Here is a 72,089-nt window from a genome sequence, read left to right on the forward strand (position 1 = left end):
ACATTTGTCTATGTTAAGGGTCATTACCACTCCCTGCACCGAGTGCCTATCTGCTGCAGATCTTCCTGCATTTCGCTACAATTTTCTAATGCTGCAACTTCTCTGTGTACTACAGCATCATCTGTGAAAAGCCGCATGGAACTTACAACACTATCTCAGTTGTAATGTACCCCTCTCAGCCCAACGGGTGATGCGGTCGATTATAGAAAGGATGTATTTGTATCCCTTGGATGGGGTAACAGGACCGACCACATCAATGTGCACATGGTGCAGGTGTCGCCTGGGGATGTCAAACTGTCCTAAAGGCGGTTGTGCGTGTCTGCTCACCTTGCTTCGTTGAGAAGGAATGCACGCGTCTGAGCACGAGCAGCAATCGTGCCACACGCCCTGCCAGGTGAAATGTTTGGTTACGAGTCGTGTTGTTGCCCACGTTCCAGGGTGGGTAAGATTATGTAAAGCATCGAAACTCCCGCGCCAAAGTGGGGGAGGCACCAAGGAGCGTTTGCAAACCAGTAGAAACGTCACAGATGATAGGAATTGACGACTCGTGCAGGGCAATATGTCTGATGACGAGTGAAGATCCATTGTCTGGGAGCAAATGTTGTGTGTCCACATCTTCAGCTTTAAGACATGCCAGTTCCTCTAAGTTCAATGCGGCGGAGATCATCGAAATGCGGGAGTGGTAGTCGGCAACTATGTTTGCCACACTGCGGATGTAACAATCGTCCAAAGAATGTTGGCAAATAAAGTCCATGTGCCGGAAGCGGCGTGGTGGGAGATCTTTTGCCAGGTTGCGGGTTGTGTCAACAAGAGGCTTATGGTCCAAATAGATGGTGAAAGCGCTTCCTTCGATGCCGCTCCTGAAATGTTTGACTGCCTCATAAACCATGAGGAGCTCACAGTGGAAGGCCGACCATTTACACTGACTCCTCGTTAGCTTTTTTGAGAAGAAACGGAGTGGCTGCGTTGTGTCTGCAGTGTGCCGTTGGAGTACAGCACCTACCGCCGACTCGCTAGCGTCGGTAGTGATAGAAATCCGCGCCTCGGGGTGCGCGAGAGTGATAGCCTGCATGATGGCTGATTTCAAATTGTCAGAAGTGTCCAGCATGGGGCTAGTCCAGTCCGGTTTACGCTTTCCCGTTGTATTTTTGCTGGAGAGGGCGGCCTTTAGAGCAGACTTGATGGAGGCAGTCTGAGGCAAATGTTGCTGATAAAAGTTTACTATCCCTAGGAAACGGCGCAATTGTGCGTAATCCTCGGGAGAGAGAGAGAGAGCGAGGATATTCGCGATTTGGCTGAAACCGAATGGCCAAGGAAAGTAACAAATATGGAACAGAGTTGCGATTTGTCATGGTTGATAACCATGCTGTTGGCTGCAAGAGTCACACAAACTCTGTCAAGGTGAAATTGGTGTTCCTCTGCAGATGAGGAACAGGAGACAACGATGATGGGTATAAAGCAATGGCCATGCAATGTGAAGGATCCCACAAAGCGGGGACAGGAGCGTCCTGCAGGTCCAACTCTGTCCCTGTGGAACTGGCAGCAGGAAAGGTCCAGCTCGACTCAGGAAGGAAACAGGGTGAAGACACGGTAGGAGAGGCTCATCAGAGAGGCAGCATAAGGTAACTCGTGCATGAGCCAATATAGCAGAGGCGGTAGCAGTGCGGGAGTGTAACTCCGCATTATGAGTGCGTAGTCCGTCTATCTGCTTGCAGATGTGTTTGAAATCAGAACGGGGAGCTGTAATATCTTCAAGCAGAGAAGCACATAAGGAAAGGGTGGCCAAGGACATGGAAATGTGCTGCACTCATTCGATCTAGAAAGTTAGGACCAGTGAAAGCTTGTAATGGTGTAGAAAGTCCAACACGATCACAGATTTGACCGTATCGGTGACATGGAAGGTCCAAGGAAGTGTCGCGGCAAGAGACAGACGAAGCCACTTCTTGATGGAGCTGAGGACCACGATATCAGAGTGATTCATGGCGATCAGTGTGAGGTTAGCAGGAGAAAGTGTGTTTCCCACATGCTTGACTAGGATAACGCTGACATCGGTGCCGGTATCATAGAGAATACGCGTGCTCAACGACAAGTCCATGATACAGAGGCATCGGAACGTAGGCACCGTGCAGGACATGGCACCTAAATGTGCCCGCCGAAGTTGTTTGAGTACGCACGATGCTTGCAGCATCCCCGTAGGTTGCATGGTACCATCGAAGCAGGTAAGCTTGGAGGTGAGGCATTGTGGGGCGGGTGGGGGATGCAGCTGGCTGCATCATAGCTCGAGAACGCTCGGGCTGCTGCTCAGGTGAGGTTGGCTGCTGTCAGGAGGATGCAGGTAGTACCTCATGTAGGCTGCCAGGAGGCCGCTCCTGGCTGATCGCTGAGCTGCTGAAGGACACACGCTGGCCTCTACTGGTGGTGGGTGGAACCGGCAAAGCAGGCATGCCAACTGAAGGCAAAGGTGATGTCATCCATGACAGGCAGTGTCAATGATGAATGACTGTGTTGGCCCTATTGGCCACGCGTAGGCGGACCTCAAGAGGGTCGGCAACATGCGATAGCAGGTGAAGCTGCAGGTCTGACGGAAGTTTCACCATCCACAGAGTCCACATCGCCGCATTGGGTAGTGATTCATCACCAGTCAATGTACGAAGCCGCCGCCAGAGCTGCGAAGGTGTGCGGTCATTGAGGTACTCATCATGGATGATATGGTGTACAGCCTCAGCCGGAAGGTGAGAAAGGCATTCGATAAGCAAAGTTTTTGCCATCACATACTTGCGCGAAGTGGGCGGCGAGAGTAGCAGATCACTGATTAGGTCAGGATGGTCGTGGAGATGGCTCACCAGGCAGATGAAATGTGCATCATCGTCCGAGGTCAGGTGGATATCCAGTAGATGGTCCACCAGGGCGAACCTAGTCTTAGGGTTGTCCTTTTGCAATGCAGGCAGCTTAGGAAATCTGCTGGGTAACACATGTTGATGTAGCACAGGCAGCCGGAGATCCATGTCGGTGGTTGAGGGAGTCCCCAACGCTGGGAGTGCAGCAGTGGTGGGCACTGTGTCGCCCGACATCTGATTTGGGGGGGGGGGGGGGGGGCAGCTGCCGCAAGCAGTACATGAAAAGGAATGGGCTGTTGCAACCGACGGCACAAGGTGTCCCAACTGCAGGCCTGGAGGCAGCCGCGGCACAGATGTAATGGCCAGTGCCACTGTAACAGTTAGTGGAAGCGAGTTACGATACAGCCAAGGGGGCTGATCCCGAAACCAGCGTGGAAGAAACGGTTGGTGCCATTACAACAGTGGGCAGAAAGCAATCTTCATGTGATCATGCAGCGATGATCGCAGCAACCGGTGTGTCTGAGGCGACTGGTGTCGCCAAGACTGCGTGTTTGACAGGGGGAGGGGGGAGAGGTGTGGAGGGGTGGTGAAATGACGTCAGACAAGTAAGAATGTGCGACCCCAGACGTGTGAGAGTTCAGAGTACAGTTCTCGAACTGCATCTGCATATCAAACCAACTGGAAGGCAACTGCTTAACCGGAAGGTGAAACAAAACGTCCTTCACATGCTTATCGTTCGCAATGTCGGTGAGTTGTGTGCACTGTCTAGGCCAGGCTGTTCCAGCTGGTCGGCTCCGTTGTGAGCTGCGGAACGCTCCCTGCTCCAGGGAGCCGTATCGCTCGCTGTGACCATTCAAGTGGGCCGTCACGCCGTCACGTGGCACGGCTGGCTGAGGCAGGCGGCAAGGCAAAGATTTTGATGTGCCAGCTGCGTCTTACAATATCGACAACCTCATAGTCTTAGCTGCTAAGACGTGGTGACATGCTACACCAGGAAATACGATGTTCAGGAAATAAATAAGAAACAACTGTTTTACAAGAAATTGCATTGGGTCTCTGTAGCTTGACATTTTCTTTTCATTGCAAGATCGGAAATATCAGGCGTCAAAGTGTTCGCAGCGTTAATGCGGAGGATGGCCTTCATTGTTGCATCCTGAAGAAACGATCGTTCCTTACTTTTTACTCTTTTCATTACTGAGAAAAGCTGCTCACAACAATACATAGATCCAAATATGCACATGATCTGAGCGGCATTGTTGTGAAGCTTGGGAAATGTTTTTGGCTGTGATGAACGACACCATCGTGACAAATCAAATGTGTTGCAGTACCTCTCTTTCAACAAAGTTGAATTTTGCAAATCAATTAGGCCCATCTCCAATTGAAGTGACGGTGACAAGTCATCAGAGAAACTGAAAAAGGAGTGCTGAACACCTTAAGTTCCATTTCCAAACTAGTGAGGTCTCGGAATCGTGTATCAAACGACGTGATGAGCTGCTTTAACTTTGCTTGGTAATCGCCGAAAGTAGTACCTTCAGGTAGTTCTAAAGAAGCAAGATGACCAAAGAACGTTAAATGTCCATTACTCATCTGCCTCTCAAATAAACGTAACTTTTCCATCAACACTTTGATCTGGTCGTGCATGTCAACCATTAGCTGCCCTTTGCCTTGCAGTGACAGATTTAAATTATTCAGATGCATAGTTTTTTTTTGGTCATCTGTCTACTGACTGGTTTGATGCGGCCCGCCACGAATTCCTTTCCTGTGTTAACCTCTTCATCTCAGAGTAGCACTTGCAACCTACGTCCTCAATTATTGACTTGACGTATTCCAATCTCTGTCTTCCTCTACAGTTTTTGTCCTCTACAGCTCCCTCTAGTAGCATGGAAGTCATTCCCTCATGTCTTAGCAGATGTCCTATCATCCTGTCCCTTCTCCTTATCAGTGTTTTCCACATATTCCTTTCCTCTCCGATTCTGCGCAGAACCTCCTCATTCCTTACCTTATCAGTCCACCTAATTTTCAACATTCGTCTATAGCAGCACATCTCAAATGCTTCGATTCTCTTCTGTTCTGGTATTCCCACAGTCCATGTTTCACTACCATACAATACAGATGTACATCCTCAGAAATTTCTTCCTCAAATTAAGGCCGGTATTTGATATTAGTAGACTTCTCTTGGCCAGAAATGCCTTTTTTGTCATAGCGAGTCTGATTTTGATGTCCTCCTTGCTCCGTCCGTCATTGGTTATTTTACTGTCTAGGTAGCAGAATTCCTTAACTTCATTGACTTCGTGACCATCAATCCTGATGTTAAGTTTCTCACTGTTCTCATTTCTACTACTTCTCATTACCTTCGTCTTTCTCCGATTTACTCTCAAACCATACTGTGTACTCATTAGACTGTTCATTCCGTTCAGCAGATCATTTAATTCTTCTTCACTTTCACTGAGGATAGCAATGTCATCAGTGAATCGTATCATTGATATCCTTTCACCTTGTATTTTAATTCCACTCCTGAACCTTTCTTTTATTTCCATCATTGCTTCCTCGATGTGCAGATTGAAGAGAAGGGGTGAAAGGCTACAGCCTTGTCTTACTTCCTTCTTAATACGAGCACTTCGTTCTTGATCGTCCACTCTTATTATTCCCTCTTGGTTGTTGTACATATTGTATATGACCCGTCTCTCCCTATAGCTTACCCCTACTTTTTCAGAATCTTGAACAACTTGCACCATTTTATATTGTCGAAATCTTTTTCCAGGTCGACAAATCCTATGAACGTGTCTTGATTTTTCTTTAGCCTTGCTTCCATTATTAGCCGTAACGTCAGAATTGCCTCTCTCGTGCCTTTACTTTTCCTAAAGCCAAACTGATCGTCACCTAGCGCACAGTTATATCAGCTAGGAACGCCAGGTCTGATATCCATTTTATATCTTTCAGACAACACATTTCTTCCCCTTTCATTTCGAGAAAAAGGGATATTTCCTCACGAATGGCAAAGAAAACATCAAGAACTTTTCCCCAACTCAGCCAACGAACTGTACTCTGGTAAGGTATATCCCCATACTCCGCTTCCATATCTTTCAGGAATCCTTTGAATTGGCGATGATTCATACCGTAATGCCGCACAAAATTCACACACTTCACGACATCTTTCATTACGCCACCTAGCTCTACTGTTTCAGCACACAGTGCGTCTTGGTGAATAAAACAATGAAGAGTCAAGTCCTGTTGCAGTGTAATCGAGTGGTACCACATCCAAGAGTTCTTCAGTTACTTGCAGCTCCATGTTGACACCACGCACAAAGACTGCAAGTTAAGCACAGTCCGATATGTTGGTGCTTTCGTCAAGCGCTAGCGAAAATGCAACAAAGCTCTCCGCCTTTCTCCTGAGCTGTGTCTCTAAATCCGCTGCCATGTCCGGGATTAGACGAGACATTGTTTGCTTCGACAGGCAAACCCCTTCAATTGCCTGCACCTCCATTGGAAACAAACATTCTGCAACAGCTACCATGCACGAATTTACGAGTAGTCCCACCCAAAACAGCTTGCCACTTGTCGCAATGATGTGAGCGACCCTGTAGCTTGCTCGAAGTGCAGATTCAGTAGTGTTTTCTCCACTCTCATTCACCTGAAAATTATAAACACATTATGGAACACGAACTATGTTGCATGTTTTCATACCCTCCGTATTACGAAACTGTTTTTGAACTTACGTCTCCTGCTATGTCGTTCTTAAGCCTTCTACCTGATCGTAGTGCGCAGCGTGAAGACGTGTATAATCTCGTTGTATATTGTACCTCTTCGCAGAATAGAATACTTTATGACATACAAGACATTGCGGACGACCATCCCTCTCAATGAATAGAAAGGTATCCTCCAACAGAGGTACAGGGCTCCCGCAGCTAGTCATAGCTGTCATTGAACAAGGATCATTGCGTCAGTTGCGGCTGTATGCGGCCAGGGGGCAGTGAGTTCGCTTTCTCCCTCCACGTGGGCTCCGAGCTGCCGCAGTGAGCGCTCCGGCTCCCTGGAGCTCGGTTTGAACAGCCTGGTCTAGGCGGAAGGTCTTGCTGCATAGTAGCATTTGATGTTGGCCATGTTGGGCCGGCAATGGTTAAGTAGCCGCTGGCGTGGCAGGGGCCAGTTACTTATTCACTTTTAACCAACTGTACATTAGGACCACTATTAGAAACGCAAGCACAATTGCTAGGGTGCCATTGCTCTGAAGACAATGTGGACTGGCATATGGAGTCTGTTACTGATGAAAATGTGCGCAAAATAATACCTGAATGCACAAAGTTGAAGTCGGGGTCATCACTGTGGGTTTTACATGGCGCTGAACCATAATAACACACTTTTAGGATCGAAACCACTTGTATTTCGTCACTTAATAGAGCGAATACAGAAAGATGGCTGTCAAACATAGCGCTAGAACACAAAGACAAGATGACAAAACCAAAGAGCATAGTCAAAGAACTGTCGCTTCTTGTCAGAGACACCACAAATTTGTAGTCTTGTCACGCATCAATGCTTTGGCAGTTTTCCACCAGTCATATTTCTTTCCCTTCTACATTTGTGATGTGGATTGCTTTAACCCCAGAAACACGTTTGATATCTACATTCTGTTTGTACCACTCCATAGCTCACACAACTCATATCAAAATGTCAACAAGAACGAAGCACAGCATACGAAATCTTTGCTGTAATGATAGCGCCAAAGCAGAGAGGACGGGAACTTTCTTTAATTGTTCGCTGAAAAACCAACAACCAGCGAAACACAAAAGAACAACTGCACATGCGAACCGCGCATTACCGAATGCCGTTTGTACCCATCAAGTAGAAATATCTCTGATGTGAGCATTCGGATGTGTAGAACAGATTGTGTGTTGTCAACATGCATAGCCATTCTGGTCACGTGATCCCAGGACGCCATAGGTTTGCGCGTAAAGCGTCTTGTACATTTAGAATGTCATTACACCGCTAGTACAAACATTTTCTCTTCGTTGATTCCGTGGATTTTGTGTATACACTTCGTAAACATCGTAACAATTTACATTTGATACCTGGAAGAAACCAGACTCTCCACATATGAAGAGGTATTTTTGACTCTTTGCAACAAGTGTCACTCCAAAGAGATGTTTGTTCCCCAGTACTACGTTCACATTCAGTCTGCAAAGTAGAATATACAGCCCAGATGTGTGGACGCCAGTATTGTGATAAAGATAAATGAAGGAAGTGTTCTGTACGAGACGTTTTGCAGAAAATGTGTTTAGGTAAATGCTGAAATTTCACTCAGTACAGCATGTCATATTTTCCAGTAATCAGGTACTTCGCAGATCATCTTTTTACATTGCTATTAGTATATATCGAACTTCCTTTTTAATTTTTATTCTCTCTCCCTCTGTTCACACACACACACACACACACAAACACACACACATGCCAATTCTGCGAAACACATTATCCGACCAAGAGTGGCATATTTCACTGACATTTTGACTTTGAATAACGCACGAAACTGTTTTTTCATATTACGTTGTACCATATTGGAAGAATATTTCAGTTTAAAACAAACGAATTGACCATAAATTACGCAGGTGTGAGATATCAGAAAAGTATGAAAAGGGAAAAAGTCTTCTTTAACCACACTGCTGCGGTTTACTAAACGCTTTTCTCAAAACAATCCTACACATTTTGCACACATAATAATAGATTTAAAACATTTATTTAAAATGCAGACAAAATAGCATGGTACGATATCGGGTACATCAAGTATTCATACATCTACTTTTTCTCCTTTCACGCATTTCTCTTTGCACCTGTAGCAATTACAGTAATTCTTCATTGCTGTTACGAATAAATAAACGATGAAAAAGCAACAAATGCGTGTAATACTAGATGTTTCAAACTTCGTCGCAAACACAAAGAGCGTCGTCCTGAGCTCACATGTTATTCGCTGTTTAATGTGGCGACACGTACGGAACGCAGACTCACTCCACAGATATTTTTTACACTATGCGAGCGCCCAGCAGTTTCACGAGAAAGAATTATCATTCGATATTGCACCTTCGTGTGTGTATGCTTCGGTGTAAACAGATCTTAACAAGTCTATTGCGTACAGTCAGGACACATTCTGATGCGGAAGTTGTTCCCTTTGACAGCCACCTGCAGCGACACTAGCAGTGCAAGTTGTCAGAGAGCAGATGTTGACATGCATCGCAGGGATATTGTTTACTGTTAATTATTTCCCATTTAATAAACGAAATAGTTGCTGTAAATTATCCAAATGCGTATATTATCGTGAAATACATGTAAAAACACTCTGATTCAATGACGTGAGGTACAGCTTATTCATGAAGAAATACTTTCGAATATTTGCAACTTATTCCGCTGAAAGTAGAAGAAGATAGACACATATTTGAAGCATGAGAGGCATATATTTCTATTGTCGTCTCTTATTATCATAGACACTTTCTTTGACAATTAAAATACGTTCAAGGAGTCTAATGATTCGCCAATTCTTACACTTAACTCACCTTTCTGAACCAGGAATATTTTTGTAAATGTAATTAATTTTGCATCAAAAGGGAATACGTCGAAGATTATTGTCATTTGTGGCTCAGATTTAGCAACAATTGTGGAATTGTTGGGAAAGTTTTACTGATTTCGACGATTTACTAGGATGTCTGTGTGTTTGTCCATCAAGCTACGATTATGGTGTCTTATTTAGTGCGTTAAATAATGCAAATATAATATCCCATGCCGGTTTCTTCCGTTCCAAATTCATTGATTTGGCTGAAAGCGTAGCCAAAAAACTGCGCTCTGTTGATTAGATGTACAACGTCTTTCAGCCAAACGTCACATCTTATAGTGCCGTTCCGTACCTGCCAGGGTCTTTAGGAGACTAATGACAAACTTGGTGTCATTTTTTTATTTATTGTCGATTTTTATGGCACTGCATACACTTCCTATCTTAAAAACCATGTTACAAACCAGTATAAAGTTAGTATTCGCACTCATCGTTTTCAGAAGTGTAGCCTGCTGGCCGCTGCTATCGTTGCGGTTAACAATAACGAGTCGGAGTGACGCAACTGTTCTGTTAAAACTGTGGCATAACGTTAAGGGGCAGGAGAATGAACCTGCTTTCTCTTTGAGTATGCGCATACTCTTTAAGAAAAGCCTACTTTACGGTAGAAACACTATGAAAGAAACAAGTGTACCGTAATGGTCATATTTTGCTGTGAAAGTATATTCCTTTCAATATTTCTCACTTAAGCGCCATTCAAAAACAAGTTTGCTACATAGCTCAATGCGATTTCTGCAGTTAGTTCTACGAGCCTGCACTACTTTCTTTTTTTTCTTGTTCTGTTCTTTTTAGTACCGGTAAATGACGGCATGAAGTATGGCAGGAAGTGCTTATTTCTCCGCAGTGCTTATTTTTCCATTGAAATTTTACCACTGAAGTCCCACGAAATATTTGATTCTATCAAACAAGAACGTTGCATCTAAATTTAATAAGAATAACAAATTAAATAAGAAGTTAGTATCCTAACTAAAATCTGAAAAAGTTCAAAATAACTGTCAAAATTAACATAGCGATGCATTTCGCGCTGGTAAAGCCGTTGCTATGTATACAAACTGTAAACAAATGAGTCACAGCATATTTTTTTGCTAGTCAGAAGGAACCATGTGACAAACAGCCAAAATATTCAATGACTTGATAAACAAATATACCCCCCCAGAAAATGTTATCCACCGTTTCACCTTTCTGGAATATTGTGTTAATAATGCTTAATGGCATTGTGTTTTGGACTGTGGTAAGCCCCGGAATGTTTGCAATTATTTATACATGCGTTCTGTTATTGAAGCACCTGCATTATAATTGTTTACATTGCAGCTCTGTTTGGTTCTTAAAGAAAGATGGACTTTGATTGCAAGTATACGACACCTGCGAACAGCGGTGAGTAATTATGTAATACCAAACTTTCTTATTGCAGTTTCTGTGTATATACCCACACGATATTGTTGAACATTGCAAGCATAAACAAATTTTCTTCGTTTCAGATCTTCCGCGTGAAATCGTTGATGGAGAGAATGGAAGATGAACTAGATGACTGCATTGAAGAGGTTGGCAACTAAGTTTATCTATAAATTAGATGAGACGTAGAGAAAATGTTGTTCTTGTTGTATTTGACAGTCGAGCAGAAAGTGAGAATGTTGCATATGTACTGCACCATTGGGTTCCTTAATTGGACAAAAACGGAAATTGTCGATGAAATGCCTTCTGCAATTGAGACAGCAGCACAATATTTTACACGCCCCGTGGTAACGTCTGATTTACTCTTGTGACGTGATGAAGCATCGCGCCTATATCGCCCAACCTGGAGGAGGAATATTCGATGCTAATCGTTGTTTTCGATCAGTGACGTACATTGCAAATAATTTGGTGACTAAAACGTGACACCTGTGGCGATTTTTCCATTCAGACCATGCAATTTTTGGTAAAAGTTATTTTTTGGACCCTCCAGTTTGTTGCCACAGTCAGATTTTCTGCTTTCACATCTGTAGGCATCGCCAACTCACAACCATGTTGTCACCTTTCGACTTAAGCTAGACCTTGAGCTACACTGCAGATCAGTCTGTCACCACAACCAAGACGGGAGTATCGAATAACATGCGTTGGCTTTGACAACAATCAGCGGAATGGTCATCATCCAAGTCAACTTAAGACTTTAGGCTAAGCTACAGCTAAGTGCCACCGCAGCCTGGTGTTTTACTTACACATTTGACAGTTTCACCAAATAACAACTAAACTGTGAAAACATGTGCCGAAAGGAGACATCACAATAACCAGTAACATTATATCACTGTTCAGAGCCAACAACTATTATTGAATATCCCTGAACTCCCAATCTATTTGAAAACCATGCTGCTGCTATGCTTTGTTATTCTGTTTAAGTGGCCATCTACTAAGCTTCTCCTTTTATTGTCGTTAATGAGGTAAATTAACGTATGTGGGCTGTCTGTTTTCCCCCTTTAATGTTAGGATGTTTTCACTCACTGTCTCCAAAGTGAGTGTCGGATGTAAGCAGCAATAACAAATTAAACAAATGAATTAAAGGTAGCAGCCATGTTGCTGCTTTTTGAAGTACAAGTAGAGGAAGGACTTTGACAGATCATGTGTACCTGCGTGTGTAACTGCAGCAATGTGACACGGATTTATACATTTGCCAAAACTAAATACCATATCATCACAGTCCTACATTAAATGTAACATGCAGTGTACCAAATGCTCTTTGAACACGATGGTGGTGCTCGATGTCACCTGAATAGGTTTCAGTGTCAAATGTATTCTTCTAGTAGCAGCAGTGTACTGCTACACCATATTGGACCAGTATTGAACATGCACAGGCAGGGAAGAATGGGAGTACTGATGCTGATAGTAACTACTTGGAGACAGTGAACTGTATAAATTGATAGATTGTTATAGCCAGTGGCATTGAGAAAAGCTGAAATTACTAAAACTGAATAAATTGTCAGGGTGCAATGTAGTCCCAGTCCAATTCTACAGAATTTGCAACTGTGTTATCCTGTCTGTTGTTCATGATTCATGTAAATCCCTCAAACAAAGAACTGTTCCCTGTGATCGGAAGAAGGACGTCACACTAGCCCAGAATGGTATTAGCAGAAGTGACACAGAAAACTGTCGTCAAGTATTATTAACACTCATCTGTTGTAAAACCTTAGAAAATACCCTGAGCTCAAATGTAATTAGGTACTGATATCTGAAACAGAATAACCTCCTTGATGCTAGCTGGTATAGATTCCAAAAGCACTGGTCATGCGAAACCCAACTCATGTTTTGTACTTGCAGACACCCTTAGTGTCATTAATCATTGGAGAAGGTGGATTCTGCATTTATTTCAAAAAAACATTTGACTCAGTACCACATTGACATTTATCAACAAAATTTGTCACTGGGTTGATGCTGCCTTGGTAGGGAAGCATGTAATCTTGGACAGAGAGTCATTGACAGATGAAGAACAAGCCTCAGGCATGCTTCAGGGAAGTGTACAGATAACATTGCTGTTAATGTTGTATATTTCTGATCTGGCAGACAATATTAACTCAGACTTTTTAATATGATTCATTTTTGAAGTATTTTCTAAAAACAATGCTGTACAAATATTCATGTAGGTCTTGATAAGATTTTAACGTGGTGCAAACATTGCAAATTAATTTAAATGTTAAGATACTAAAAATTTTGCACTTCGCAGAATGCAAAAACATAGTATATTATGACTGCAGTATCAGTGGGTCCCAGCTGGTATGAATCAACCTGTACAATTATCAGGATGTAATAATCTTTAGGGATTTGAAATGGAATGGTTAAATAAGCCCAACTGCAAGTAAGGGAGGTGATGGACTTCGATTCAGTAGGAAGATGCTTGAAAACTGCAATAAGTCTGCATAGGAGATTACTCAAATACATGTGTGTGGTCCTTTCTAGTGTATTGCTCCAGTTTGTAGGACCCATGCCAAATAGGACTAACAGGGTACATTGAATGTATACAGAGAACAGGAGAATAAATGGTCACAGCTTTTTTAACTCACAGGAGGGTGTCAACAGAGACACTAAAGAACTTGAATTGGCAGATACTAAAGAGGGTCACCTATTATCCCATGAAAGCCTACTTACAGAGTTTAAAAGAACCAGTATTAAGTGAGGAATCTAAGGTGTATATACTGCAACCTCTCACCTACCATTCCTGTAGGGACTGTGAAAATGGGATTAGACTAATTACAGCATAAACACAGGCATTTAATGTGCTATTCTACCTATGCTCCACATACAAATGTAAGGGAAAGAAATCTTAATATATGGTACAATGGGAAGTACTGCCTGCCACACACTTTTAGTAGTTTGCGGAGTGCTGATCTCTCAATTTAGGTTGATACCTGAATAGTCATTGTTTTGAGATTTTTATAAACAACTTCCTTGTGAAAAGGCATTCTGCAGCTGCTTACATACTACTTACTAGCTATAATTGTGCCAAATAAAAATTCACTTGAGAGAATTGTTGTCTAGCATAAAAGATTAATTAAAGTGTGTACTGAGTGTGTAAGGGTCCACTTCTGTCACTCAGTGTATATTTATGGTTTTGAAAGGAATATTTGATAGTATTAAGACAGTAAAAGTTGTCATCTGGTATCCTCATCTTTCTGAGATGTAGGATGCGTGTGCAGTTTAAACAACAAATATGCAGGCACTCATTCCCAGTTTTTATGAGTATCCTTTACTGCTGGCTGGTTAAGAAATTACTGAATCCTGCATAAAAGATAATAATCACTGTTGACCAAAAATGATCACGTAGTTAAGGCGTGCTGCTGTGAAAGACGGAGGACACATGATGATGAAGTAATTTCATTGGTTGTCTTGTATCATTTTCGAACAAGGTATAGTTGGATGCGGAACAAGTCATTTGTGAAATGATATTATGGATATTTTACAACTGCATAATACACAACAGTTTACGTTTTCTGCAAACCACTACGAAGTACATCGCAGAGGGTACATCCCAATGTACCAGTTATTAAGGTTTCAGTGAAATTTTACTTACAGTAGCAGTGCACAGTGTGCTGATGTTGGCAACGACCAGCCATGAGGTAAATAATTAATGCTATTCCTGCTCTATGGTTGTCAAGTTCTTGAATGTACCCTTGTCCACTCAGTAAATCAATTATCTTCGTAAAGTGAACATTTCGTAATAAAACGTTTGTGTTAGTATGAATGTCATGTAATTCTGAGTATTCAACCATCATTGCCAGGACACTATGCCACCTCTGCTGCCATAAGTAAAATTTAGTTCTAGAGTTTCTTCCCATTCCATTCACATAGGGAGCACAGGAACAATGTATGTTTGAATGTCTCTGTGCATGCTGTAAGTATTCTAATCTTATCCTCACGGTCCCTGTGTGTATATCCTAGAGTCATCATTTAATGCTGGTTCTCGAAATTTTTTTAAGAGACTTTCTCAGGATAGTTTACATGTAGCTTCAAGAGTGTTCCTGTTCAGTTCCTTCAGTATCTCTGTGAGACTCTCCCACAGATGAAACAAACCTGTGACCATTCACACTGCCCTTCCCTGTATATGTTTAGTATCCCTTGTTAGCCCTGTTTGGTACAGGTTCCACATACACTGTCCTTCCCTGTATATGTTTACTATCCCTTGTTAGCCCTGTTTGGTACAGGTTCCACACACTCGAGCAATATTCTTTAACCAGTTGTACGAGTGATTTGTACGCAATCTCCTTTGTGGACTGATTACATTTCCTCAGTATTCTACCAATTAACTGAAGTACAGGTCAGACAATTGGCTTTAAGTTTTTATGTTCACACAAGTTCTTATCCACATTCGTTTATTTTAATAAGTGTCAGGGCACCAATAACCTCGCTGTTGGGTGCCCATTAGATCCCAACACACACACACACACACACACACACACACACACACACACACACACACACACACACACACACACACACACACACAAAGTTCCCAAGGGATTAGCAGCTCCTTTATCAATAAATACTAAATTTAAAATACTAAATTTATTTAGTAATTTCTTAATTTCATAGTTATTGCATAGCATGTGTCTAGAACATTCTTAAGGTTACAGAGAATATTATGCAGTTTGTAGAGTCCTTTTCTATCTGTAAGTGTTGCTTGCTGAGGATTTTCAGTATACTGTAGAAGCTGTAGTCGGTAAATGTCTTCAATCTGACTTTGAAAGTTGGCAAAGTATTTTAATGTTATTGTAAATTATTTTTCCATAATGTAACATTTCTTTCTGACAGAGGCTAGAATTTACTTGTTAAATGTGAATTTTTTTGTGTGTGATCATGGAAGTCTTAATATCAGAGGAACCAACACAGATTTTAGTAGCATATTTCTTAATGAATGTAACTGCCTCAAATATATATGCATTGCATCCAAAAAAGCATAACCCTAGATGTTGTATTGCCTCAAAACATAACACCATCTGCAGTTTTACAGGACTCGTATTAGGTAATAAGTAAAGCTCAATTTATTTTAGGCATCTACACTGTGTGTCTCCTACCTACAATTATCCTGTAGCCAGATTCCTAGACTTTTGTGTTATTTATGAATTGAATAGCTCTGTCATATTGCTGTGTATTAATATCCCGTTCATCCATATTTGTTAAATTGTGGAAGTGTAGTGCTACTGTTTTGTTTTCATTAATGATCAGTTTATTTTTGTTGAACCATTTCCAGATACTGGTTAAAGTTTCTGTTATATACCTCTCAAGTATTTCAACACTCATTCCACTGAATAAATCACTTGCAATAATATTTATTTGATTTCAGATCATTTATATACACCAGGAATAAAAATATACAATAGGAAAAACAGGTATGACATGATCCTTTTGTTGGGTGTGCTTCTGATGCCCACTATTGTGAAGCTTGTAAATTAATTTGTCGCAGTCAGTCATATAAAAGCCGTGGACAAGCCAAGGCATATACCAGTGATATGTCCCTCATTGCCTAACCTGATGAGCACTAAACTTAATTTTTCATAAACAGCTTTGCCAGTTGATCGGCTTTTCCTGAATCTTTGTTGTTCTGTGGAAAGGAGTCGATGTTTATACCGGAGATCTGAAAGGTCCTTTTGGAAAGTTCTAATCGATAGAGAACTCTTGCACAGATTGGAGAGGTTTAGTAATTAAGGTCACCACAGTTCTTGATGGTATAGTCTGGCATACCATCTACGATGTAGAAAATGGACTTTAAAGTTTTAATTGTTGTTAAGATCTCTTCCTGATTTCTTGGAAGAAGAGAGAAGCGGGGTGGTTGTCTGAGGTTTCATGAACTATATCCTGTTAGTCCTGCAATTCGAATCCACTGACCAGCTTTTCACTTATGTTTGAGAAGTGTTTGTTGAATGTGTCTGCAATTTCCTCTGGGTTAGTTATTTTTTATACTGTTTGATCTACTGCAAATTGTGATTTTATGGGCTGTCACTGTCTTTGTGCTGTTTTACTAGTTTTCACATAGCTTTCATCATCTTGTTAGTGGTTCTGATGTAATTATCATTTGGCATTTACTTGGTGTCTTTTATAACTTTCTTAAATAACATTTTGTACACTTCAGCATATGGGTGGAATTCATTATTTACATTGCGAGTTTTTGACATTCATAATCTTTTTTTTCCTTTGTGATATTTCTTAATGCCAGGGGCGAGCCACAAGAGAATTCTGGCTTGACTGCTAAGTTTTTGTTTCTTGATTAGGACTGATATGGGTACTTGACTATACTGTACTTAACAGATTGAATGTTTCATTGTTTCTGATTTATCTGATTTATTCTGAGCATAGCTAATGTACACCACCTGGCTAAAAAAGTGAAGCACACGGAAGACAAAGTCAAATGTCACTGTAACTTTGTAAAAGTACTCCCCATCAGCTGATGTGTAAATGATTAGAATTGAAATTCTCTGTGACAGGTAGAATTGCTACCAGAGGTGCATTAGTGTTGTATGTGTTTAGTAGGCCTAGTAGAGTACATAAGGGACATGGACAATGCCAGACGTTGAGTGAATTTGAAGAACATGCAGATACTGCATACTTGTGTCAGACAGAGTTATCAGCACTTGGCTGAGTTTGAAATGAGCCTCATTGTGCATGTACATGTGGTCAGCTGATTGAATTGTGCAAAATATAGATTTGTGTGGCATTTGGATGTGCCAGTGGCCCAATGTTGGTTACCCATCAGAAGGGACGATTGTCGTGTTGTGCATGAAACACATCATAACTTCTCCACATGTCATTCACCATCTGAGAGTAAGTAATGTACTCACTGTAACATCCTTTGTCATCCTGCACCATTGGACAGAGACTAGCAGTAACTGAACTTGGATATTATCATCATATGCTGCTGCTAACACAGATGGCTGCATTCAGAATGGTGTTATGACTGTGAAGCATGGAGTGCTGGCACATAATGTTGCACATTCTGTTCAGCTATAAATTATGGTTGTGTGCTTCCCCAACAAGTATTGCGGGGACCTCAGGAGATGTCTCATACTTCCAATGTCTTGGAGAGAGACAGCAGTGTTACACTTGGTGTCACGGTGTGGGGAGCCATTGGGTATGACTTCAGGTCATGGCTGGTAGTGATTGAGGGAATTCTGATGACAAAGCAGTACATTATGGACACCCTGCAGCTTCGTGTGTTGCCTTGTGTGCCACAGGATCATGATGCCATTTTTCAACTTGACAGCACCTGTCCACCCATGAGACGCATCTCTGTGAAGTGTCTGCTTGATGTTGAGGTACCGTCATTGCCAGCAAGATCCCCAGACCTGCCCCTGATAGAAAACATGTGGGACCAGCTCAGACTCTACTCTGTCCCAGTGCCGGTGTTCAGTAAATCGAGGACCTGTTACAACATTTGTGGGCTAACTCTTCTCTGGAGAGGATAAAATTTCTTCATGAAACACTTCCCAAATGAACCAGTGCTTGCATTCAGAACAGAGGGGATGTAGTGTTATACTGATAAGTGGGGGCATGATGGTTTTTTCTGAATTTTATTCAGTTTTGTACTCACTGAACTAATGTCACATACCCTTTCAACCTGTGAAGTTTTGTTACATTTCATTTTTTACCCTCTTTCCGGGTGCTTAACGTTTTTGTCAGGCAGAATATAATATAAAGGAGGAAAACAGCTCTTTAACACTTATTGTTTACTGAATAAGCCTCACACATATTCAGTGGGCCACCTTCAGAATGAATTGGAAGGCCAAGGGAGGAACAGCAAATCTCAAGCAGATAAGAAGCCTTGGGTACTTCTAGTAACATTAAGAGAATAAGCAAGGAAAGCACTGAATGGATGTTGTCACTTCATTCTCAACAATCTGCCCATTGTTGAAAAGATTCACGACACGAAGCAACCAGGATTGTTCATGATATCCTAGACCAGAGCCAGCCAGAAAGTCTGCACACATGCGGAGCTGCTGCCTGTGTGCAACTTCCTGGTCACAGTGTACACACTTACCAGGCACACAAACCAGGAATGGAACTGTCATTGCTCATTTAGAGTGTGTCGCTAAGCACAGATGTCGGCTTCACGTAACTCAGTAAATGAGATAAACTGTACCTAGAGCATTCTCGTGCTCTTCTCACATTGTGCACTGGGATCATGGGAAGGTACATCTTATTGCATCCCCCCAATCAAGAAACATCACGGTTCTAAAACAAAACATAAAAACAAATGGTGCGTAATATGCTGTGTGCACTGGTGGGATGTTGGTGCGGAGGCATATTAATCACTGAAAAATTGTAATTGGTGATCGCACTGGCGCGTACAGTGTGCAGCCAATCATCACTGATGGAGTAAGGACAGCATCCCCAGCATGATGACTAGAGGCTGGCGAAGCAGCTGTAGAGGTGGTGTCATCCCCAACATTGGCAGTGGGAGTGGCATATCCAGGGCACTGATGATTGGAGTTGCATCGGTCGTGAGGTGAGATGTTAAATCTGCCGTATCAACAAAGGAGGGCAGGGGGTCTACACTGGGGCCTGCCTGCCTATTTGCGAAACTGGTAGAGATGACTGACAGTGAGTCATGTAGGGTGACATCGATATTGTCCGGCAGGAAATTACTTGTATTGAGTTGTACTTTGAAGTGAGTGTCTGTTGGTTGTGGAGGACCTGATGCAGGGCATGCCACGCCACCAGGGAGTTGGCTTGAGTCCATGCAGGCTTCAGCCTGTTTAAGGACACAGTAGTGGTCTTTCCTGACATGATAATGTCAAATGTACTGGTGGCCACTTGACTATGTGGTATGGGCTGCTGTAGATGGGGAGGGGGGGGGGGGGTTCAAAGCTGGCTTGATAGCATCTGTGTGCAGCATAACATGGGAACAGGTGAACAAATATTGTAATCTGTGTGTGATGGGTAGTTGGTGGCACATGGATGTTCATATATGCTCATGCACTCACTGCACTGATTCCAGCAGGTCATGGTCTGGTGTATCTGAGCTGTGGCAGCTTTAATTTTGGTAAGCATGGTGCTCCGCTGATGCCATTAACTGCTTGGACTGTCAATATCGATACTGCTCATGTGTCAGGAGATCGGGTCTTCGGTCGAGGCATATGTTATTGGTTTTGGTGGGCCCGTGACTGGTAAGTTGCTGATTTTGGGGGACTCCTGCTGTCCAATAAGGGCCTCAAGAAGGCATGAGTGATAAAATCGGCTGTATTAAGGACTGATAGCAGCGAGTTGCGGGAAGAGGAGTGGATGGCTCGTGCCACCTGCTCAACAAGTTCCTGGCCAACTCTGCAAGCTTTAATTTTACGGCACCTCATAGACCATTTGCACTGATTGGAGGCAATAATACACCTGCCTGGAATCCTGGAAGTCATGGCTCTTTCACACTTGAGTGGAGTCAAATGTTGTTTTTTATCAGTACTTGTTATCATAAAGCCACTTGTGTTTTAACGTGTCATATTAATGCACCTCTGAGTGATTGTGTCCGTAGTCATCAGTCAAGAGTAACTGGCGATGATTTGTTGTTCCAGGCCATATTCCAAGCAAGTGTGCGAGCATTCTCTGTTACAAGTTAAGTTGATGAAATTGAAAGTGTAACATAGTCTGTATCGAAGGCAAGGTACCCTTTTACAGATGAGTATACCCTAGTAATTGGATTTGCAGACACTGATATTTCACTTCATTAATTTTCAAGTAATTTAAGGAGTGTTAAACTTGTAACTTGTATGTGTAGTCACGTCCGGAATAAGTCAATATTGCCTACAATGTAGACATTTTCGTCTGTGGCCTTATTTGGACAGATTACTGTTCCCTTCTGATGTGTGTTGATGGGGTAATTTTGGCAGCGGATGATGCATTGCAGTTTCCTGGGCCTGTAGCAAATACTTGTGTTCTTTCTGTTGCGGTGACACTTTCATCATCACACAACATCTAGGTTGGCCCGCAATTTGGAAGCTGTACCAGCCGCCTTGCGTTGGCCTGAGTTAAGTAAATTTGATTGCTTGATAACACGGCAGAGCATCACCAATTAATCAGGAACTCTGGATCTATTCAGTATTGTGAGTTCTGCAAGCCCTAAGTTTCTCGTCACTATACCTACTCTTTAACCACTCGTTTAAACCTTGCACCATTATTGCTAGTTCTGGAGCATGTTAAGTTTTAAAGCCTATTGTTTATGAGTATGGACAGTTGAGTTTCTCCTTTTATCCCCAGTCATTAGCTAACTCCACTCGTTGTAAAATTAGCCTGCTTGTTGGCTGTGACAGCCTCCTGCAGTATTTGACAGCTTATCTTGACTTTTTAGGGTTGTATATATTTAGGGGTCATTCTCAATGTTTTTGCTGGTGTGCACCAGCTGGGAGTCACATTTAAATTGTATGCCTTCCCAGCTTTTCTTGTATTGTGGGGGATTGTATATTTATTTAAGGGTCATTTTCAATGTTTTTGCTGGTGTGCAATGTAGACATTTTCGTCTGTGGCCTTATTTGGACAGATTACTGTTCCCTTCTGATGTGTGTTGATGGGGTAATTTTGGCAGCGGATGATGCATTGCAGTTTCCTGGGCCTGGAGCAAATACTTGTGTTCTTTCTGTTGCGGTGACACTTTCATCATCACACAACATCTAGGTTGGCCCGCAATTTGGAAGCTGTACCAGCCGCCTTGCGTTGGCCCGAGTTAAGTAAATTTGATTGCTTGATAACACGGCAGAGCATCACCAATTAATCAGGAACTCTGGATCTATTCAGTATTGTGAGTTCTGCAAGCCCTAAGTTCCTCATCACTATACCTACTCTTTAACCACTCGTTTAAACCTTGCACCATTATTGCTAGTTCTGGAGCATGTTAAGTTTTAAAGCCTATTGTTTATGAGTATGGACAGTTGAGTTTCTCCTTTTATCCCCAGTCATTAGCTAACTCCACTCGTTGTAAAATTAGCCTGCTTGTTGGCTGTGACAGCCTCCTGCAGTATTTGACAGCTTATCTTGACTTTTTAGGGTTGTATATATTTAAGGGTCATTCTCAATGTTTTTGCTGGTGTGCACCAGCTGGGAGTCACATTTAAATTGTATGCCTTCCCAGCTTTTCTTGTATTGTGGGGGATTGTATATTTATTTAAGGGTCATTTTCAATGTTTTTGCTGGTGTGCACTAGCTGGAAGTCCCGTTTAAATCGTATGCCTTCCCAGCTTTGCTTGTACTTTGGGGAATTGGGCATTTCATTGCTTAAGCGATTTTATTAAGGCTTATAGATTGTTAAGGGCTTTGTGACACCGACAATCATTGGCATGACTTGGTACATTTAGTTACAGTAATTTGTCTCATTTTGCCAGTAAAACTCTGTTTGTTGAACCTGTCTGCAGCTACACCTAGTTGGTGTGACTTGTTACTTATATTTGAGGACTGTATATTCATGCTTTCAAGCCCTGTTCTTAATGATATAAATTCCTAAAGTTTGTTACTAATGAATTGATCCTGTTCAAGTTCTTTAAATTACTGTGAGAATTGTTGTTCTTTCGACGGGGTTTTTAATTTGTAATCATAATGATTGTTGTTAAGCCATAAAGTGTATTCCACGAAACAACAAACAACGAAATATGTGGGTCCACAGGTATCAGTAGCTACACCGTGAGTGACAAATTATGCAGGGAGGTAGAACGACTCACCATATAGGACCTCAGCAAGTGAGGCGTTCAGACCTTCCTTATGAGCAGTCCTAACTCTGAGAAGCACCCAGGACATGACATCAGTCCACAACTGCTAGTGGCACGTTAAAGCTACCTTGGGCATGCAGTGCTGTTGTTCCACTAGGCCATTCAGCTGCGGTGGTCAGCAGTCGTGTGGAAATGATAGCACCTGCAAAGTTGTCACGCTTCACTGAACAAGGCAGACTCAAATTGTCCGCCTTGGTCAGTCATTAGTGAGGTAGGACAGCTGAACCTAGCAGTTCCGTTGCAAAAAAAAAGCCTTGGTGACTGTTTCAACTGAAATGTCCAGCAGCAGGGCAGACACAAGCCATCATGTCGTATGGTCAGTCATGGATAAGATGTACTTTGAACCCTGCAACTCTGGGAGTGGCCCAACTAAATCAATATGAACGTGTTGAAAACGCCCATTTGGGATATGGGATTTTGCAAAGGGGGTCTTGAGCATGGTATCCACACACACACACACACACACACACACACACACACACACACACACTTCAGTTTATTAATCTTCACCTGTTTGTCTCTATAAGTGAGAGTCAGCAGATGTATTACAAGTTCTGCCAAGTTAATATTGTTAGAAAAAGAAGTGTCATAGAAAGTTATTAGGAAAGTAAAGTTTATTATATTTTAAGCACCCCCTCCCCCCACATTCTCCATCAGCCACTATTCAATGACGACCGTGACAGGACGGCACAGAGCAGAATATGAACAGACCTTTCAATTGTTGAGATAAAAATCCTTTGAGATAAAATTGTGTAAAGTCAACATTACAGTGCAAAATAATTCATTCAAATTCTGTAAGACTGTATCAGAAAATAATCAGGTTCATTAATGTGTTTTAATTGAATAGTATCGATACAAAAAAATTTCATGTTAAAATTTTTTTTGTTTTCTTTTCATAATTTTGTTAAACACTGTTCACAATGGAGTCAAAGGAAATGGCCTCATTACAAAATGCAATATGCCAAGATGTCGGAAATCTGAGCTTGGCAACAGTTGAAAGAAATGCACCAACTCGTGAACTGTCCGGTGGCTGCCAAAACAACCAGGTTGGTGTCCAACTATTAAAAAATGATGACACTGGTAATATAACTAATCATGATGTCACTTTTATGACGATCAATGAGACAATTTCTTAGTTCTCACCAGGAAACATTTTTTCAAATAGTGAAACTGAAGCATGCGACAGCGAAAATTCCTCTGATTATTTGCTCACGATGTCGTGAACGCAAGAGTGGGAAATAGTTCATAAAAGCAATGTAAATAGTGGCGAGACATACAGTTTGACACAACTCATGCAACTAATAACACAACAGTTTACTCAGCAGTTCACAAGACATCAGGAAAATATAGGACAACAGCTTACAGGCATTAAACAGTTCCAAGAATAGTATTAGTCAATAGTTCAGTGAGGTGAGCAAAACTATACGCACTGAGTTATCTGACGAACTATCTGGGAAGTTGACAGAGTTCAGTAAACAACTAAAGCAATAAATAATTACCGACATGTCCTGCAATATAAATACATCAGTGGAAAAAGTAACATCTGTAGACTATAAACAGGAACAAGTTGCAGGTGAGTTACAAAACCTTAGTGAAGCATATTCTCAAATTCAGGAGGTGCAATCCAAGTGGATGCGTCGGTAAAAAATGTGACGAATGCTTCAAGGCATATGCAAAAACCTACCTACAGAAATACACAAGTTGAGTCTAAGAGTAGATCAGGTAAGTTTAGAGTCAGAATTTGCCAAAACACAGAGAGATGGGTTATGTGCAGATGTAAAGGAAATAACTGAAAAAGCTGAAGCAGGAATGCTGGATAAGGACAGCACTCTTGCTGAAAAGGTAGTGTGAGAATGCAAAATTCATGTAGATACTGTAGAAGAAGCTCTAAAAGAGAAAGGAAGTCAACTTTTAGCTAAAATAGATTCTGGTTTAAAGGAAGCAGAGGAAATGTTACAAGGCAGTGTTTCTTAGTATGATCAAAAGATTATCAGAAGTAGCAAATCAGTGACAATTTAGCTGTTTATTTTTGTTTTTGTGGTATGATCATTATGTTCAACATGTTGCCAAATAATTCTACGTTATAGGATTTTGTTGGGAGTGTTATAATTCTGTATATGAGCAATAATCGTTGAAAACAGCTGGTCGTTTGTAAAATATATAAGTATCTGTGTGTCCAGTCATCCTTACTGTTGCGTTGTTTTTGGATCTTGGGAATTGCAGTTTTTCCGCCCTTATCATACCCATTAGGTGGACTCAATTTTGAATTGTGCAATCTATGATAGCAAGTCTCCTTCGTATGTCAGACCAAATCTCACATGCAATTCTGTAGGTGAACCTGTGAATTAACATATAAGTATGAACGAAAACACATGTTTCACATGTGAAAGTTAGTTGAGGCGGATGTTGTATAATTATTTGCTAGTTGCTGTTTTTGCGTTTACGACCACGTTCCACATGGCTTAACCAGATAAAAAAATGTCGCTGTGTATATTCTAACAGGGAGAGTTTATACTACAACTATCTACACAATCCAAAACAACATATGACACGAAACCAACCTATGCTTTTAGAGCAGTTAGATACCTTCACTGGTTGCCTACAATACAGGGTTAGCCTATCAAAGGAAAAAAACGGAAGGTTGCATAATGCAACAACACTTGCTGGCAGTTGCACCTGTCAAGCGAGCGCAGTTGCCATGCACTACGCCACGGGCGAGCGAAAAAACACCGTCACTGACAGCATGGTGTGTTTGTCAACATTACTTTCAGATGAGGGATTACTTAGGCATTGACAATTTCTGATATTCACTTCTGAAGGGAAAAGAACGCACCCTGTGGTCTTTATCAGATCATTTCGAAAAGTTTTACCTCATACCTGGACCGAAGGCCTGAAAATTAGATTTGTTGTTGGATATACACAGGATGATGTTCTGCTATAGGCTACAGACATGGCGGAACATTGCCACTATTATGAACAATTTGAGAGAGCCTTTCTGGGCAAGTATAGGTCTGAGGCCGTACAAGAGAGGCCCAGATGTGAAGTATTCAACCCAGCTCCGTCCAATAGCAAGTATGGAAGCGTAAGGGGGCTATTATGAAAAATATTTGAATAAAACCAGATACTGGACGAACCTGGTATCCCAAGTAGATGTGCTGAAAATTTTAAAGATCCGTCGTCCCACCTACATTAGGGAAAAACTCATTACCATCCTGGAAAACGACACCGAATACTTTCTATCTGTAATGGACTCAATAGTTTTGAATAGATTTGATATATGAAGAGAGACCAGTACAACCCAAGCCTGTTAATACGCTGATAGCGACACTGAGATTTTTGGACCACCTAGTAAACAACGGATTCGTAATACGACAAGAATGGCAACCTTTCTCCACACAGACTTGTGGTAATGGTAACAGTAATTGCGAGGGCAATGGAGGAAGCTGTAAATACAAAGGTGGATATAAAGGAAATGGGCAAAGATTTAGCAAAAACAACTACAACGGGCGAGTAGCATATGGCAAGCCTGTACAATATGTACAGACACAAGCTACCAGCATTAATCAGCCAATTGCTTTGCAAACACAAAACAATACCAGACAACCGAATAACCCACAGACGGTGGAATTTGGCCAGAAAAGTAACATACATATACCGTATAAAGCGCAGAGGCAAAGAGAATTTCAGTCGAGAGCCTTTCGGGATACTGATTGGCGTAATCAAAACCAACAGTCCACATAGTGGGAGTTACACATAACCCAGAAATTGATGCCACTGCAACGCCGGAAAACTTGAACTGGTCACGGTAGGCCCCCGTTCTGTGACCTTGGAGGGGAGTGGGGGCACAAGCTTGATAACACTTGCTTTATCAGATATGATCAAGGTAGGGTATACCCTCTAAGTTGTATGTATGTATAATAATATTACATTTAGGACGCTGGAAAATCACATTCCAGAATTTATGTTGTTAGATGATAAGGAAAATTTTTGTTTGTGTTTTTCTTATATGTTGAATGTGCAAATGACAAGGTGAGGGGATGTAACAAGGTAGAATTTTACTTTTGTGTGTCTAGATATAATGATACTTAAAACACAACACTTCGCCTTGCATGTTGCCCAGGTGTAAATGAATAAACGAACTTGTGAAACACACAGTAGCACGGCAATGTACTACACAACTCGCCACGATGTTAATGGTAACAGAGCGACGCAGCGCATGTGCATTGGGGAGAAACCTAGTCAATAAACTGCAAGCGCGTGCATGCCAGACAAACCCAGCTGAAAGTGTTAGAGCACCCAAAACAAACAAACCCTATGAGCTACAGCCTGCACTAGCACCTTTAAAGTCTAATGCATAAACAGGGACATAGAAAATTAAGGGAGAGTTTATACTATAACTACGGCTATCTACACAGTACACACAAAGATAAGCTAAGGGATTATATACACAGAAAGGGATCCTAAACTACACTATTATGTACATTATATCTACATATTTACAAATTTAAGTATTGAAAGTACACACACTAATTGTAATTGAGGGACCAGAAAACTTGTTGCAGGTAAACAAGTGAGTACAATATAAGTGGCAAACTGAATAAAAGTTTGCACCATGCTTATAATACACTTTGTCTTTCAGATTTATGATGTAAATAGAGACACACACATCACACATGACTTTCAATGAGTTTGTGATAGCACGACTGCACACTAAAGTAATTGAATACATGGTTGAATATATGAAAGAGGTATTAGTGACCATCAAGCCACTGTACACTTATCCATGAAGATTTAGTTTTAAGCAAGTGGGTCCCCCACCCCCTCCCCCAACTCCCAGGGACTGACACATCAACACATCCTAAAGTGAAGAAAGATAAATGATTGTCGAGTGTTAGGTACCATATAAACATAAGAAAGGACCACACCACAAGTAAATATAGTTATAAATTTATATGTATGAATGTCATAGTGTGAAAATATGTGTAGAAGAATACAGTTGCAGTACATCGCATATCACGATGCTAAACTAAGGTGGAGCACTACCAAATAATTAAGGGGTCGAAACCTAATTACTGAGAGCATCGACTACCCATGGAAGCATGAAACACCTGATTTACTTTGAAATTTTTGTACACGTTTGCTACTAATCTAAACACTATTTTACGCTCATTGTACATATTTATTTTTGTAGTTGTATTTTTATTTTTTTTATTTCATTTTGTTTATTTATTTATTTGTTATGTGTGCAAAGGACACTACAAGAATTTTGTGTAATGCAACGGTATGAAAGGCGCTCAAAAACATACGAAACCTGCCTGCATGTGAGATATGTGGGTGTGCGCATGATGAACTAAAGATGAGAATACTTCATGTAACAAAATTTTCTGCGCTTGACAACATCATAGAAGTGGCTAAACATTTACCTTGTCGGTGGATGTCGGATGTACAGCTGGTGTCCCCACTGAATAAGTGCGAGTGACGAGGTGAAATACATTCCCCGGGTTGCTGATATGGAAGCCAGTTGTCACCACATGGAAGATTCCACAAAGGGTCACGCCGCTGAACAGGAGCTTCACGAATTTGTGCAGTGAAGGCTATGTGAAAGCGAGCTGGGACGGTAACAGACATTGAGCTGCGGGCGCATGCTTCATAAGCTTAATACTGGGCAGATACCGTATGTATGTGTTAAGGGAAGCTGACATGCCTATATAAATTGATAACAGTATAGGATAAAAAAAATAAGCTCAGACACTGTGCACCTCCGTATGATATCATGCCACAGTGGGGAACAATTTTAAAGAATAATTTTTTTTCTTCTCTCGTTCTTTTCTATATATATATAATTTTGTATCGTAGGCATACAAACAAAACAAGGAGAGATATGCTCTTCAATTTATTAATCTTCTCCTGTTTGTCTCTATAAATGATAGAGGGCAGATGTATTACTAGTTCTGCCAAGTTAATATTGTTAGAAAAAATGTGTAGTCCAACCGGACATTAAAGAAGTGGTGCAGAAAGTTATTAGGAAAGCAAACTTTATTCGTACATTCATATTCTATTCATCATTTCGCCCACACTGAGAATCCTGCATCAAGAGGATCGAAGCAAACAAGAAGAATTTGTGTGAGCAGAGGATGGGCGATCCGGAACCAGTATTGTCATACCAATCTCCATGCACAGTAGCAGTAACAAGTAAAGGATGTACATAAATTTACAAAGGTTTATCTGATAATGTATTGGAGATCTGTTGATGTTAATGCCAGCTAAAGTTCACTCAGAATATGTTTTCCTTTCTGATTTATTTCAATTATTCTTTCAAAATTTCTTTTTTAATTAAATTTAAGCAGCAATTTTTGATCAGTTACCGTTATATATCATATTTTATGCATGCCCCTCCTAAACTTCCTCGGCAACTATTCACTTGTTGACAAGGAATGCAAACCCTGATCCATGCAGTGCAATCACATTTGACGTTGGGCCAGATGAAGCATTCCGTGTCTAATTTGAGTGGGATGTATGCCAAGATGTGCAAGTTTGTGCAACAACTCAAACACTGTCTTACGATAGGATCGTGGGATGACTGGTTGTATCCTCTCATGCAGCACATCGCACCCAACAGGTTTGATGACTCCTGGTAGTGTGCGCTGTTGTAGTTGTAGCTCAGTGTCTTGTCTGGTGAGTAGTAGTTGTCGGTTGTGATCTGTGGCCTATGCGTCAGTGCACATATCAAAGTCTTGTTGAGTATACATGGTCTCTAAGTAAGACAGGTAGTCTATGACTATATTCTGCATCTTGACATGTCTGACGGAAAATTGTGAGACCATGCCGAGGTGAGAAAAGTGCTTTGGCTTAGTATTAACACAAGGGTTTTTGATCTGCAAAAGGTTTGTGGTCAGTCTAAATAGTTAGAAGGCATCCTTCACGTCATCCTGGAAATAACGGACCGAAAAAGATGGCCAAAAGCTCTTTATTAAAGGCTGCCCACTTCTTCTGAGTATCAGTCAGTTTTCAAGAGAAGAAACACAGCTGTGTTAAGCCGCTGATCTCTTGTTGCAGTACCACGTCATTCATGTGGTCGCTAGTGTCTGGAGTGGTTATGAGGTGTGCATCCGGTGATGAAAGGGGAAGGGCGACAGCCTGTGTGAGGTTCGATTTAATCTTACCAAAGGCCATTTGCATTTCAAGTGTAATTTGCCAGTGGTGTTCTTGCCACACGGCACCTCAGTCAGAGGCAAGAGTGTTTCAGCAGCATGAGGGAGATGATGCCTGTAAAAATTGATGACTCCAAGGAAACATAGTTCTTTATAGTCCCAGGGGGGGGGGGGGGGGGGAGAAGGCAGATTTGTTCCCTTTTCTCCATCGTGGTGCATATCCTCAAAGCATCAACCAGGTGTCCAACGAAGGTGACACATGACTGCCATAGTTGGCATTTACCATTGTTATGATGCTGTGTGCCACTGACTTGTCCAACATGTTGAGTAAATGAATCTCATGTTCATCGGAAGACTGCAAGAAAATTATCACATCATCTAGGTAAACATAGCAGAAGCACATGTTAAATAGGAGGCCATCAAAAAATATCTGCCAGGTCTGTGCCATGTTTTTTAATCCGTATGGCATAAAGAAAAACTCGAGCAGACCAAATGGCATGATTATTGCAGTTTTTGGTATATCCTCATCAGCCATAGGTATCTGTATATAGGCCCTTTTACAGTCAACAACCGTGAATATAGTGGCACCAGGAAATTCATGTGTGGAGTCTTGTAAGTTCGGTACAAAGTAGCTGTCTGTTGTAGCCTGGGTGTTGAGGTACTGATAATCGCCATACAATCACCGAGTATTATTCTTTTTGAGGACGAGCGTGGTAGAGAAGCCCAGGCACTGATGGATGGCTGTACAATACCAGCACTCAAGGGTTCATCCATGGCATCCACTTTGAGTTTCTGGCAGGTAGGCGATGGGGGTGATGGCAGACCAGTGGGTTGGAAGTGGTGTTGATGCAATTAACTGTCCCATCACAGATGGTACAAATAGTCTGTGGCTGGATGGGCTGGCGTGAAGTGGGGGCCAAAGTGCATAGTGATAGGTGTTATTGTAAACTATTGTCAACGGACAACCCGGTCGAGGAGGCACTGTTAGTAACGCTGGGTGTAGTCGGGTGAGTTAGAATATGGCACTTCACTGATTTGTTGTGAAGTTGACAATGTGTTTATCGTCAGGTAGTGGGTGTAAATGTTGCAGAACGGTGAGTTGCTGTTGAGCTGTGTGAAGCTCACTAGATGTCTCAGCGATGTGTGAGCGTAGAAGGTTGTTGGTTGCTCGTAGATCCAAGGTGGAACGCCAGAGTTTGTAGTGCGCAGCTGATATTGTGCTGAGCTCATCCAGAAGCATTAGGTATTTCAAGATATGATTGAGAGGCATCTCTGTCTGCAAAATAGGAGACAGCCACGTATCATTGGCAGGAGTCACGGATCTTGCTGCCGATCGGTTGTTGGCCATTGTGGTGTAGGAGCAGAGCACGGCTTAGGTCTGCAGTAAACGGTAATGCGTGAGGGAAGTCAGTTCCTAAGATGGATTCCACCATTTTAGCCACCAAGTACATCCTGGGCATAGGTGCTTGGTTGCTGAGATAAAGAGTGATGGAGGCGGTGCCAACCACTGGTATCACTGAGTCATTAGCTGCATGCAGTTGCATGGGCAGAGGTCAAAGTGTAGCTAGAGTGAGACACAGTGGAATAGTGTTGACATCAGCTCCGGTGTTGACTAGAAAGTAAGAATTCATTTTGTGCATCGTAAATGAAGAGGCGAGAGCCATTCATTCGTAGTTGAGACCTGCGGACAATATCACGAAGTAGTTATTTGCAGTGACTTGATGAGAACAAGTGGCATGATGTGCCAGTTATCAGGCCATGAGATCAGTTTGGCTATGAGCAAGTCTATGAAGTGGGTTGGAGCGAAAGTGAATGTGGAACCAACAGAGGCAGTGTGCTCAGCAGGCTTAGTGCCCAGATGGCTCACTTTGTTTTGTGTTCCAGGCACATGTCGGTGACCTGGTGGAGGGGCACCAGTGGTATTATGCACTGTAGGCGTTTTGTTTATGTTCAGCACCAAGGAGACCACATGTAGCAGTAGTGGTTGCCGGCTCAGCAAGGTTTGGCAAGTCCCTGAAGACTTCGTGAGGCCACCGTGTGCGCATTACGAGGTGTGCAGTAGTGGCCGGGAGTGCAAGTGGGGCATTGGCTAGCCTTGGCCATGGTCGTATGTTGTCGGCGCTGTAGGTGGGGACCCTGACAGTTATAGCATGGTCACAATGAGAATTAATCAACGAGCCGTGTTGTGCGAGCAGTAGCATTCTGAGAGACAGGCATAGCTTGAAATCTAGTGGAACATCCTCGTGTGTAAGCATTGCTGTTTGAATACTGTCTGGCAGTTTTAATACCCACAAAGTCTGCAGGAGTAGACTTGTATCGATTTGCAGGTGAAGCTTGCACCACAGTGCGGAAGGTGTACGATGACTGAGTGAGGTTTCACTTATCACTAGATGAAGTTGTTGCTCTTGTGAGCAGGATAGGCATTGAAGCAGAAGTGCTTTGACAGTCTCTTACTAGTTTGTTTGTGTGTGCACATCAAGCAGAAAGTTACTAATGAGATTGGCATTATCACCAAGATTGTTGAGAAGTACTGCAAATTTGTCATTGACCTCAGTGATGCCTGTGGACTGCATTATGCACTCCCTAAGTGTGAACCATAGTGTAGGCGAGTCCACAATCAGTGGAGGGAGTTTCGGCTGAAGACCTGGGGAATGATAAGGGCCATGGTTATGTGAGGCTCAGGCCAGCATGGAGGAGTTGCAGTGTGTGTGCATTGTGTGTAGTGGTGGCAACAGCAAGTGAACACGGAGCAGGCAGCAGAGATATGATGCCGCTCAGGTGACATGGCGGCAGTCGCAATCTGGAGGACATGGGCAGATGTTGCTTCATGACATAGTATGTGTTGGGTAGTTCGCTTTTATGTCCAGGAAGATCACTTGAACCCATGTTACTTTGTCCAGGAGGTGGTAAATAATTGGAAATGGTTGAGGGGCTATTGTTGGCCAACTATTGTGGCACTCTGGTGGGTGTATGTATAGTTTTGCAAACACTGGAAATGTTAATGCACATAGATTCACTGGCGCTAAAGGAGTGTCCATGTGAATAAGTGTCATTATTTCCCATGTGGAAGCTCAGAGCACTATGTGCACTGACGAATGAGGCAGCAGGAAGCCATTGTTTGCCCATAACCACATCCATTGTCGTAGCAGAATTGCTAGGCAAATAGTCACCCGGCATTATTAGAATGCTGTCACTGGTAAGGTCACACTGAGAAGTCAACACACATTGTTGGCATGTTTGGTGTGAAGCGGCATGAGTCTGGTGTAGTAGATGAGAAAACAATGGAAGCATTGTTGTCGGTTCACCACTCACTGCCGAATCAGAGCCTTTTACCGGGTTTTGGCAAAATTGTACCAAAATGAGGCATGGAAAGTTTATGGAATTCACAGGCATTGACAAAGAAGTGAGTTTGACGTCCCTCGATCCCAAGAAACAGTTGAGCTATCAATAGCTGCAACATTGTAGGAGAATGGCCCTGCGTGGGAGATTATACATTTTAAATGTGGTGCAGTTGAAATTTCGCAGTCACCACTGTAGGAAGTACAGTACTCAGGATAGTAGGTTGGTTGATTTGGAAGAGGGGATGAAGTCACCAGTCCCACTGGATTAGGGAAGGAACCATCTAGGCATTTGCCTGAAGGGATGCAGGAAAATCACAGAAAACCTAAATCACGATGGCCGGATGCGAGTTGGACTGTCACCCTCCAAAATGTGAGACCAGTGTGCTAACCAGTGCACTGCATTGCTTGGTTCAGGGTAGTAGTTACATATAACAATAACTAACAAGTTGTACGATTCCAAAAAAATATATTTTATTGTCCTACAAGGTACCAAGTATGTTGTCACAAACATATATCCGAGTGAAATAACTGCAGTTCCAGAGAGGTTAGTTGAGCTACCTCAGGGCAGCTTATTGTTGCAGGCAACTCCATGGAGTTGCATCTGTACAACACCCTTCACGGCAAGGGTATCAATCATGTCTCTCTGTAATTAAAGGATAATTTTTAAGTGTTCTGTTTAATACCAAATTTTTCAGATAACAATGTTCGCCTGTGTAACATGGAGCAGGATGAGGCAGTTAGTAAACAACAATACTAAATTAGAAAAAGAAAGAAATCTGAAACATGTTTATCATTGGTTATGAGTAACAAAGTTAATGTCAGATCAAAACCTTGATTTATTAGTTTTCATTACAGAAAAAAACCTTTCATACACATAAATAGATCTGATCATGGACATAACTCTCGCAGCTTTATGATGCAGGTGTGAAAATTCTTGCTGTGGAAAGCTTTTGTAGAATTCTTTTGTACTTTGTACTGCAAAGAACTTGTTCTTCAGCCATGTATTGCAAAGCAGTGAATGATACGAGACCCACTCGTAACATTTACAAATAGTGCTCGAAATTGCTCATTGTTTTTTACAATTACTGACATGTATTCTAGAAATCTAACACTTATTTGGACCAAACCAAGGGTAGAGAAATGTGCTGTGTTTTCAGACAATATTTGGCTCTTCCCGCATGTCAGAAGTTTAATTATTTTCACCTTGCAAACTGATGTTCAGGATGTTCATGCAAGATGTAGAGCCCGAGAAAAACACAAGGTCTGCTATCCAGTCAGGGTCTTCTAATTTCTGCCCACTCTTTCCCTTCCTGTGTAAGAAATGTACCAGAGCCAAACATAAGTCAAAAAAACTTTTCGGCATTTTATACCTTGACTGAGCCATCATACTTCTGTAAAGTAAGGCATGTCCCGATACTCCTCTTCTGATTCCTCCAAGAACTGCTGAAACTGGTGTTTCGTAAGCCCATGTGTTTTCAGATGGTTTACAGTACACACAACAATTTGCATGACATTTTCTAATGTTACCGATTTTGCACAAAGTGCATCTCAATGTGGAATGCAGTGAATTTCATACACCTTCTCTTCTGTGTATCCTAGTTGTTTGTGCATCAGCGCTACGATTCATCACTGATGGCCTCGTATTGGTGGTGCTCCATCTGTGGTCACTAAGAGTAACCAATTCCAAACCATGTCGACACCATCAATCGTTTGTTCAACAGCTTGGAGTAAGTCTACACCTGTTGTAATTCCTTTCAAAAAAGTCCAAAACGTCCTCTGTTACATGCAGACTGTTATCGACACCGCTTATGTATCTAGAATGAGATTTTCACTCTGCAGTGGAGTGTGCGCTGATATGAAACTTCCCAGCTGATTAAAACTGTGTGCTGGACCGAGACTCGAACTCAGGACCTTTGCCTTTCACGGGCAAGTGCTCTACCATCTGAGCTACCCAACCATGACACACGACCCATCCTCACAGCATCACTTCTGCCAGTACCTCGTCTCCTAAAATCCAAACTTCACAGAAGCCGTCCTGCGAACCTTGTAGAACTGGCAGACCCGGAAGAAAGAATATTGCGGGGACATGACTTTGCCACAGCCTGGGGGATGTTTCCAGAATTAGAATCTTCACTCTGCAGCGGAGTGTGCGCTGATATGAAACTTCCTGGCAGATTAAAACTATGTGCCGGACAGGGACTCGAACTCGGGACCTTTGCCTTTCGCGGGCAAGTGCTCTACCATCTGAGCTGCAAGGTTTGCAGTAGAGCTTCTGTGAAGGAGACAGTCTTTTACAAACTAATCTTTGGGAAATGGTTTCCCCTATTTTAATGCAGTTTTGAAACTTGCTTTCAGTGCAGAGGTACCATAATTGTAATTCTGGAAAACTGAAAACAGCACAGTGTAGAGTAAAATGGATACAAATGTAACTCAAGAAATGAAGAGTTCAAGAGGTGCAAATTATTATGATTTACATTAAAAACCTGTTGATGTTCCTCATCCATTTTCTTAAGCCTACTTAATTTGTCTTGCCATGCATCATTGTTCAGTACACAACACTTGTCTTTATGAAATGACTTGTAATATCTTTCAATCGTGAACTTGCGCTGGGTGCCTATTATTCAGAGCACAGCAAACACTGAGTTTTCACCTACTGCTGTAGATAAGAATTCAGTTCCCAGTGGTGTTTAAATAACTGAGAACACAGATCTCCCTGTCCTTTGCTTGTTTGCAATACTTGTATTTCACAGTTTGTCTCGCATAAGGCTCCTGTCGTCAGAGGGAGGCAAGATGGTGTGCTTCAGAGCTCATAGTGTCACATAAACAAGGAAGCGGAACCGTCGCTGCTCATTTGGTATGCATATCTAGTCACAGATGCTGCTGCTCTAATTTGCCTGCTGGCTGAGATATGCGCACATGTGCTACACTTCTACATTTTTACACAGTGTGCAGCGTTTGGCTGGCCTCGTCGTAGACCATCGCATTAGGCATTCATTTGGTATGATGATGGAATATGTACTCAGAGAGATGGAATTCACTGGTATAGTACTTCATGCAAAGGAGTTTCCAGGGTGAAGTCAAGGGAAGGCAACAGCTGCCGCCCAATCCCCTTTGCTCCCCTGAAAAAACTTCCAGAAATCAAGCTCAAATCCTGCCCCACCAAACAGACTGACATATGAATTCAGTACCTCTTTGGAAACAACTAGAACATAAACTGGATACTGCTTAGTAGTAAGTGTACCCAGAGGCATTTGTCATCTAAAGACCATTCCATCAGTCACAGCAAAATTAACGTGTGTTGCCTTGCCTTCTCCCACCCTCCCCCCTCCCTCCCCCCCTTCTAACTCAGATCCTGGGCACATTCTAGGGCTCATGCATATTTAATTGAGACTATTGGATAGATTCACCACAAAATTCTGTGAAGAGTCCAATTATTTGTGATGTAAGGCTTTCCAAGTGTACAAAAATAAATAAAAAATTGATTTTTTCCCAGTGTTCTGTCGTGTGTAAATATAACATTCTTACAATGTTTTGAAACTCTCCACACCATTATCATTAGTTGTAAATGACCCACTGAACATCAAAACCACAAGATATCTCCCTCACCTTTCTCCTCTAATGTGACTGAGGGTACATCACAGTCAAGAAAAGTTTGAGACTCAATAATTTTTCAATAGTTCAGGCCCAAGCAACCACAGTGCAGTTACTGCCAAATTGTCATTCACTATTTTCATTCAATAAATTATCTATGTACAGAGGTAACATTTGAAAACACATAACTGAAAAAAACACTTGAAACAACTAAGCAATTTATCTTTTGCCTGGGATGAATATATGCAAGCTTCAAGTTCCCGGGATATTGTTATTAAGGAATATATCAAATTTAGAAAGTCACAAAACCTTACAAAGAAGAACAGATCAAGACCACATTTCTAGCATTTTTTAAATTATGATCTGTAAGAAATGTTTCTTTCATGGAACTGTGGCACTGCTACAGGAAACAAATGCATATAAAAAAATATGCACACTAACTGGCACCGGAAGTCGAACTGTGCTGTTAGTCATCAAAATGTTTTCAAAATGGAACTATCAACTGAGCTAGACACAGAAACATAATATCTGTCTCTACAGAACTGGTTGCCTCCGATTCTCTTTCGTTGTGATCTCAGGAGATTTCAACTGTGTGAGTAGCTTTCCGCAGCTGCCGAATTACTTATATATTCACACTGTTGGACCTTTGGGGTTGTAAAAACATATTGAGGCACTGCTGTATGAGAAAATTGTTTAGCCCCCCCCCACACCTAACTAAACTGGGAACAACCAGACCTAAGTCAACCAAAATGGCTTAGTGATTACTGCTGCATACAGTAGACAGGTAGTGTCTTCACTAGGGATAATGAGTTTGAATAGTTTTGACAGAATCCCAACATTACTGCCTGCAGCTGGCAATAGGAAATTGAGTTTACCCAATAAATACATCACAGAACAAACACTCTACAAAAATTGCTGAGATACAAAATGATGGAATCAACAACATGTCTGCCATACCTGCAGATTTATTAGGTCTCATATCTCGAATTGGACCATTTAATTTTGACATGATCATACAAAATTACTTAACATATATATCCCCTTTTTGCCACAAAATATTTGTAGTTCATCATAATTGTCTCACTTTTTACATTAAATTTTTATCCACGACTTAAGTATATGGTGGTCTTTTACCCCAAAGACTAAAACTTATTCTTTCCCCACTTGTAAGTTCCCCCATTTCAAGCTAATGTAAAAAGGCCTTCAATTGTAAGTTTACATAGTTTGAGCTGAGCATAGCCAGTAATTTTTAAATGCCCAAAACATACGAACCAAATATATTAGAATACTCTCTAACTGAAAATTTAAAGAACAGCGAGCAGATTTTTCCTATATAGTATATTGGCTCACAAAAACTAATCTAGAATTGCATTATGTTTTTTGAGATATTTTATGTAATGATCTTGATAATATGCTTATGTTTTGACAGTCTGCTGTTTTTTACAGATTAAGACAAATGCAGTTGAAAGGAGTGAGAAGGTAGGAGAGAAGGTAAGAAATTTCTGACAAATGAACTTATCACAGAGGCCTTTAAAGGTGGAACATTAGTGCATATTGACAAGAACAGAAAGGGAAATATATATATATATATATATATATATATATATATATATATATATATATATATATATATATATATATGCAGCAATATTGAAGAAACCATCTGAACATTCATCTCATATTATTTAAGAAACAATGAAAAACCTTAGCCAGCAACTTATTTACTTATGTTATTTTCACGATTATCGAGAGTTATTTTGACAGCCAAAATAGGTCATATAACTCCATACATTTTTGGGTAAAATTTATGTGTATAATAATTGTTACTATTTGTATCAGATCATAAAAACAAAAATTATGATTATCACAAGTCTACAATTGACCGTGGTACTAGTATATCTACTAATCTGCATCTATATGTACATCTACATCCATATTCTGCAAGCCCCCTGTGACAGTATGTGGCAGAGGGTACCTTGAGTACCTCTTATCGGTTCTCGCTTCCATTCCAATCAGTCTTGTATTTTTCGTGGAAAGAAAGATTGTCGGTATGCCTCTGTGTGGGTTCTAATCTCTCTGATTTTATCCTCATGGTCTCTTCGCGAGATATAAGTAGCAGGGAGCAATATACTGCTTGACTCCTCGGTGAAGGTATGTTCTCAAAATTTCAACAAAAGCCCGTACTGAGCATCTCTCTTGCAGAATCTTCCACTAGAGTTTATCTATCTTCTCTGTAAAGCTTTCGCAATTACTAAATGATCCTGTAACGAAGTAAGCTGCTCTCCGATGGCTCTTCCCTGTCTCTTCTATCAACCCTATCTGGTACAGATCCCACACCGGTGAGCGGTATTCAAGCAGTGGGCGAACAAGTATACTGTAACCTACTTCATTTGTTTTCGGACAGCATTTCCTTAGGATTCTTACAATGAGTCTCAGTCTGGCATCTGCTTTACCAACGGTTAATTTTATATGGTCCTTCCATTTTAAGTCACTCCTATTGCCTACTCTCAGATAGTTTATGGAATTAACTGCTTCCAGTTGCTGACCTGCTATATTGTAGCTAAATGATAAAGGATTTTTCTTTATATGTGTTTGCAGCACATTACACTTGTCTACATTGAGATTCAGTTCCCATTCCCTGCACCTTGCGTCAATTCGTTGCAGATCCTCCTGCATTTCAGTACAATTATCTATTGTTACAACCTCTTGATATACTACAGCATCACCCCAAAAAGCCTCAGTTTACTTCCAATGTTATACACAAGGTCATTTATATATATTGTGAATAGCAACGGTCCTACGATACTCCCCTGCGGCATACCTGAAATCACTCTTACTTCGAAAGACTTATCTCCATTGAGAATGACATGCTGCATTCTGTTATCACACAATTGGTTTGATAGTCCATATGCTCTTACTTTGTTCATTATACAACTTTGGGGAACTGTGTCAAACGGCTTGCGGAAGTCAAGAAACACGGCATCTACCTCGGAACCCATGTCTATGGCCCTCTGAGTCTCGTGTACAAATGGCTTGAGCTGGGTTTCACATGATTTTCCTTTTCGAAACCCATGCTGATTCCTACAGAGTAGATTTCTAGTCTCCAGAAAAGTCATTATACTCGAACATAATGCGTGTTCCAAAATTCTACAACTGATCGACATTAGAGATATAGGGCTATAGTTCTACACATCTGTTCGACATCCCTTCTTGAAAATGGGGATGACCTGTGTCCTTTTCCAATCTTTTGGAACGCTACACTCTTCTAGAGACCTACGGTACACCGCTGCAAGAAGAGGGGCAAGTTCCATCGCGTACTGTGTGTAAAATCGAACTGGTATCCCATCAGGTCCAACGACCTTTCCTGTTTTGAGTGATTTTAATTGCTTTTCTTTCCCTCTGTCATCTATTTCGATATCTACCATTTTGTTATCTGTGCGACAATCTAGAGAAGGAACCACAGTGCAGTCCTCCTCTATGAAGCAGCTTTGGAAAAAAAGACATTTAGTATTTCGGCCTTTAGTCTGTCATCCTCTGTTTCAGTACCATTTTGGTCACAGAGTGTCTCGACATTTTGTTCTGATCCACCTACCTCTTTGACATAAGACCAAAATTTCTTAGGGTTTTCTACCAAGTCAGTATACAGAACTTTACTTTCGAAATCGTTGAACGCCTCTCACATAGTTCGTTGATTACTTCTCGCATAGCCCTCCTCACACTACATTTTTTTTTCATGTAATTTTTGTTTGTTCTCAAGGCTTTGGCTATGTTTATCATTGCGGTGAAGTTCCCTTTGCTTCCGTAGCAGTTTTTTAACTCGGTTTTTTTACCACGGTGGCTCTTTTCTTTTGCTTGGCACATACTCGTCTAATGCATATTTTACGATGGGTTTGAACTTTGTCCACTGATCCTCAACACTATCTGTACTTGAGATGAAACTTTTGTGGTGAGCCGTCAAGTACTATGAAATCTGCTTGTTGTCACTTTTGATAAACAGAAAAATCTTCTTACCTTTTTTTTTAATATTTTATTTACGACTGAAATCACCGATGCTGTGACAGACTGCCTGCCATGCTCAAGCCTATTCTACAGACCACAACATCTGCTGTTGCTGCTACACACCTGACAATCCTATCCCATGCCTTCACCAGATCACAGCCACTGCCAGTACGTCAGCTGCTCCCTGGGCTTCACCATAGTGGCCACAGTAACACATTGTTACAGCAGGGCGTTGAAGTTGTATTCATGTGTGGACCTCCATCCTCTAGAGCTGTACAGAGTTTACTTTATGGTGAATAAAAAATAGTTGTTATTTCAATGCGTGCATATCAATGAAACTTTGGCACACCAGTCAGTCAACGATACTTCAGGATCCTCCAGCCTATTGTTTAGTCCTATAGTCAACATTTTGACAATAGGTTCGTTTTGAAAGATGATTCTGTATAAGTGCATCACTGCCACATCATGAGCACCTTCCTCCAGGCTGGCTGTGGCTGCGGGCTGTAGGCTCCTGGCAGAGGGTGCAAGTGGCATCAGGTGCAGCCACGGGAGGGCAGCTGCTGGGTAAGCAGGGAGGCGGATGAGGTGAGAACTAGACTAGGAAAAATGAGTCATGCAGGGCTGTCATCAAGAAAGGACAACCAGGTGCAGCCAGGCCTTGTGACGAAACTGCCAAGATTGTGCACAGGTGGTGCAGGGAAGTCTGTGAGGATGCATGAGAAGACTACAATGAAAGACATCTGGGGGAGTGGTGACCAGGACAGGATGAAGTTGGGTAGAATCTCACAAGAGGCCGAATGGTTGTCACGAAAGTTCCTGTCGGAGAAGAAGGAAAGACCACGAGAAGGGAGGAGACCCGGGAATCGACCAGGCTGGCTGTGGAGAGGCCGATTATGCTGAAGATGGTGGTGCTGGAGCTGGAGGCACCAGAGATGGCGCAGCATGTGTCGCTGAAGCTGGGGGCCCATGGTGCGTGACTCTGCAGCACTGGGACAGAGTCAGGGAATGCAGCATTGGAGGTGAGTGGGTGAGAGGCAGAGGTGTTGGGGCCTGGGTCCAGAGATAGACAGGAGGGAAACATCAGGAAGAGCAGAAACATGGAGGAGGCAGCCAAGGCACTTTTGAACTCTGACACGAGCCCTAGTCAGGGGGACGTTTGAGGTGCAGTCAAAGCAGCTCAGTGGTATGCAGGAAGTGCTGTGCATGATGCAAAGTCTGTGCTGTCCTGTCCTTAGCACATTGTGGTGTTGCCACTGAACATTACCGAGTCAAGTGAGTAGTGTTCTGGGCCCAACACAGCAACTGCTTATACCATTACTGGGAAAACTGCAGCGGTGATAATTCTGGCATGGAAGGAATGATGGTAAATGGGCAAGCAAGACCAATGATGAACACATGAAAAATTACGCAAGATTGACAGCTAGAAATGCAGATGGTCACAAGAAAAAACACTGCAGTGAGGAATGAGGGTTCACCAGCACGAGACAGAAGAAAGGCAAAACTAGGAGGAAAAATGCAAAGAATAACGGAACATGAGAGAGCAGGAAACAGGGTGTACACAGAGTAGAAAGGGTGCCACGTAAACATACAACAGCTGGTGGAAACAGAGTGAGAGGCAGAACCATGAAAATACCATGTGGATAGTACACGAATGCAGAGAGTAAACTACCTGGTGAAGCACAAAACATTGGGGATGAAATGCCAGAACCAAACCAGTCATCATCAAGATGAATGTGGTACAGAAGAAAGAAACATTTACCGTGTCACCAACTGAAGTACTCTTGACTGAGTGGTGTGCCAAGGTTGTGATTGAAATGCATGCATTGAAATAAAAACTATTTGTTAATGCATCATGAGCCCACCCAGTAGCCATGCGGTCTAACGCTCTGCTTTCCAGGGGAGACGGTGTGCCGGTCCCCAGTACAAATTTACCCGGCGGATTAGTGTCGAGGTCCGGCCAGTCTGGATTGTTTTTAAGGCGGTTTTCCATCTGCCTCGGCGAATACGGGCTGGTTCCCCTTATTCCGCCTCAGTTACACTATGTCAGCGATTGCTGCACAAACACTGTCTCCATGTACACATACACCATAATTACTATACCATCCAAACATTTGCGGTTACACTTGTCTGGTGTAAGACGTTCCTGGGGGGGGGGGTGTCCACTGAGGGGCCGAACCACACAATAACCTTGGGTTCGGTGTGGGGTGAATGGGCTTCTATAGCCTGTTGTTGGGTTGTGAACCACTGAGGACCACAGTGGGGACAAAGCCTCTCCATCATTTCTAGGTCTCCATTTCAATGCAATACAATTCACTATGAACTAAACTCAGCACTTGTTTAGAAGGTGAAGGTCCACACATCACTGCAGCATAAATGTTCTCCCATAATGATGCTTAGTGGTGGCCGATGATTGTCAGTAGTGGCGATGAGATGAGCCAAATGGGGCCTTCTGGAGTGGCTGACATACTGACAATGGCTGTGACCTCGGTGAAGGCATGACACAACACTGTCAGATGAGTGGCACCAGTGGCAGATGTCTTAGTCTATATTGTAGGTTGAGCGCTGTAGGTAATGTCTAGTGCCCAGAGCTGAATTTGCTGTCGAGGAGGTGAGCAGCGACTTAAGTATCCATCTCTAGTATAATACCAGCACAGTGTTGCACAAATATATGATTGCACAGTGGCATTTACCACAACCTGTATGACACATATTGGCATGGCTCATGTCCCTGGACACTGTTGTGTCTGCAGAAGGCTTGATGGTAATTAACTCAGTGACTCTTCTATTAATAGATAACTTGCAAGACAATGTGCCTGGCCCGCAAAGCGTACCTGCGAGTGTGGTGGCCAAATAACACAGGTGCCCAACTCTGCATATACTATAGATCCTATCTCAACTGTGAAGATGTCTTAAAATACCCACACTAGTGAAGGGAGGTGCCCAACATCTTTACACAATACTGACCCAAAACATGACTGACCTACCTCCTTGCTGAATACAAGCTTGACGTATGCACTGGTATCTGGCCACCTCCATAGTTTTCTACTACTGTCATTACGTGTCGGCCAAATATAGCACTCGGTGGTGAAGAGAATCCAATGCTGTTGATAAAGGTTCCATTCCAGTGGCTATATGAGCTGTACTCTCTGAGTGAATTTTTGTGCACCATAGCCCACAACAGACATTAACGTGTTGACTGCCGCGCAAATAGTGATGGACGTTTCGTTGCCAGGCTGCACAGAGAGAAGTGAGGCTCAGCTTTGGTTGCCAATGGTTACACAGTGTCAGGTGTAAGGTTCTGCTGTGGCTTCCGGCAGCCTAGTGTCAATCAACATTTTAAAATAGGTTAGTGGTATGTTCTGATTCTTTTTTAGTAGAGCCAAAATTTTCTATTTGGAATGTTGATAATTTTGTGCATTATTACACTTCTTGTAATTGTTACATCATTTAATTACATTTCAAGATTTGTTGTTTTTCAGCAGGGGGTACACAGGCTTTTTCAAGTACAACTGTCAGTTTCACTACTTTGATGTCATCTTTGTGGTCATTAAGAAAAGCATTAAATCTCATAGAGTTCTCGAGTTTGCAATTACAGTGAATTGCATGTATTTGCAAATGGCACAATTCCATTTACATTATCATTATAGTGTATCTTCTGTAGTTATAAAGACTCTAGAGCACTCATAGACTGATGGAAAAGAACCCTTCAAGGTTACATCTGCTACTTCCCATCCTGGTCCTATCAGTGATATGTTTCTATCCTAGCAGTAGTCTCTTGATAGATAGCAAATATATTCACAAATTGTGAATACAATAGCACAACATCTATACAGTTTACTTGAAACATGAAAACTTGTGCTGGGACTCAACCCTGCATTTCCCGCTTGTCATGAGCAGTCACCTTAACCACCTAGGCTATCTGAGCATGATTCCAGGACCAACCCAAATCAGCATGTGTGCCAGTGTTTGTTGCCCATAGTGCTTGCACAGTGAGTGATTTCTGCACGGGGAGAGACTTCTTATTTTGCTCATCAATTTGTCTTGGTTTTGGCATGAAATGGGTTAGTGCAGTGACTGTATTTGACAGTGTTTGTATATTTCAATGCAGTGTTCCTTCAGAACAGACTCTGCACTGCACTGATGTCTTACAAGGAATTCCTCTAGTGCTAGGGTCACAAGTTCAGTCTGTAGGAAGGCTCATTCGAAAGTGTTGAGTTAACAATTATGACAAGCAAAATGTTAGCTGCTCTTTGATGACCCACAGATGTCACTCACGGAGAGCGAAATGAGAGGTCAGGATGACAGTAGGTTTGTTTAATTAACTTATTTATTCTGGCCCTTGACTGTAGTACATCAGGACAGCTTGGTGGGGGCATCCAGTTGCCTCTCATGTGAAGCAATAGATTCTGGCATTGCTGGTAACGCAAAGAGCGGGACCGAGCACGACAACACTCGAAAGCCACTGTCAGTGTCTCTGGCTAAGACCGTGATGACAGCATGGCAGTACAGCTGACAATACCATGGAGCTGAGCAGGGAACAGCTCTCTGCTCCACTGGCGGCTGCTCTTGTGACTCGGGGCAGGCAGCCCCGTCCTGTGGTCGAACAGGTGCCCCGTACTGCATTCAGGGCTGTCGCTCTGGGTGTCACGGGCTTGTGGTGCAAGCTGTGATATTGAGAGGGAAATATTTTAGTACACAAATGCTCCAGACTATGTTTGTTTAGGGCTTTAGGCACATACTCTGAACACTTCCTCGATGGCAAGTGAGGAAAGGCTTCTGTCCTTCCACTAGCGTATTGCAGCGTTAGCTGTTGCTGGACCGCGCCAGATGGCTCTACTTCGTAATGCTGCCAGCCATGTTTTGCTTCGCAACACATTAACACTAAGCAACACATAACACTCTTTGCCTGCTTGCAGCTGACTCTGTTGCATCTCACTTCTGCTCTGGCATACTTCTTGACTGAATACGGATGGTACACTACACTGGTAATGAGTCACCATGAGCGTCAGATGGGCGACAGAAAGTGTGTGTTAGGGAGGTGCAGAGATCAACCTTCTATGAGCTGTAAGTATTACACTTCACAGTATGGATATGATTGACATTTGAGAAATATTCAAAACAAAGCATTAACTTGCACAATGAACACCGAATGAAACATGGCGCACTACAGCGATCATAGAGATTCGCACTATCAAGATCAAAGGCGTACTGTTTGGGTGTTACAAACCATGTAGGACTTTCAGTTAGCTAGATATTCTTTGAAAATGCATGTAGAATAGCATTGGTGTAATGGAGTGATGAGAACTGATGGAATGTGATGGCATGCGAGCAAAAATGAAACAGTCTGTCATGGAGCTTATTGTGAAACTGGCTATCCTGCAAGGCATAGCTGCAGATAGTGCAGCTATATGTTTTATAGGCACATAAAAAACGAACATTCAGAGGCTGAATTTGTCCAGTGGTTGCAGGTGGTATGAACTGATATCGCACAGTTTTCAGGGAGGATAGTAAACTCTAAAGGAGTGTGATTTTTATACACAGGCCAGGAATCAAGCAAAAGCAAGTTATTTCAACAAGCTTTTGGCCAAAAGCAGTGCTCATATCATGGTTGTAGTCCTCTTACACCCATTTTCCAATTCGTGCTTGCTGTGACGAAGACGACAACAATGCAAGCACAAAGTACAAGCGTTTAATTGCCCCACTGTTGACAACAGGTTGCAAGATGAAACTGATACACATGTCAGTCTTGTTATTCAGGTATTAGACAATGTTACATGCAAGATAATTACATTATTTTGTGAAATATTATACAACTGTCATTTTGGAGAGTACCATGATTGCTGTAATAATTCTTTTTTGTTTTATTTTACCGTATAAGAGTTAGGTTTTATACCTACAAGTACTGGTTTCATTTGCAATTGTCTTCAGATCCAGTACTGTAGCATAAAATGAAAGCTGAGACTGGTAATTGTGTGAGTAAAACCTGTGATTCTTATCTGGTTAAATAATATAAAAGAAGAATTACGTTTCCCAATCTCACCACCAACTCTCATTTTGGTTCATTGTGTAGAACTTATCATTATTTTCAAAGTCCTGTTATCTGTATAAATGTATTTTACATGTTTTCAAACCACCATTGTCTATTTATGAAATTAAACTTATTATTTTTTAACTGTTTTCCAGATTGACGAATTAAATGCAGAGATGACTCAGTTGGTACAAAGATTTTTTTGTTTAGAGTCCTCAATTGATGAGGTAAGAAAGATAGCTAAAGTGTTGTTCATTTGGTGTGTGTGTGTGTGTGTGTGTGTGTGTGTGTGTGTGAGAGAGAGAGAGAGAGAGAGAGAGAGAGAGAGAGAGAACGGGATTAACAGCAACCTTAGACTTTTCACAGATGGAGGAAGTACTGTCTGAAAAAGGCTGCATAAGTATTCAATCAAATCTTGATACAATTTTCAAGTGGCGCAAAAACTGGAAACTTGCTTTTAATGTTGATAAATGTAAAATTGTGCACTTCACAAAATAAAACTTAATATGTTGCATCTTATGACAACAATATCAGTGAGTCACAACTGGAATCTGTAACTCATGCAAATAAGTGGATTAACTCTTTGTAGGAACATGAAATGTAATGTTCATTTCCACGAGACCTACCGTACTTAAAAAAAATTTAGAATCAGCTTTAAAGGATGGATCTTGGTGGATCTAGCAGTATAATACAACTTCTGATCTGTCACTCCTGTGGGAATCATGAAGACAAGGTTACACTAGTTACAGCATGCACAGAGGCATGTAAGTTACCATTCTTCCTGCACTCCATATATGAGTGAAACAGAATGAAGTGCTAAAGTGCTACACTGGGAAGTATCCTCTACCATGCATTTCACATTGGTTTGCAGAGTATAGACATAGACTTCACCAAACTCACAATCATATAATTTGCCACCAAAGTCATCTGAATCATGCTCATTCTTACTAGTGATGAGTGTGATCATTATGTGTGTTGCCATAATACCAGGAATTTCATTAGTAGCACACCATGTTACAACTGCTCTAGTGAAATATTTGTATTAAAAGTGTGCAATCTTCTTCCAGCTCCAGTATATGTAAGGAATATTCCAAAAGTTATCTCCACCATTTTAAATTTATCATTTACTTCAACACTTCTATGCTGAAACCCATAAGTTCTCCTTTTGCTTTGCCATGGTAGGCATCATGTCAACAACAACAGAATGGTTGTGTTATCGAGAAAAATTGTTAACGATGCTGGTAATTAATAGGCAACAGTTTCTCTTGACTGACCTCGTAAGGCAATCCTTAACCAAGGGTGTGACGTTGAACATTTCTGCCCTATAACATTTAATGAACTTGCTTCAACATTGTACAGTATCAAATAGCAAATAATAGTAAAGACAAATAATATTAACTCTGCAACTGTAACTAATGAAAACAAAATCTCTGTGCGTAAACTGCAACATAGTGCCAGTGGCTGTGTGTTGCAGAGATGAGGTATGGGTAGGTGAAGCTGTAGCTACCACAGGTGGGTGCTGTGACAACATATCTCATGGGTTTGGCTGAATGCGGCTGTGCCTCCCGCATAAGCCTGACTCCACTGCTTCCTTCGTAGTTATCAATCTTAAAGTAATTTTGAACAGATTGTCATTTACCCTTAATACTATGAAGATAGTAAGACCGAGCTTTTGGATCAGCTCAGTATATAGAGGAGAATTATTATTATTATTATAGTCTCCATTGTTACTATTCATCTTACATTACAGACCTAACAAGTTTTTGAAGCTTTGTTATATTATTAAAGTGTATGATAATGGATGAATATAAAATGTATGTTGACAATTAGAACAAGTAAAATGACATGAAATATTATTGTACAAGAAGGCGGGTGTTCTGTATTTCACCAGCTTATACTCATGTACAACTCATTGTCTTCCTAGTGAAGTTCCAGATAAGATGTGTGTGTGGACACTAGTCATCTCTGCTATTGGGACTGGGACCAATCGTTGTGGAAGGTTTAGATTTACAGAGGGAAGAATTGCCAATGAATGTGAGTTCCTGTAGTAAAATAATAATCAAGCAGAAACAAAGTCCATCACTCATATAGCATGGTTTTTTGTGGGAGGGGGATAGCTCATAAGATAAAGAAACAGCTCTGACAGCATCTTTGGTATTGTTTTCGTCTTTTCAGCTCTGATATCAGCCTAATTCAAAATTCTTTAATGCTGTAGGTATCTTTATTTAACTTGCTTACTCAAAATTATGGAAATGTGATCAGTGTAAATGCTACAAAAAAATATGTGTTACTTTCCTTATGACTTGAACCACAATAACACAGTACTGTAAGTTGTTCATTATTCACATGAGCCACAGAATAAGGGAACATTTGCATGCATGAATCCTAATTGATACTCTTTTTTTCTGTTTAGGTACATGGTATGAAAAAAGATGAACTGCAAACAACAGAAAATGAGGAAAGTGAAGAGCCTTTAGTAGGAGAAACTACAGAGCCAAAAGGTATAAAAGTGTTGTGAAGTGAGAATGTATGTTAAATAAAAACATGTCTGTGTGTTGTCAAACAAAATTTGTGAAAGAGAGTGGTAATAAAAATCAATATTGAGCATATTTCATAATACTAATGCACATTGCAGGGAAAGCTAACATACTTGGTTGTGAAAACTCCAGAGTTCTGCCAAATTTTGGAGGAGGAGGAGGAGGAGGAGGAGGAGGAGGAGGAGGGGGGGGGGGGGCGACATTTTGCTTTAAAAGAAGACTGAAGCACACATCCAGTATTATATATTTTGCAGATTGCATATCAATGTCGAATACGCTACTTCACTTTCACTAATACCTGAGGAGATTACAGTAGTATGTCTTGTTTTTCATCATTTTTTTAATTTTCGTATGATTTTCATGTAAAACTACCTTAATTGCTGAAAAACTAGTTTGGGTCAGATTGATCTAATTAGTCCAAAGAAATCATTTTAAGCATTCACTGAATTTAATGTAGATGGAAGAAGGTTAAAGTAGAAAAAGCCACCAAATAAATAACTTATTACAAAAACAATAGCTTGAAGCCAATAAAATTAATTTGAGAAACTATTTTTTTTCTAGTCATCACCTATATTTAGACACTTCACATTCTGTGTGTCTCCTGCTGAGTCCAGTGACAGCTTCTTTCATTTCCCATTAGCCTGCTCATAAGAATTACTGGAAATTAGTGAAAAGGATTTTCTCCCTTAAGTGATTTTTCTGTGTTCCAGTTCCCCTTGTTCCATGATAAAAATTATTTTTAAAGTTCCAAAACCTAGAAGTTATTGTATTTTTTTAATTTGTTTGTGTGCACCTGAGGTCTGTTTTAGTTACTCTTTCTATTAATTGAGGATTACTGTTTCCTCTTTTTTCTCCGATTTTATTGAAGTTTTTGAGGAATAAAACAAAATATCATTTAGTCATCACCACATTTTTTTTGTTTTGTTTCAGTAGACACTTTGAAGTTCATACTTAACAAAGAAAGATGCCAGTGCTGTCTCATTGCTTGAGACACTGAGCTGATGGGAGATCAACAGGGTGACAATCGTAGTGAGTCATATAACGTCTCATTCCGGTGTCTATAAAAAATTTACGTGTTGAATGTTTCCATGCTCTGACTTTGGACCTAATACATACCGGAGGATGGAACACTCTCCAAAGGCATAAAATCCTGCACTCGCCTTTGGAATATCAGCTATAGCTATAGCTGTTTACCATAGGCAATGTTGTTGCAGTCTTCAGAATTGGTAACCTGATACTCTGTGGAACTGAAGCTAAAATGCAAATGTAACATAAATACATTTAATACATTGAAGGTGAGAGAGTGGAAAAATTATGCTGCTGATATACATGCAAATCACAGGTAAAAATGTGTTGATTTGTGAGTTAGCAGAAATTTCTAAATGCTTTAATGATGCAAGATGAGCAAGAAGATTTTGATAGCCTTGGCGACTAAGGTACATCACTGGACACTCCATGACATCTTATAAAAAGACAAAGGAAAATGACTAATGCTCTGGATGCCAGTAGTATTAATAATGGATCACAGTGTTTCAGTGAGCGTGATAAGATCTTAGACAGATGACACGTTAGCGATGTTACTTTACTTGAAGCTTTTATGTATAGGGAAGGATGATAGGTTTTTATGATGTATCATTCAGGGATATCTCTTCACCCATCCACACTTTACTTTTTCATGTCTGGAAAACTTCTTTTAAAGTGTTTTAGCCCAATATCGAGCCACATCCAGTGCTTCTTTCTCATCATGCATAGATCAAGGGTATCTCTTGTGGGGCTGCTGTGACATTGTCGATGTTCCATGTCTTGAACTTCACATTTGCTGTTTGCTTCATCTTTAAAGCCCCATTTAATTACTTTTATTATGACTGGTGCTATACCTGTTTTGATGTGATTCAGTATTCTCCAACAGATCTAGCAGCTTGATGCAATGCCACGTGGACATCTTTTGTGAGGCAGTGTAGTTTTTTGGGGGCTCATTAGCACAGTAGTAGTGAATCTTTTATCAGAGTTAAGTCTCCCACATCCACATGAAGCACCATGCAGAGGGTGGCTTTCATCAAAGGCGTTTTTAAAAATTTCTGCATATGCTCATATGCAGTTCTTTGGAATTCAAGATGTGAGAATCTGGCCACTTTATACAGCTTCCCAAGCGACATCGATTTTGTGCATACTGTTGTTAGCCTAAATTTGTCATTTAAGCTTTTTTTTATAGATCTGGACCATAGGGGGCACGCATATTCTGCTGGAGAAAAGCAAAGTGCTTTGGGCAGTTGTTCTTAATAAATTTGGTCTGGCTCTTCATTTACTATTCACTGGTTTCCTCAGTACGATGTTCCTGCTGGGAGTCTTTTGGCGGGTCTTCTTGCAGTGACATTTGTATGTTGCTGATGCGTCCAGCACAACACCCAGATATGTTGGTTTGTCTGTGTGTTTCACGTTGCTGCCATTTCAGGTGACATTCAGCTTCCTGTTAGCCGATTTTCAGTGCAGGTGGGAAGTGCCAACTTTTGTCTTTGTGGAGTGTTTGGTGTGAGGGAGTTCTGTTTGTATTATTCAGATATTATGTTTAACGAGTTTTCCAGTTTCTCTTTTACTTCCTCAAAGGTTTTTGCTTGTGCAGTAACAGCTAGATCATCAGCACATAAGAAAGGGATATTATGATCTGTTGTTAGTTGATCATTTGTTTACAGGTTAGATAGGGGGGGGGGGGGGGGGGGGTCAGGACACTGCCCTGAGCGAGACCTTTCTTTTGTCGACACCCTCAACTTTTCTTACCCTCCAGCATTACAAAAAACTGTATTTCTTGTAATTATGGGTCCACAGCTTGAGCAAATTTTGAAACCCTTAAGATGTTCACACCATGTATACTTTCTTAACACAAATTAAAATGGACAATATGATGACTACCCAGCATTTACTGATGATTTTATCATATTAACCTGCAGCATCCCAGCACACAACATGAACATGACTTAGAGTAAGGTAGGGACTGAAACAAAAACATAAACAGCAAAGGGGCCGAATGTTATAGCACATGACAGGAAGACAGAACAGGCCATACATTGTGACTAACATGCCCAGAAAATGGATTTCAAAATGAAAATAATAACAATGGCAGTTCACATTGTAGTGCACCTGAGCAATAACCCTCCACCAAAATATTCACATTTCAGAAAATTCTACAATGCCAAAACATTTTGGAATTAAACTCAGGTATTCACCTGCCTCTTCAACATATAATTATGTAGTAGTTTATTTGAAGTGCCCTGCCGGTGTCCATAGTCGTGACTGAAACTAATATATGCGGCTTAAACCGTGTGTGAAATCTGATTGTGGGCCCCTGAAAGCCCTTGTTTCAGCTGCTGAGTTTGGTTACCCGGGGGGAACAGGCAGCGTAAAGTGGAGCAGGATAGGACACTCCTATTCCGAGCAATGGATCTAAGCTCCAGTGTGTGTCTTCCAAAGCAACTACTTCCCTCCTGCTGTTGATCCTCACTCTTCTTCATGACACATAAATAGAAACTAATTAATATTCACACTATTCCGTAACCTGTACAATATCTACAATTTCAGTGGTTCCGGCATGTAATTATACTTCTGAAAATGAAACAGCAACAGAGCCTAGTTAGCAGTTCTGTGCAGAAGTTCTCTCTCATTTGCAATTGAATTATCAATACTGTAACTAGCTTTTACTGTATGGTGCACAGGAAGATTCAGCCTGCAGTTCCGAGTGTGAGTTCTTTGTTGTGCACTGTCTTGAGAAACTAATTTCTGTTCTCTGTTGCTTGAAGATAAGCTCCAAATCGAGAACATATAGAGACTGATGCCAGAAACTAAATTTCTTGGGAATACTAAAAATGAAAACAAAGACATTTTAAGAACATTTAGGCCAGAAATTTATGAGAAAATAAACTAAACATGTAGTTGTAGTACTACACACAAATTGTATTGTACTGGTCTTCATGTTTTTTGTTTGCAAAAAGAGTGCTTTGGGACATTAATGTGTGTTGCCAATCTCGAACACAATATAACAACTAGATAGTGTCCATAAACAGGCATTTAAAAGACACAATGATCAGGTTCACAAAAATTACAGGATCATTGTTTCAGAAGTCTGAACTGTTTACTTTTTTATTTTTTTAGAAATTGCACATTTTATCACATCAAGATGCTTTTTAATTTATTTATTTTTACCTTTAATTGTACAACCAATTTGGGTCAGGTACCATTTCCCAGTAAAATTCTTGTTAATAGCAGCAGAGGAAAGGAAATACAGTACTAACCTGACTACAGCAGATGTTGAAAGTGACCACCAATCATCTCTTGGCACTTTCGGTCCCCTGGTCTGCAAGTTGCTGAAGGCAGCTGCAGTCTTACCCGAAATGGTCTGCTGCAGTTCTTGAAGACTATGAGGGTTGTTGTACGAGGGTCAGTCAAAAGGTAATGCCTCCTATTTTTTTCTACGTTTAATTGTCAGGAAATTTAAATGCAATTACATAGGTTGAAAACCACTACATTGAGGATCATTTTGTCATTTTTCAATGTAATCTCCGCCCACCTCTACAGTTTTAGTCCATCTTTGAACAAGGGCATGTATCCCAGCACGGTAAAAATCACAGCTCTGCTTCCTAAGCCATTGACGCACGGATGTTTTGACGGCCTCCTCATCTTCAAAATGAATCCCACGATGAACTTCTTTAAGTGGCCCGAACAGATGGAAGTCTGATGGTGCCAGGTCAGGGCTGTATGGGGGATGAGGCAAAACTTCCCATCCAATTTTGACAATCTCGTCAGAGGTGTGACGACTGGTGTGTGGTCTTGCATTGTCATGCAAAAGAACAACATCTGCCATTGATTTTGTTGGGCGAACTCGCTGAAGACGTGCTTTAAGTTTTTTGGGGGTTGTGACGTATTGAACAGAATTTATTGTGCATCCCTGCTCCAAAAAATCAACCAGAATCACACCCTCTGTATCCCAGAAAACTGTTGCCATAACTTTCCCTGCCGATCGCACAGTTTTGAATTTTTTCTTCCTCGGCGAGCTTGTGTGACGACACTCCATTGACTGCCTCTTTGATTCGGGTTCAAAAAAATGCACCCATGTTTCGTCCCCGGTCACAATTTTTTTCAGAAACTCATCTCCCTCCAAACGGAAGCGCTGCAAGTGTTGGGAGGCTATTGTTTTCCTTGCCTCTTTATTCTGATCGGTTAACATTCTTGGAACCCACCGTGCACAAACTTTTGAGTACCCCAATTGTTTAATAATCGTGATCACACTGCCTTTACTAAGAGAAATAATGCGACACACTTCATCTGCAGTCACCCGACGGTCGCCACGAATGATGTCATCAACTTGCTGAATGTTGTGTGGAGTCACTGCACTCACCGGCCTGCCGCTCCGCTTTTCGTCAGTCAACGGTGTTTGCCCTTCAGCTTCCTTACAACGACGAACCCATCGTCTAACAGTGCTGACATCCACTGTCACAACACCATACACCTTCTTCAGTCTTTCATGAATGCGTATGGGCGTTTCACCTTCTGCATTCAAGAATTCAATCACACAACGCTGTCTCAAACGAACATCGATGTCGGCCATCTTACAAACTTCTGCTGTGCTGCCACCTGTTGACACAGAAAGTTACTACTGCAGTGGATTGCAGAAGAAGGTTTGAGGAATGGCGCCAAATTCAAATTTTTCACTTAACTTAATTTTTTTAAGTAGAAAAAAAATGGGAGGCATTACTTTTTGACCGACCCTCGTAATACACCTTAGACTTGACGGCTCCCACACAAAGTAATCGCACACTGGCAGATCAAGTGACCTAGGTGGCCAGCTATGGTGCAACCAACTGACCCCTGCTAACAACTCTGTCAGGTGTGAAGAGAGTGTAAATTTGGTCCAAGTTTCAGCCGGCTGTTTGGGCAGTTGCTCCATCCTGTTAGAAGTAACTGTAGGTCTTTTTCTCCTCCATTATTGCTACTACAAATGGTTTCAAAATGTTGGCAATATAAAGTGTCAAAGTCAGCATCTCATGAAAAGAAGATGGAACCAATAATGCAGTGTGCAGACACTGCACACCAAACTCCAGCCTTCTGATCATGTAGTAGTGTTCCGTGGAAGTTACGCCACTGCCAAGAACCTGCATGTCTGTGAGTTGACATAACCATTCAGGTGAACCCAGGCTTCATGAGACACAGAAAACAGGTCCATGTCCGAGCCATTCTTGTTATGTTAGTGAACAGGCGCCCACAAAACTGGAGGTGCTGAGGAGCATCTGCTGGTTTTAATGCATGAACCAAAGACATTTGGCTTGGGTTTATGTGCAGGTGCAGGTACAGGTGGAGTGTTTGTCCACAGGATCGACGTGATATGGCAGTGTCTTGCAATGGGTATCGGGTTAATTTGACTGAGGAATTTTCTGGTGAACAAGCTACAGTTTCTGCTGTGTGGGCAGGTTTCAAAATGTTTTTTGATTTGTTCAGAAGTGATCCTGTCTGATGCCATTTTTGGACTAAGCGTTGCATGGCACTCTTTGCTGGTACTTTGACACCCTTAAACTTCTCAGTAAACAACTTACCACACTGCTTCTATGACTTTGTTGTCGCATAACTTTCCACACTGATATAGCCCACACTACTTTTTGAACCTGTGTGGATCACACAGTAGGCATACACATCATACACATGATGTGTGCATCATGGGGTGTTGTTATATGCATATATTCACATCCATTCATATCCAATCTGGGCCACTTCCCCACCTGTATATTTCTTACCTTGTAGCTGTTATCAATAATGAGAGAACTGACATTTCCATATAATGTCCCTGTACGTTATGTTTAATGAATATGTTATGTTTACTGTTTATTATAAATAAGCCTGTAGGAAGGTCCTAAGGTTTCATCACTCCATGGTGCGAAAATTTAAGCAGAATTACTTTAACAGACTGTTGTCTGTAATACAGATAAAAGTTATTTCTGAGATCTAAAGTGGCATTGCACCTATCATGAGTGGTCGTGATTCAGGTGTACGCGTAAGAAAACAAGCAGTGAGTCACTTGTATAGAATGGTTAGAGAAAATTGAGCCGACATCTCCACACAACGCTGGAGGGGCTGAAACAAAATGGCACTGCCAGTTGATAAAGCAGAGTGCCATGCGGTGATATGCTGAGATGGTGAAGTTACGACAACAACAACACACTGTCATAGTGTACTGTGGTTATGCGGCACAGACACTTCCATTGTGGTCAAACAGGTCCAAATGATGAAGAACACAGTGGCAGACCATCTCTCAGTGAGGAACTGGGAATTGAAAGATGTGGAAGTCCTAGTGCCCGAAGACCAGTGTATCACAATCAAGGTGAAAGTTAAAAAAAAGTGTAAATCAGTCACGGATCAGTTTCTAACATCCTTCATGACATTTTGAACACAACAAATGTCGACACCCGCTGGGACCCGCAACTGTTCACACCCATTTAAAATGTGGAAATGTTTCAGCTGTGTCAGGTCAGTGTGCATTACTTCTTTAGCCGATAGGTTTATCATTATATCCCCAAGATGAAGTAGCAATGGAAGTGTGGTTTTACCACAATCATAAAAGGCAAAAGACCAAACCATTGAACCACAAGATGATTAAACAGTTTTTTGGCATTATCATGGTGTAGTGCTCACATATTATGATATAAGGGGCAACGTGTCACCCCTGTTCTCATGAGGGGAGGCTGTTAAGAGAACTGTCCAAGGGAGTGTTTTTGTAGCACAACAATGCTCCAACTCATTCTGCACAGGACAGCCACATTTCCTAATATGGCGTTCAGTGATTTATTAGTTTTCTAGGAATAAGAAACCACTGTGTCGCAGTCTTCACCAAGTCGTCCACTGCTAAGAGAAATGCAGCACATTAAAGGATGAACATGCTGAGGAGAACTAACACCATGGTTGCAGCTTGATTATTTTCCTGGGCTGATAATTAAGACTTTATGACTAGTACTGTCAGTCACAAAATTGAGTGGTTGCCCCACTGACAGTACAGCAGAGGGTACAACATTTCAAAGGTGCTGCATAAGGAATCCATGACAACATCACAAACACAATTTGCAAGTGCAGCATACTGTTGCATGGAGTGTGAAGACGGGAAAATGAAATTCCAGACTCCGTTACTGCATAAGAAGTGTGCGACACAATTATAACTCAGTTGCAAGTCAAATGCTTCACACAATGCTGCAGATGTCTTACAAAATAAATCTTGAATGCAGTAGTCCAGCAACAGAGCTCCAGATACTCTACATAAGGAACGAGTTTGGAATTCTCAAAAGTGTTATTTCATTCGTGGAATTCGTGATCAAAAATAATTTGTCAGACTCTGTTAGTAAAACAAACTTCTGAAAGTGGCAGTTATTATAAAAGTAATGTTTCATGTGCAGTCTTCTCTCTCAACCCAACAAAGTGCTATGAGCCAAGAATGACTATTAGAACCAAAAGTGCTCTGCATCAAGAAAAACTTGTATTACCATCATGTTGTTGTTGTTGTTGTTGTTGTTGTTGTCTTCAGTCCTGTGACTGGTTTGATGCAGCTCTCCCTGCTACTCATCCTGTGCAAGCTCCTTGATCTTCCAGTACCTACTGCAACCTACATCCTTCTGCATCTGCTTAGTGTATTCATGTCTTGGTCTCCCTCTACGATTTTTACCCTCCACACTGCCCTCCAGTACCAAATTGGTGATCCCTTGATGCCTCAGGACATGTCCTACCAACCGATCCCTTCTTCTAGTCAAGTTGTGTCACAAACTTCTCTTCTCCCCAGTCCTGATCAATACCTCCTCATTAGTTATGTGATCTACCCATCTAATTTTCAGCATTCCTCTGTAGCCCCACATTTCGAAACTATTCACTTCTTGTCCAAAATGTTTATCATCCACGTTTCACTTCCATACATGGCTACAGTCCATCATACAAATACTGATGTTAACAAATTTCTCTTCTTCAGAAACGCTGCCCTTGCCATTGCCAGTCTACATTTTATATCCTCTCCACTTCGACCATCATGTTATTTTGCTCCCCAAATAGCAAAACTCCTTTACTACTTTAAGCATATCATTTCCTAATCTAATTCCCTCAGCATCACCCGACTTAATTTGACTACATTCCATTATCCTCATTTTGCTTTTGTTGATGTTCATCTTATATCCTCCTTTCAAGACAATGTCCATTCCGTTCAACTGCTCTTCCAAGTCCTTTGCTGTCTCTGACAGAATTACAGTGTCATCGGCGAACCTCAAAGCTTTTATTTCTTCTCAATGGATTTCAATACCGACTCTGAATATTTCTTTTGTTTCCTTCACTGCTTGCTCAATATACAGATTGAATAAAATCAGCGAGAGGCTACAACCCTGTCACTCCCTCTTCCCAACCACTGCTTCCCTTTCATGCCCTTCGACTCTTATAATTCCCACCTGGTTTCTGAACAAATTGTAAATAGCCTTTCGCTACCTGTATTTTACCCCTGCCTCCTTCAGAATTTGAAAGAGAGTGTTCCAGTCAACATTGTTGAAAGCTTTCTCTAAGTCTACAAATGCTAGAAACGTAGGTTTGCCTTTTCATAATCTAGCTTCTAAGGTAAGTCGTAGGGTCAGTATTGCCTCACGTGTTCCAGTATTTCTACGAAATCCAAACTGACCTTCCCCGAAGTCGGCTTCTACCAGTTTTTCCATTTCTCTGTAAAAAATTCGCATTAGTATTTTGCAGTTGTGACTTATTAAACCGATAGTTCGGTAATTTTCACACCTGTCAACACCTGCTTTCTTTGGGATTGGAATTATTATATTCTTCTGGAAGTCTGAGGGTATTTCGCCTGTCTCATACATCTTGCTCACTAGATGGTACAGTTTTGTCAGGACTGGCTCTCCCAAGACTGTCAGTAGTTCTAATGGAATGTTGTCTACTCCTGGGCCCTTGTTTCGACTCAGGTCCTTCAGTGCTCTGTCAAACTCTTCACGCAGTATCATATCATTTCATCTTCATCTACGTCCTCTTCCATCTCCATAATATTGCCCTCAAGTACATCGCTATTGTATAGACCCTCTATACAAGGTGGTCCATTAATCGTGACTGGGCCAAATTTCTCACGAAATAAATGTCAAACGAAAAAACTACAAAGAACGAAACTTGTCTAGCTTGAAGGGGGAAACCAGATGGCGCTATGGTTGGCCCGCTAGATGGCGCTGCCATAGGTCAAACGGATATCATCTGCGTTTTTTTTAATAGGAAGCCCCATTTTTTATTACATATTTGTGTAGTACGTAAAGAAATATGAATGTTTTAGTTGGACCACTCTTTTCGCTTTGTGATAGATATCACTGTAATAGTCACCAACACATGGCTCACAATTTTAGATGAACATTTGGTAACAGGTAGGTTTTTCAAATTAAAATACAGAACATAGGTACGTTTGAACGTTGTGCTGAGGCATGTCGTCAGGCGTTGTAGGTGGATCACAATAGCAAATATCCTTCAACTTTTCCCACAGAAAATAATTTGAGGACGTCAGATCCGGTGAATGTGCGGGCCATGGGATTGTGCTTCGACGACCAATCCATAGCGCCATCTGGTTTCCCCCTTAGTTTCGTTCTTTGTAGTTTTTTCGTTTGCTGCTTATTTTGTGAGATATTGGGCCTGATCACTATCAATGGACCATCCTGTATACTCCTTCCACTTTTATGCTTTCCCTTCTTTGCTTAGAACTAGGTTTCCACTGAGCTCTTGATATTCATACAAATGGTTCTCTTTTCTCCAAAGGTCTCTTTAATTTTCCTGTAGGCAGTATCTATCTTACCCCTAGTGAGATAAGCCTCTACATCCTTACATTTGTCCACTAGCTATCCCTGCTTAGCCATTTTGCACTTCCTGTCGATCTCATTTTTGAGAAGTTTGTATTCCTATTTGCCTGCTTCATTTACTGCATTTTTATATTTTCTCCTTTCATCAACTAAATTCAATATCTCTTCTGCTACCCAAGGATTTCTACTAGTCCTCGTCTTTTTACCTCCTCGATCCTTGCTGCCTTCACTATTTCATCTCTCAAAGCTACCCACTCTTCTTCTACTGTATTTGTTTCCCACATTCTTGTTAGTCATTCCCTAATGTTCTCTCTGAAACTCTCCACAACTTCTGGTTTTTTCAGTTTATCCAGGTTCCATCTCCTTAAATTTCCACCTTTTTGCAGTTTCTTCAGTTTTAATCTACAGTTCATAACCAATAGATTTTGGTCAAGTGTCCACATCTGCCCCTGGAAATGTCTTAAAATTTAAAACCTGGTTCCTAAATCTCTGTCTTACCATTATATAATCTATCTGGAAACTTCCAGTGTCTCCAAGCTTCTTCCATGTATACGACCTTCTTTCACGATTCTTAAACCAAGTGTTAGCTATGATTAAGGTATGCTCAGTGAAAAATTCTACCAGGCGGCTTCCTCTTTCATTTCTTTCCTTACTATCAAATCCCAGTCCCCCATTACTATGAAGTTTTTGTCTCCCTTAACTATCGGAATAATTTTTCTTTTATCTCAACAGATTTCTTCAATCTCTTCATCATCTGCAGAGTTAGTTGGCATATAAACTTGTACTACTGTGGTAGACGTGGGCTTCATCTCTATTTTGGCCACAATAATGCGTCCACTATGCTGTTTGTAACAACTGACCTGCACTCCTACTTTTTATTCATTATTAAACCTACTCCTGAATTACCCCTATGACTACCATCATTTGAATTCAATAAATGCATTGCTGATAGATGCTTCGCTCTTGATGAGAAGTGGGTGGTTGTTTAGTACTAGCATTCAGGATAAGGTAAATGTATTTCCAAATAGCATTCATTACTAATGAAATCTTCTCAAGTTATCAGCAGAGTCAAGATGATGTGTTCACACACCATTTCGACAAATTTCCTACTACTCAGAAGGTTTTGACTACACGATGCCACGACTCTGCCTATAACCCAAGAAGATATAATGAATGAAATTAACAGAGAAAGCCTGCTTTCCCATATAGCATGCATTACTTGCCCATCTTTAGCCATTTTATGCTACGTTAGTTACTTGCAACTTTGTAGTCTAGCTTCCAGCGAATTCCCTGTAAAAAAACTGTTTGTATCGCCATTGGTGGCGAGTGGATAGGAAGAAGAAAGGAATATTGGGTTTAACTTACCATCAATGCCAAGGTAATTAGAGACAAAACACAACTGCAGATAGGGCAAGAGTGCAGAAGGGAATTGCCCAGAATTTACCTTAAGATATTTAGGGAAACAAAAGAAAACCGAAATCTGAACGAGTGATTGATAACTGAATCCAGTTCCCTCTTATGCAAGACCAGTGCCCTAACCACTGTATTACCTCATTCAGCAAAAGCTGAATGTAGTTTATAAGAAACATTCTCATAAACAAATGTGACTAAAGGCAAATAACAACATTGCGTTTCATCTATGGCTACAATGTAGCATGTAATATATAAGTGACAACTTTATCTCACAGTGCAATTGATATGCATTTATCACAAATTTTTCATTTTTAATGAGAACTATTCTTCTGTTTTTGACAAAGAATGATTCAGTGCTTGCATAGAACTATTGTCAATTTCGATAGAGATATGACCTTACAACCTCCCTTGCAGTTATTTGGGCTACATGAATTTTCTGAGCAGTAAGGACCAACCACAAAAACAAAATATATAAACAAAAATATGAAGGTGGTTTCATGAACAGTTGTCCAACAGCTGAACAGATCCAAAACTCAAAAAGAGTCTTGAGCTATGTTTAGGTCTAAAAGGTACATGTCATTCTTTGTACATTTTAAGAAATGAGGTCTTGTTGACCCACGAGGGGGCATGCTGTTTTTCATAACATGAGGTGGCACATGGCGACTTTGTAAATGTGTAAAGAATAGCTGTCTCTTAGTTACCCACATAAAATGTATGAGCAAAATCACAGCGTAATCGTAGTTTAACTCAGTAACGATAAAATAAAATTACTTTATATAAGCTAAAGCACCATTTAACCAAATAAGCTGATGCAATAATGAAGGGATAGGTATCGGCTCAAAACTGTGAAACATCAATGGTACGGTACAAGACAATGTTATTTGTGGTTGGTTCATTTTATACATAGGTGCGCCAGCTCGGGGGAATTTGTGGATTACCTGAAACTGATATCCATAATTAGAGCAATCCTTACAATCACAAAATCTAAGGTAAACTTGTATGGCAAGTCTTGCATTCCTTTGACATCAAAACAAGGCAATGTTTTTTTTTTTCCTTCAATTACTTTTCAACTACATCTCTAAAAGATCATACCAAGCTTGTGGGGAAAAAAAGGCCTACGTTCCATTGAGAATGGAATCCAAATGTAAAGGGATCATGGTAAACAATGTAGCTTTAGCCGATGACTTCACTATCCTCCATCCTGTCAAACAACATGGAAATCACTCAGATCCAGATTAACCTACTAATGGAAGTCACCAAGCAAACTGGCAGGAAGACATCCTTCAAGAAAACAGATGTATGGACCAACTTCAAAAATGTCCTACCAAACCTACCACAGATGACCAAAACCCCACTCTTCAGGCAACACAAAAAACATTCCAGGCCTTAACATTACACTGAAGTTCCATTTTTCTTCTCATTTTTCATTAAAATGAATGCAGAGGGAAGAGTGCCAATGCACTGTCAAAAATCTTTATGTTAAGTTAGAATTTTCTTAGTGAACATGTGGGTTTTCTCAATAGTTTGTAATGACTAAACATAAATCGTTACATAACTCAAACTTCACTGCTAATATGGATAAAAATCAAACAAATTATATATATTTTATATTCTCTTTAGCGTTATACTCCACACATAGTTCATTACACAGTGGAAAATCCAGGATGAAATAACAAAAGCATTATGAAAAGGATGTAGAGAGGTTGAGTTGCAGACAGGCTCAACAAAAAGAATGCTATAAATGTGAGCTTTCAGCCAAAAGGCCTCCTATCATTGAGAACACACACACAAACACAACCAATGTCTGTGGCCACCAAGTCTACTATGAGGCGCAATCGCGCCTGATAGGAGAAGCCATCTGGGTGGTGGGGTAAGGAGGGGTGGTGGAGGGTGTAGCGTTGCTTGTGAGAGAAAGCAGGGACATGGTGAGGATAGCATTCAGCTGCTAGGTGCAGTCGGAATGTTGGGGAGGGTGGGGGTGTAGTGGAGAGGGAAAAAAAAGGATAGAGTTGGTGGAATAGAAGGTTACATAGTGCTGAAGTGGAATCAGGGAAAGGGATAAGTGAGTGAAGGTCAGCGTCTAGCGAAGGTTCTGGCCAGGGGAGTTAAGGGATGCAGGGATAATTCCCATCTGTGCAGTTCAGAAAAGCTGGTGTTGGAAGACAGGATCCAGATGGCATCCGCTGTGAAGCAGTCATTGAAGTGAAGCATGTTGTGTCAGACAGCATTTCAGCAACTGGATCTACATCTACATCTACATCCATACTCCGCAAGCCACCTGACGGTGTGTGGCAGAGGGTACCTTGAGTACCTCTATCGGTTCTCCCTTGTATTCCAGTCTCATATTGTTCGTGGAAAGAAGGATTGTCCGTATGCCTCTGTGTGGGCTCTAATCTCTCTGATTTTATCCTTATGGTCTCTTTACGGCCTTATGGTTTCTTTACGAGATATACGTAGGAGGGGGCAATATACTCGTCGGTGAATGTATGTTCTCGAAACGTCAACAAAAGCCTGTACTGAGCTACTGAGCGTCTCTCCTGCAGAGTCTTCCTCTGGAGTTTATCTATCATCTCCGTAACACTTTCGCGATTACTAAATGATCCTGTAATGAAGCGCCCTTCTCTCCATTGGATCTTCTCTATCTCTTCTATCAACCCTATCTGGTACAGATCCCATACTGCTGAGCCGTATTCAAGCAGTGGGTGAACAAGCGTACCGTAACCTACTTCCTATTTTTCGTATTGCATTTCCTTAGGACTCTTCCAATGACTCTCAGTCTGGCACCTGTTTTACCGATGATCAAGTTTATATGATCATTCCATTTTAAATCACTCCTAATGCTTACTCCCAAGTAATTTATGGAATTAACTGCTTCCAGTTGTTGACCTGCTATATTGTAGCTAAATAATGAAGGATCTTTCCTTCTATGTATTCGCAGCACATTACACTTGTCTACAGTGAGATTCAATTGCCATTCCCTGCACCATGCGTCAATTCGCTGCAGATCCTCCTGCATTACAGTACAATTTTCCATTGTTACAACCTCTCAATATACCACAGCATCATCAGCAAAAAGCCTCAGTGAACTTCCGATGTTATCCACAAAGTCATTAATGTATCCTGTGAATAGCAACAATCGTATGACACTCCCTTGCGGCACACCTGAAATCACTCTTACAGCGGAAGACTTCTCTCTCCATTCAGAATGACATGCTGCGTTCTGTTATCTAGGAACTCTTCAATCCTATCACACAATTGGTCTGATAGTCCATATGCTCTTACTTTGTTCATTAAATGACTGGTATTACTTTGTTCATTAAATGACTGTGGGGAACCATATCAAATGCCTTGCGGGAGTCAAGCAACACGGCATCTACCTGGCAACCCGTGTCTATGGCCCTCCTGGATTTCACATGATTGTCTTTTTTGAAACCCATACTGATTCCTACGGAGTAGATTTCTAGTCTCCAGAAAAGTCATTATACTCGAACATAATACGTGTTCCAAAATTCTACAACTGATCGACATTAGAGATACAGGTCTATAGTTCTGTACATCTGTTCGACATCCCTTCTTGAAAACGGGGATGACCTGTGTCCTTTTCCAATCCTTTGGAACGCTACGCTCTTCTACAGACCTACAGTAAACCGCTGCAAGAAGGCACATTCCCTCTATCTCTTGGCCACAGTTTTTCAGTGGCAATTGCCGTGAACAGACAGCTTGTTGGTTGTCATGCCCATGCAGGATGCTGCACAGTGGTTGCAGTTTGTAGATCACTTGACTGCATTCATAGATAGCCCTCCTGTTGATGGGCTAAATAATGCTTGTGACCAGCTCGAATAGGTGGTGGTGGTGGTGGTGGTGGTGGTGGTGGTGGTGGTGGTGGGAGGATGTATGGGACAGAACTTGCATGCAGGCCTATTACAGGGATATGAGCCACAAGGCAAAGGGTTGGGAGTAGGGTTGGACAAGGATATTGTATAGTTTCAGTGAGCAGTGGAATACAACTGTGGGAGAGGTGGGAAGGATAGTGGGTAGGATATTTCTCATTCCAGAGCATGACGAGAGGTAGTTGAAACCCTGATGGAGAATGTGATGCAGTTGCTTCAGTCTAGTGCGAATGTGGGAGGCAGCAGGTGACTGGAGAGACAAATCATTTAGTATCTGTTTCTGTACTAGGTTGGGAGGGTAATTTTGGTCCCTGAAAGCCTCAGCGAGACCCTCGGTATATTTTGAGAGGGACTACCTGTCACTACAGACACTGCCCATTGGTGACTAGGCTGTACGGAAGCAACTTCTTGGTATGTAATGGGTCGCAGCTGTCGAAGCTGGTGGTTGGTAGGTTTGATATGGACGGAGGTATTAATGGAGCCATCTTTGAGGTGGAAGTCAAAAACTAGGATGGTGGCGTGTTAGGCTGAGGATGACCAAAGCAACAAACACCACTTTTTTTATAGGTACATGATTTTGTTAACCCTAACTTATAGTGGTATGTGGAATTACAGCTGGATCAGCCAGCTGAAATGAGTGCTGTTCTGCTCCATCAATGAATGGCCCAACTTTTAACACCACAAAGACATGCATGTGAATAGTAGAACTGATGTATTGCAAGTGTCGTTTGTTGTTTCTTTGTTTAGCCTTTCCTGGAGTTGCAATGGAAATAGCATTCTTTTGGTAGAACTTTGGCCACCATCCCCGAAAATTTAGCACCTCATGCATTTTTGGCATTTTCACTTCAAAATTAATCTTTGTGTTGGACTCTCGTTGATTGTGCATATTCTTTCAGCAAATATATCCTATCCACCTTTCTAATTTTCCTTTTTACCATGCTGAAATCTCTACCACAGAGTAACACGTGATGAACTGAAAACTTCCATGTGCCATAAGCATAAAACAAAATCACACTATTGCATGGATTTTATTTTGCCTTCCACAAGAGTCAGAGAACTAGTTTAACATGTTTCCCAACATTTGCATTTGTATAGTCAAAAAGAAATGAACAGATTTCATTAGGGTTTTTTTGTAATATTCCCTCATTCCTGGGTTTTCTGCCCCATAATTCAGGCACATTGAAAACATTGGCTTAAAACTGATGCAAGTAAAATGTGTCTTATATTAGTATCTGATAGATGCTTCGCTCTGCATAAAATCAAATGAGAGTCCTGCAGTGCTAGAATCTGTTTCCGTGTTCTCTTTAACTGCATGTGATTTCTTGAAGAATTTATCAACAACCCTCTTGTGCACTATTAACTTTTCTTTTGCTGCCATTTAAGCAGCATCAGTCAAAGGTGGACTTTTCATGTTTATACCAAGCTCTTCACACGTGCAACACTTGTCCACTTGTGGCTGCCATTTTAAATTAAGATCTCCACAGAAAATTTTCAAATAAAATTGATAATCAACATGAATATTGGGTTACATGTTTTTTTAACATCTGACACAATCTTCACGTTAAGTTCAAGATTGAGATAATTCCATGCTTTGTTGATATAATGTGCTTTCTTGACTAGAAATGAGTTGATGTGATTTTTTATTTCCACTGTTAAACCCACTAGCTTGCATTTCCAGGAAGGCATTTTCCTCTCTATCTTGTGGAGATTTTCCTTCTTTCAACAAATTGCACAGGCACCTTATTCGGTTACTGCTCGACGGCAGTTTTACAAATCTATATCATACAGCCAGACCCAAATCACTAATAAACATACGACAGTCCTTTTGGTTTCTTCCTCCCAACTTCCTTATCAATACTCAGTGTCTGTCTTGCTAATGTTTTACTTCTATGAGGCTTTGAAGGAACTGATTCTGTTCATTTTTTGTTTGAAAGTCAATAAATTTAGTGTATAATTCTACCTTGCTGCCCTCCATTATCTTAGTTGCCATGGATTTCACCCAGCAACTGGAAATAGCATTATACATTCAATTGAATTTAATGTTTTGCTCTATTATGTTCACTTTGATACAATAGAACAACAATAATCCATCCCCTAGAGGACTGAGAGCATGGTCGGAATGCAAAAAAGGTTGGATTATCAGAAGAACACTTTCATTGATCCATAACATAAAAAGACAATATCTTGTGATTGTCATTAGAATTACTACAGAGAGCAACAGTTATGTTATCTTTGGCAAGTTTTGTACCTAATACAGACTTATTTTATGCTGCAAAAGTTCTTGTAAGGAGCATTTTGTAGCTTAAGCCTGACTCATAAATGTTCTACACTTTTCAAGAGTCAGATTAAGTTCTTTTAACTAAGTTTCCAAATTCTGGAACAAATCCATTGATAGCTGTTTCATCAGCAGACATCTCACTGGAAATAACTACATTGTGAATGCCACCTTTTTTTCTCCACTAATACAAGCAGCCTTCACTTGCTGTAGACTTTTCATTTTCATTGTTTCCATCTGAGTTTGCCAGTGCCTTTTCTATTATCAGACAACATTTCCAGACAACAGAGTTCCTTTTCTTCTTTCCTGCTCAAACCACATCCACAGAGATTTGTCTAGAATTTCAATTTTAGGTCTGTTAAAAATCTTGTGCATTTTCAGTCGTTTCTCATCATCAATTGTCACTGTATGACTTTTAAAAGTTTTCCAATTTTTTCTCCACATTTTAACAGTTGTTATGCCAACCCCTACCTCACTTGGAATGTTGTGAAGGGACTCACCTTTATGTAATCTTAAAAGCACTTTCAGTTTCTCCTTTAAAAAGAGTGTCACATGTTCAGTTTATTTGATCCCTAATTTATTTTTACACACTTAAATATGAAAGAATATTTGTCACTAATTTATAAAACAAATTCATGTACAATAACATTTGCTGATCACATTAGAAATGAGCTGTTTCATAATAAAACTGAATGAACTATCCCATCTATCAATAGTCAACTGTCCACTGATCCATTTTGGAAACCAAACACTGGAAATGGGATAGTCAGACTAAGCTGGGAGTCAGAACAACAGATGTCAGATTAGCGAGGTTCTACTGTAATTAACTCTCAGTTTTGAAGCACAGGTCTGAACTCACCTGCAGTCATAACCATGATGTTTTGGTTCATCTCTAGCCCCTATCCCCTTTCCAATTTATAGATGCTTCTTTCTTCACCCTTTCTCATTTTATGGCTGTATGTTTCGGAAACTCCACTGCATTCTTTCTTCATTATTTACAGACATTTGTCACTAGCATCACCACCGTCTAACTTTTCAGCACAAATAACAAAATAAATCAATTAAAGCAAAGAGTAGGAGACAATATCATTTATTCTCTCTGTTTATAACAGTGCTGAAAATTTAAAATTTCAAGAAGTTCAAATCTTTCATAAGTGTAGGATCTCTATTCAGTTGAGGTGATACAATGGCTGCATAACAATGCAAAAAGTGCTAGAATGTATGTGATTTCTCTATATCATGATTGGCCTGTGCGTTTAAAGCACAAAATCAAAAGAACAGTCCTGTCACAAAATGGACATTTGTGAGTTTCTCAGTATTCCCATTCAATAAGAAGGTATGAATGAAGTAGAAATACCTAGGCAAGATCACCATGAATAAAAGTTTGGACAAAGAACGACTTCCAGAAAGACTACAGAACCTTGAACAATCTACTAAAACATTCCTTTTTCAGAACATCAGCATATGTTATTTTACAACAGCTCCGAAACCAATAGTTTGCTATGCATCTGAACCCTGTTTGTTCCTGAGTGATGGTTATTCAAGCAAATGGATGAAAAAAGTTTGAGTAAGAATATATTTGGTTTTTTCAACACGTAATCCTAAACCACAATGACCTGGCTTACGAGCACAAGGAAAAGAGCTTCAAGCATCAGAAATTAAGAGTAAAGATAAATTGAGACGAACTACCAAGACAAAAAAGTTGTTCCCCCTCAATAGGGGAGTGCAGACATACACACTCAAAATGAAAGATGGGAATTTCAAGTCCAGGCGAAAGCAAAGCTCGCTGCCAAATGCAAGAAGCTAATGTCAACAAATAATCAGTTTGCATTCAGTAAGAAGTAATAGACGATACATAGCAGGTCAAGGTACCAGAAAGAGCTTCTCTTTCTTCCTCCTTACAGGTCAGTACGGGCTAAGTAGGAACTATCAGACTACAAAGAGAAGGCATTATATTACATTACGAGTCTAACAGTATAGAATTCTGCATCACATTCCTTCTACGTCATAGAAGCATTTCTAAATGTGTAACAGTGTGTGTGTGTGTGTGTGTGTGTGTGTTATTTTCAGGTATGGACATTTTTCCATTTTTCCTTCTGTAGTATTAGAAATTTATTTTGGGTATCTCAGATGTGAGCACCAAATAAAATTACACAGTTATCATAACTAAACAATTAGGAAGGTAGTGTGATAAAAATTACAGACAACATTAAAAATGTTAAATTTTTATTGTGTAACAAACTGTAATTTATGCAATGAGGAATCTCAGTGATGTAACAGTTTTATGTCAAATAATAGATTTTGTTTCTGGATTGTTCACTGAAAAAGTCTATTAAACAAAAAGATATGCAGAAATATACAATGAACTGCCAACATTATTTTTTTTGTTTCAAAACATGAGATTAAATAAGAGTCATCTCGAAATGATAGTTCATTTAAATTTTAAATACTGCAATAACTTACATCTTAGTCTTAAATCTAGTAACTTTGGATAAATGCTTTAAAATAGATTTTTAAAAAATTAATTATAATACACTGTGTACATGGAAAATGTAATAAGTGATTTTATCAACATCTCACTTTCATATACAGATATTTAATTGGCTGCAGTTAACCAGTTTTGGTAACACTTTTCAAGTTCCTTGTTAACTCTGTAACACTTCATCATGTTTGTCATTTTGTGCAGTACTTCTATTGTGCAACAAAAATACAGAAGAAAGCATGAAGATCTGAGGGAGCAGTATTCACAAAATAAAGAACCAAATCAAGTTTGATAATATTAAGACATTCACAGAAAAGTAATTATGTGAAAATCCTTCATAATATGTTTTGTAGCTGATAGCTATGTTAATGTTTACTGCGGAGACTGTACCAAATGTAACTGAACTTTTAACTTAAGCCATATGAATGAAATAATGCTTTTCATCTTAAAAAAAAAAAAATCATTTTCAATCAAATTTGTACTTTCTTTATTATAGATACATATCAGAAAAAGAAGAAACTTTTAGAGGCTCGACAGAAAATAGTTTGTGCATATACATTCAGTGTGCCTCCATGTATGATTCTGACAAGAAATGTGCAGTAACAGATAAATATTAGAGAACCATGAAAATGTTTTAGATGATGGGATGACGGCAGAATGAGAACAAACAATGTATAGGTGTTGCCCAATGTTTTTCAGTTCAAGTGGATCTCATGCCTCTACCACAAAACCAAACTTCCATTAGCAATTCATAATTAAACGTGCCTCAAAAAGCAGAATAATTCTGAAGGGGCAGTGTACACATCAGCTGTCATTGAAAATGAGCTTTTATTATCACAGATGGTAAATAAAACAGAACTTTTAAGCTACACAATATGATAAAATTTTCAACTGCACCGTCACTGTGTACACCCACTATTTACGAGTGAAGTACACATCGCAAAGTGTTTTACAAAACCTAATCACAGTGACACCCTTGGAAATGTGGTATATAAACATTTCTAAATAACAAGTTTACTAATTAATAATTTGGTGAAGGAAAGACAGACGAGGAACTATCCTCCTGGTTTTGCAACCTCCTCCACGCATGTATTCAGTCTTAAGATTAAAGCAAAATTCTGTAGCATCATGACAAAGGAAAAAAGGGGAAGATGTACAAGAGTGATCATGAGAGCCAGCAGTAGCTCAGGAGCCACTTTGTAGCATTAATTTGGCCCACAAGTAAGCAAGTTTCTGAAAACTATAACTGACATAACAATTCAAACATCTCAGTCATATACAATAACTTAGAAATGTTAGCGTTCTTTGAAACTGTTGAGCAGTCCAGTATAAAAACCACAAAAGGCAGCGAATAAGAGATCTTTATCCATTATATGGGAAGGGAGGGAGGATTGTGGTCCACTGCATTACACTGAACTGCCATCTACACAAATAAGGAACCAAATGACTTTAAGCACTGAACATTTTTCTAATTCAGTTCAACAGAGACTTACATGTCATCAAAAACATTTATCAGCAGATACTGCTGGATAAGTAATAACATTCCTGCTATCTATTTACATATGTGCAACATCAACAGTATTACACATATCATCACAAATGCACAGCAAAAGCGTAAACCATTACCTCTCTGTTCTGACACCAGAGCATCTTCATAATTAATGTCAGCTCTCAGAGAGAGAAATTTCACTTTTATTTTTTACAGGTACCCAGGATTAATAAGGACAACCGAAGTTCTTAAGTATAACAAAAACATCTCAGTTGGCTTTCGCTATAATTAACATGACCAGTTGGTGGCCTGAACCCAATGGGGCATGACAGCTCTTACACCTCAATTCTTAAGAAGACAACCAGGTCGTAAGAGCCCTCTGGTCCTGCCATTCATATACTTACATACCAGCAAAGGTATGTGATAAACATGC

The 72,089-nt window shown here is 40.8% G+C and overlaps 2 protein-coding genes across 4 annotated transcripts in view; one reads left to right on the forward strand and one right to left on the reverse strand.

The window, feature by feature from the left end:
• The first annotated feature begins 10,457 nt into the window (after positions 1 to 10,457).
• LOC126355225 (uncharacterized) lies at positions 10,458 to 49,344 on the forward strand. The gene is made up of 6 exons (XM_050005484.1): positions 10,458 to 10,657; positions 10,738 to 10,800; positions 10,905 to 10,967; positions 38,155 to 38,199; positions 46,891 to 46,962; positions 49,149 to 49,344. Exons 1-6 carry the CDS (start codon positions 10,586 to 10,588, stop codon positions 49,251 to 49,253), a joined length of 420 nt encoding a protein of 139 aa, XP_049861441.1. The 5' UTR covers positions 10,458 to 10,585; the 3' UTR covers positions 49,254 to 49,344.
• Positions 49,345 to 69,894: 20,550 nt separating this feature from the next.
• The window catches only part of LOC126355824 (rho guanine nucleotide exchange factor 10), a 483,616-nt gene continuing 481,421 nt past the window's right edge, over positions 69,895 to 72,089 (reverse strand). For all 3 annotated transcript variants that reach the window (XM_050006270.1, XM_050006272.1, XM_050006271.1), the window contains one exon: positions 69,895 to 72,089. This exon is cut by the window's right edge and continues 740 nt beyond it. The gene's annotated coding sequence lies outside the window, so the exon portion shown is untranslated.

The sequence above is a fragment of the Schistocerca gregaria genome, chromosome 3, assembly GCF_023897955.1.
Source record: "Schistocerca gregaria isolate iqSchGreg1 chromosome 3, iqSchGreg1.2, whole genome shotgun sequence".
NCBI lineage: Eukaryota > Metazoa > Arthropoda > Insecta > Orthoptera > Acrididae > Schistocerca > Schistocerca gregaria.

Bases quoted from the DNA above. Each gene is read 5' to 3' on its own strand.
- LOC126355225 (XM_050005484.1), top strand. From the start codon at position 10,586: ATGTTATCCACCGTTTCACCTTTCTGGAATATTGTGTTAATAATGCTT. The intron at 10,968-38,154 runs GTTGGCAACTAA...TGTTTTTTACAG, and splicing joins TAGATGACTGCATTGAAGAG to ATTAAGACAAATGCAGTTGA. The intron at 38,200-46,890 runs GTAAGAAATTTC...ACTGTTTTCCAG, and splicing joins GTGAGAAGGTAGGAGAGAAG to ATTGACGAATTAAATGCAGA.